The sequence below is a fragment of the Lynx rufus genome, unplaced genomic scaffold (genome assembly GCF_022079265.1).
Source record: "Lynx rufus isolate CCGP_SWC_20201006 ecotype Redwood Valley unplaced genomic scaffold, mLynRuf1.p SCAF_56, whole genome shotgun sequence".
In the NCBI taxonomy this organism is placed as follows: domain Eukaryota; kingdom Metazoa; phylum Chordata; class Mammalia; order Carnivora; family Felidae; genus Lynx; species Lynx rufus.
The window spans coordinates 698,206-759,153 of record NW_025814874.1 but is presented as its reverse complement, the minus strand read 5'-3'; the positions used below and the strand labels follow the sequence as shown (position 1 = coordinate 759,153).

The following is a 60,948-nucleotide window of genomic DNA, read 5'->3' as shown; positions in this document are numbered from 1 at the left end:
GTGGAAGAAAGGGGCGCTGGGATAGATGCGGGAGAACTGGGGGCCCGGACGAGCCACGGCGCTGACTCGGAGTCACTTCAAAAAATTAGAGTCGGTGGAATTTAACAATTGAATACGTACGGGGGTTGGGAGAAGGGAAGAGAACGAGAAAAGCTGCAGGTGATTCTGAGATGTCAAACCAGACGGCGAAAGCAGGTAATGGTCTCCAGAGCTGTCAAGTGCTGGGCATAGGCTCTTGGTTATTTATTACCTCACTTAATTCACACACTGACCTTAGGAGGAAGGTATAATCCTCATTTTACAAACGGTGTGATGAGGCAGTATATTTTACAATGAATTTATCCTGCAAGTTCATCAGGAAGGTACATTGCATAACACGAGCGGTTACATAGGCTTCTTATTACTAACTTCTTCTGTGTCCAAGGTTCACAACTCAGAACTCCTGTCCTGAAGATTCTTTGGGTGACAACTATCATGTTTATGCTGCGTAGCATGGAACTCTTAGTCCTGGGTCATCATAAGTGAAAAGAAAACTCTCCTCTACCTTTCTATCTTCCAGCCTTTGGATTATTCAAACTAACTACTGGGTATTTTCACCATCCGTTAAGTTTGACACCATTTTTCATGTTCTGATTATCACTCGCAAACTCGTATGATCACAGACATTATCGGTCGCCTGCTCCAAGCCCACCCCTGCTTCCTGCTGGACGAGCCCTGATTTATAGTTGTATCCACTTTTTCATGTAGCCGGGTGCTTCAGCAAAGGGGGATACAGCCCCCGTCCCAAGGAGTGAATTGGACCCATCTGGTCATGGATAAGAACATGATTAAATTATACCCAGTTAAACAAATGTACAGAAAAGTCTAGGGGGAGAGGAGAAAGACAGAAGAAACTGGATCCCTGGTCCAGTGCCTGGAAAAGAAAATTTTCATCTTTTAGACAGAGAGAGAGAGAGAACCAGAGGAGGGGCAGAGGGGGAGAGAGGGAGAATCCCAAGCAGGCTCCACGCTCAGTGCGGAGCCCGACATGGGGCTCAGTCTCCTGACTGTGAGATCATGACCTGAGCCAAAATTGAGAGTCAAGTGCTCAACCAACTGAGCCACCCTGGTGCCTCTCTCTCTCTTTTTAAAATAAACAATTGGGTTAGGTGTTTCACTTCCCGCATGTAAAAAGCGCTTAATTAACAGACTAACAAATAGAACACCCACACATTTTAAGCATTTTGATTGGTTAGGGATGTGCTAACTACGTTATTAGAAAGTGTATAATTACATTATAGAAAGTGTCTTTCTTTCAAACTTGGTAATTCCTTTCAAAAGAACGCATACAACATATTAAAATACCATTCAAAAGTACATCTGCCTTTAGAAGTTTTCCAAAATCGATTTTAACATTTAATTGACACTTTACTAAGTTGTGTCATAATTTCCTCTAGCAAATTCTGATTGTCTTAAATCTAACGAGAATGATAATTTCCCTATCTTAGAATCCACTCTAAGCACTTATATATTCATATCTATCTATCTCTATGTGTCACTCACTCATACTTTCCTACTTTGGGGGTAACAGAGCGTTAATAAATATGATAACTAGTAAATTATAAAGGTAAAAACAATCCGCTTTTACTTGTTTGCTGTTAAAATGATACAATGAAGCTTCAACTGGAGGCCAAAGTGCAGGGAATCAACGTCTACTGTGAGGTTCACAGATCTACAGATGTCCTGTGTCTCTGCAAAGTTGAGGAGTAAACACTCCCTACTCACAATAAAGAGCAAACACCAGGGCCAAGGCCACGTACGTTTCCGTTTCATGTTTCGCAGCAACCCAGCTGTCCCATGCCACATCCCAGATCCATCTGCTGGCAACCTGGGACAGACCAATTGCAAAAGACCAACCTTAGACTGAACACGTTAAGAAACGATTTTTAAGTCTATACAAGTTTGATAGATTTTTTTTAAGATGCGTAAGTATCTTAGAAAGTGATATTTAAAAAGTAGTGTGTCCAATCTCCCCTTTCCTGAAGACTTCATAGTGATGCTTCCTGGGCCCCCTCTTCTTCCTGGAGCCAGTCCTATCTGACACAGAGACTCGACCTCAGCAGCGAGCGTCTGAGTGTCCGGGGCAAGAGCGGGAGCCCCTGAAAACCGGGTCTAAGACTTCTGCATACACTGCTTCTCTGCTGTGTCATAGCCCGTGATACAGAATGTTCCTTTCCATCCTTACAATATCTTCCAGTGAAAGTCTGTCAGAACCTTGTTTTGAAATAAAGAAATGGCGTTGCTTATACCAGCTGGCTGCTGGAGAAAATTCTAAATCCTGTGCTTCGCTTACAAAGCCACACACACTTTGACTAAGCCTGCTTTTCCATGGCGGCTCTCAACGGCCACAAACCTTTTGTGTCTTCTCCCAAGGGTGAGTCTATTTCCCCACCCCTTGAGTACGAGTGCGCCTTGGGACCTGCCCTGAGCAAAAGAGTGTGATGGGTGACTTGGCAGCCCAGTCTCCAGAGGCCTTCTGCTCCAGCCTTCCCAGAGCCCTGTGAGGAGACGTCCACATAAGGAAACCCGCTCGGTCCACTGGGCGACGGTGGCTCCCGTGCAGGAGATGCCAGGTGCTCCAGCCGATAGCCAGCGCCGGCCGGCAGACGCGAGGATGAGCTTGTACCCACGGCCCAGCAAAGGGACCGGGGGCAGGGTGTCGGGAGACCAGCAGAGTCGCCAGGGAGCTGCCAGGGCGTCGGGGAGACCAGCAGGAAAACCCGGTACGGCAGCGGGGCTGCGCCGCAGAATGACGAGCGAGCAAACAGCTGCCGATTTAGGCTAAACCTGGGGCGGGGTGTTGTGTGGTGCCGAGACACGTCACACTGGACGCCGCCACCGAAACGTACCGCGAGCACACAGGTTATTAACCAAGCACACGGAGGTCCCCCTGCCTTAGCGTCTTCACACTCACGTTTTCTCCGCTTGCAAGTTCTTCTTCCGGGTCTCTGGCACAGCCGGTTTTCTCCTGTCATTCAGATTTTAGGGGGACTTCCCCGTCTCCAGACAACCCCAGCGGCCGCTCTGCCATTCTATCAAAGTGTCCTACCTTAATTTTCTCTCGGGAGCACCTATCACCATCTAGGAGTATGTGGTGTTGTTCTCTTCTGGCCGGGAGCCAGGACCGCGTCTGTCTTGCTGACTCTTGTGTGGCCAAAACCCCCCCGCCCTGCTTCCGGATACACTTCCCTCCGCCCGCGGTGCACGTCATATGCCCAGCTGCCACACATTCACTCTCACGTGGCCTAGAGGTGTGTGTTTGCATTTGTAACTGAGCACAACAGCCTTGCTGATTACCGAGGGCTCTGCACTGGAGACCGGGTTGAGGACCGTAACATGGCCCGTCTCGTGTAATCCTCAGAGCAGCTCCAGCCAGCAGGTGTATCACCCCCATTTTATAGATGAAGAGCCCAGGCTCTTCAATCACGGGCTGTGATTGTCGCCGCCAGGGTTCATACCTAGGCCAACTGGACTCTGGCACCTGTATGCTCCCCCGTCCACACTCTTTCATTCCCTTTTTTTAATTTTTTAACATTTTTTTTTACATTTATTTATTTTTGAGAGACAGAGAGAGACAGAGCACAAGTGGGGGAGGGGCAGAGAGAGAAGGAGACACAGAATCCAAAGCGGGCTCCGGGCTCCGAGCCATCGGCACAGAGCCCGACCTGGAGCTTGAACCCACGAACCAAGAGATCATGACCTGAGCCGAAGTCGGACGCTCAAACGACTGAGCCCCCCAGGCGCCCCATACACTATTCCATTTCTTAAACTCCCATCTGCATTGCTTTCTTTCCTTGAGTGCAGTGAAAACTCCCTGAGAATCATAATCATGGACCATGTCTCATTCTCTGTCTTTTTCTCAGTACCTTACACCCATTAGTGCTCAAAATAAACTTACTGGCTAATTATCAAATGACATTAAATGGTCAAATTGGGTATGATCAAGGAACAGGATAGCCATACAATTTTGTAAATTATCAGTAGAAAATTGCCATTTCTGGGTTAGTACTTTTCAAATAATATGCAGTGAAGGAAGAGATAGTTAACACAATTATCCTTCTTAGAGAGGCACCTCGGGGTCTTAAAGTGCCTTGGAGACAGGCATCACGGTAATTATCACATCACCACAGAGGAGACCTTAGAGCTCTAACTGATAGATGCTGGATCACTATAGTACTTACATTTATTGCCTGACCGGTCTTTTGAATAAATAATACTTTTATAATGAACTTGTAACGGTGGTACCCAAATTCTTTCACTGCTGACAATATGCGGTCTGCTAATTCAAGTGACAAATGAGAGAAGACTTTATCATCATATTTGACATCTTTAAGACTTTCCTTCAAAAAAATAGAAGAAATATTTTAATCTTCAAACCAAGTATCTTCTACATAAAAATTCAAGAAAACATGTATCTAAAAAATACATATACCTTTAAAAAAATACATGCATTCCTAACCAAATGATATGAAATGAATGTTGTGCTTACCAGTTTATTTCAATAACAATGTTGAATAAAATTTATTTTGGTTTTTAATTACATTCAATTGCTCTCCATCACCAACCCTCGGGCTGTAAGTTTTCCTTCCCTGGATCACCCCATCAGACAGCAGGGAGACACAGGGGAATTTTAAAAGAATGCTTCTGGGAATTCTTAGGGTAGACAAAGGAAATCTTTCTATAATTTACATGTTTGTGAAAATTCAGACTTTAGTTTTCCTAAGGCTTGGGTGTCCTGGACCAGAGCCTGTACCCTGTGATCCCATCCTCCGTGGCCCATTTGCTGTGATCTCCATCCTCCACGGCCTGTACTCTGTGATCCTGTCCTTCGCAGTCTTCCTGAATCGAAGCCACCTCTCCAACCCTTTCCCCATGGCTTCTCTGTGGACTCCCGGCGAGCACTGAGGAGATGGAAAGCTTCTGGCCATGTCTGCTGTGGATTAATCACAGCTAGGGAGACAGATGTGAGCCATGAAGCACGAGGCGTTCCTACAAACCGGAAGCAGACTGGACCACCTAGTGAGCAGACTGCAGGCGTCTTTGACTGACTTTGACCGACTGATTCAGACCAATGAATTAACCACAGTTCTGGGTCCCGCCATAACAGATGAACTCCTACCAGCTAATTGTATAGGCAAGTAAAAACAAAGAGTTTTGAGTCCCTTCTAGAATGCTGCTGGACCTAAAGCTGGGTGTAGAAGCATTCATTTCCCTTAGGCATTTGGCTGTGGTTCCATCTTTCAAACGCTTCGCAACATCCATTCTCTCTTCGGAATCTGCCCAACAGACCTCAGGCTTCGCCTCCCCAGATGCTGTTATTTAACAAGTAATGACTGTAATGAGTGCTTGCTATAGGAAGATGCCCACAAGCTCCATCAGGAAACACTATTATTTCTGCATGTAGAACTATGTTGAATTTTCCATGAACCCAAGGGAAAATCCCTGGCCTCTTTATGACCCCTAGTCGTCCACCTACATATCCAATCAGCTGTTTTAGGCCCCATGATGCTCAGTGCAATTCTGCAAATTATCCTATGTAAATACAATTTGAAATCAGTAAGTCTGAACTTAGTCTATGTAGTAAGGCCAAGCAAGGGACACGTGATAATGTGTACTTTCATGTCACAAATGCTTGCTGTTAATTAGATAGGAGAAGAAGGTAATCAATAACTATTTTAATGTATCAAATTGAGTTGAATTTCTCTATTTCCCGAAGCCATGAGCCATAATATCATTGCCAAATATCATCCGACACTTATTAGTTTAGGTTAGAGATGTACCTGTCTATAGTAGTGGAGGGAGGTTAGAGTAGGCCTCCTAAATATTCTTCTGTATCAATAAAAGTTAATTCACTTAAAGAATTAATTTTGCTATGATTAAAGGAGTACTAAAAATTTATACAAAATAAATTAGATGCTTTCTTCCCAACAGCTAGCTCACATCAGTTGTTACTGAAGGAATGTACCTTGTAAACTGGAGGGAAGGTACCTTTGAAACAAGGAATGGATCTGGGGTAGAATCAGGCTTGGTGGAATCCCACAGGGGAATCCGGCCATCAGAAGATGCCTGGGTGCCTGGTGCCCAGAACTAGATATCACAGATCAAAACGGGATTCAGAAAAACTCGTCCCTCAAACTTTCTGTAAGTAAAAAAAAAAAAAAAAATTTTGCCCTTTGTTAAGAAAAGTGATGAAGGAATTATCTTCATCTGAACAATGCAGCCTTCAGATACCAATACTAGTATAAATAACATTGGTCTTCATGTTAGTAATACAGTATTCAGTTCGTTACATTGAAGCAGCTATTTTGGACTAGTCTGGGAACAAGTGCCTGAGTTTCAAACAACTGTCTTAAAAGAACTTTAGATTCCAGCAAGTTTAAAGAAGAAAACCTATGCATCATTGGCGGCTGCCTGTCCTTAGACGTGTTAGTACACAGGAACCAACTTTCCACACATACACAGTGTGTTTTATTTAACTCATTCCTCCAAATACGGACAAACGTGGAATGTAAGGGATAAATAATTTATGGATAATTAGGAGTTGAATGAAATAACAAAAGAATATTTCCTTTAAATCTAGCTCATAGCATCGATGTGAAGATTCTTGAGTATGAATACAAAGTACTTTCATATTTTCAGAGATAAATGCTACAAAAAGTCAGTGAGGGTAAATACACGGTCATAAAGCTTAACACAGTTTATCAAACCTCCGAAGCTAAGATATTGCTATCATATGTACTCATCAACCTACCTTTAATATCTGCTGGACTTTAGTTTCCACGGAATGAGCTTGGAATTTTTTCAATGGCTCCATTCTATATGAATTAGCGAACTTTAATTTTGCCAGGGCACTCTTCCATTCTTTACCTAAATCAGCAATTGAATCATCAAATGGAGGCTCTACATACTGAACATCATGAAATGATTCTCTCAGTCTTTCTCTCAAAATTTGCGCATACTGAAAAGAGGGGGGGAGAAGAAGAGAGAAAGATTATTTCTGAAATTGTAAAATGAAATTTTAGATTTAAGAACCCTAGTGCAATGGGACAAAGCTGACACAGACTTTGGAAATCCATTCTGACTTCCGTGATTAAGAGGTTGTTAAATCGTACATTTACTAATTCACTCCTGGCTATCGATTTGGTAAAAGGGAGAGAGAAAAAAGAATCTAGCTAGCTAGCTGTCATCCCTCTATTTATCTATAAACACAAACACATACGAACACAAATTTGCATACGTATATTTAAAATATCCATGGAAGATACAAAGACCTGGAAAGAAGACAGGCTGCAGAGAGGGCAACTGGGTGGCTAGGAGACAGTCATGTAAAGAAAACTCAAGTTTTCTACCCCGAAGTTATGAAAATATTATCCTTTATTGTCTCCTTATAATTTTAATTATTTTAATTTTATTTAGTCGTCTTTGACTAATTAATACTCTTATTTACATAAGTCATTTGCATATTTACATAACATAACATTACATAAATCTTAAGTTGAAAAGAACGTATTGATTTGGTACATACGTTATTCTATGCTTTTTCAACATTCATTCTGTGACATTCAACACTCCTTAAAGAAATATTTATTTGGTGCCTAATATGGTCCAGAGAAATGTCCTAGGCTCTGAAGTTACAGGGGTGAGCCTTACTGAAATAGCTAGGAATTAATTGTTCTGCTTGTGTTAATTCATAGTCAAGGCATCTGCATTTATGGAGTTATCCGTCTAGTGGAGAGGAGGGCTGATCGACAACTAAGAAGTATTTAGGAGGGGCGCCTGGGTGGCTCAGTCGGTTGAGCTTCCGACTTCAGCTCAGGTCAAGATCTCGTGCTGTGAGTTTGAGCCCCGCATTGGGCTCTGTGCTGACAGCTCAGAGCCCGGAGCCTGCTTCGGATTCTGTGCCTCCCTCTCTCTCTGATCCTCTGATCCCCCATTCATGCTCTGTCTCTCTCTGTCTCAAAAATAAATAAACATTAAAAAAAATAATAATAATAAATAAAAAATAATAAAAAAAAAGTATTTAGGAAAACAAGCTAACTTAAATAGTGGCAATTGCTAGAAAATCACATGACTTGGTAGAAACTCCTGTGAAGGTCTATGGTCTATTTAGACTGAATGATCAGAGAAGGCCCCTCAGCCCCAAAAGAATAGGAAATAGGGCAGAGGCTTCAAGGCAAAAACTTAGTGTGCTCTAAGAGCAGGTTTGTGCTCGGTGTATCTCAAGTGTTCTGAACGAGGCAGAGTGGTGACACAACGAAGCTAGGAAGGCAACCAAGGAGTAAGTTGTGCAGCACTGAATAGAATGTGGTAAGGGCTTTGGATTTTATTCTCAGAACAGTGAGAAGCCGCTGGAAAAATTTAAGCGAGCAAGTGATATGTTCTAAATTACAGTTTTAAAAGGTCATTCTGGTGGTGTGGTGAGTGGATTACAGGGAGATCAGGGCCTGGATGAAGGTAATAACTTTACACTTTACAATGTTTTTAACAAATAATGTTAACTAAACAACTCCATAGATTTATAATCACTTTTCTAACCAGGCACATGGTGTGCTTTGACATTTATGTAAGAATCTGTATTTCCTGGGCACCGGAGGGGCTCAGTCGGTTAAGCTCCTGACTTGGTTTCTGCTCAAGTCATGATCTCACAGTTCGTGAGATTAAGCCCAACGTGGGGCTCTGTGCTGACAGCATGGAACCTGCCTGGGGTTCTCTCTTTCTCCCTCTCTTTCTGCCCCTCCCCTGATCTTGCCCTCTCTCTTCCTGTCTCTCAAAATAAATAAACTTTTTTAAAAAAAAGAATTTTTATTTCCCGGAATTTTTTTATGTTAACACAAATCTTTCAATTTATTCTGAAGCATTTATTATTTTGGTGTTCTTTTGATGAGCCTTTAAGGTGACTTAAAAACACATTTTATGGTTTTAGGAATTGTTTTAATGTAGAATTACTGCTGCACCCAGCTATTAACCTTTTATTTATTTTAATGTTTATTACTTCTAGATTTTTCTAAATATATAATACAGGTCTACATATTTCTATCCTCCCTCCTCCTTTTCATATCTTACTGCAGAGGCCAATAGTTTAAAATGTATATATTAAAAATCACAATCCTACGAGTATTGTGAGAGAGTATTTATTCTCTACCACTGATGCTTCTATATGTGGCTGAAACTGGCACTGGAGCAACACTTCCCTTTCTGCGCCCCTCTGAGGGGGTTTATCTGACTGGGCAGTTGGCGAGAGAAAGAACCTTCTCTTTTTTAGTTTAGTGTAGTCTTCCAGCTCTTCTCTTCACATCTGATTATTAACAAGTACATATCACCTGTCTCACCACCGCATGTATTTCGTAGAGATAGGCCATCATCTTAGACATATGTCTTTGTCCAGCTGTGCCGTGACTACTTGGGTCAGCTGATTTAATTTGAGTAGAAAGGTTACCATTTGCCGGCCTATTTTTCATCATTAATAGTTTGTTAATATGGTTATATGATTTTTGAATATTTAAGCAACCTTGAATTCCTGGAAAAAAACCTTGCTTAAACTTAATATACCATCATCATTATCATCATCATCATCATCATCATCATCTTTTATAGGATGTTTGTACCTTTGACGCCCTTCAACCATTTTTATTTTTAGATTTCACATATAGTGAGATCATTCAGTATTTGTCCGACCTATTTCACTTAGCCTAATGCTCTCAAGGTCCACATGCATTATTGCAAATGGCAAGATCTCATTCTTTTTTTATGGCTGATATATATATTTAGGTTGTTTTTATATGTTGACTATTGTAAATAATGCTGCAATAAATATAGGAATGCATATACCTTTTAAAATTAGTGTTTTCATTTTCTTTGGACAAATACCCAGAAATGGAATTGCTGAATTGTATGGTAGTTCTACTTTTAATTTTTTGAGGAAACTCAACACTGTTTTGCATAGTGGCAGTACCAATTTACATTCTTACCAACAGTGCAAGAGAACCCTCTTCTTTTCTCCACATCCTTGCCAACCCTTGTTGGAACCCTTTTCTCCACATCCTTGCCAACACTTGTTATCTCTTGTCTTTTTGACAATAGTCAATCTAAGGGGTGAGGTAACATCTCACTGTGCTTTTGATGTGCATTTTCCTGATAATTAGGGATTTTGAGCATTGTTTCACGTACTTGTTGGCCATCTATATGTCTTCTTTGGACAATACCTATGCAGATCTTCTGGCCATTTTTTACTTCAATTGCTAGATTTATTTGCTGTTGAGTTTAATGAGTTCTTTATATATTTTGGATACTAAACCTTATCAGATATGTGATTTGCAAATAATCTCTCCCATTCAGTAGGTTGCTTTTTCATTTTCTTGATTTCCTTTGCTGTGCATAAACTTTTTAGTTTGCTGTAGCCCCACCTTTTTATTTTTGCTTTGTTGCCTTTGCTTTTGGAGTTAGATCAAAAAATCATCACCGAGACCGATGTCAAGGAGTTTACTGCCTATGTTTTCTTTTTGTAGTTTTATGGTTTCAGGTCTTAATCTATTTTGAGTTTATTTTTGTGTACATGTAGGATAGTGGTCCAGTTTTCCCAACACCAACTATTGAAAAGACTGTCCTTTCCCCATTATATATTCTTGGCTCCTTTGTTATAATTATTATTTTTTTAATGTTTATTTATTTTTTTTAGAAATTTTTTTAACGTTTTTTTATTTATTTTTGGGACAGAGAGAGACAGAGCATGAACGGGGGAGGGGCAGAGAGAGAGGGAGACACAGAATCGGAACAGGCTCCAGGCTCTGAGCCATCAGCCCAGAGCCCGACGCGGGGCTCGAACTCACGGGCCGCGAGATGGTGACCTGGCTGAAGTCAGACGCCTAACCGACTGCGCCACCCAGGCGCCCCAAATGTTTATTTATTTTTGAGAGACAGACTGTGAATGGGGGAGGGGCAGAGAGAGAGGGAGACACAGAATCCGAAGCAGGCCTCTTCGCTGTCAGCACAGAGCTTGATGCGGGGCTCGAACCCACAAACTGTGAGATCATGGCCTGAGCCGAAGTCAGACACTTAACTGACTGAGCCACCCAGGTGCCCCTCCTTTGTTATAACCTAATTCACCATAAATGTGTGTGTTTATTTCTGGACTCTATTCCGTTCTATTGGCTTATGTGTCTGTTTACACCAGTGCCATACTGTTTTGATTGTTATAGCTTCATAACACAGTTTGAAATCAGAAAGTGAGATGCTTCCAGCTTTGTTCTTCTTTCTCCATATTGCTTTGGATATTTAAGGTCTTTTGTGATTCCACACAAAATTTGGGATTACTTATTCTATGAAAAATGCCATTGGAATTTTATTAGGGATTGCACTGAATCTGTAGATTGCTTTGGGTAGTATGTACAATTTAATATTAATTCTTTCAATTCATGAACATTGAATATCTTTCCATTTATTTGTGTCTTCTTCAATTCCTTTCATCAGTGTCCTGTAGTTTTCACTGTAGAGGACTTTCACCTCCTTGGTTAAATTTAGCCCTAGATATTTTATTGTCTTTTATGCAGTTGTAAATGGGATTGTGTTCTTAATTTCTTTCTGATAGTTTGTGTATAGAAATGCAATCGATTTTTTGTACATTGATTTTGTATCCTGCAATTTTACTAAATTTGTTTATTAGTTCTAACAGTTGTTTCAGGGAGTCTTTAGGGTTTATAATATCATGTCATACACAAATAGTGACAGTTTTACTTTTTCCTTTCCTAATTTGGTTGCCTTTTCCTTCTTTCTCCTAATTTCTCGGGCTAGGATTTCCAATACAATGTTGAAGAAAAGTGGTGAGAGTGGGTGTCCTTATTTTATTCCTGGACTTAGAGGAAAAGCTTTTAGGTTTTCACCATTGAGCATCATGTTCACTGTGAGCTTGTCAGATATGACCTTTGTTATGATGAGGTATGTTCCCTCCATAACCACTTTGTTGAGTGTTTTTATGATAAGTGGAGATTGAGTTTTACTCACTGCTTTTACTGTTATCTATTGAGATGATAAGATTTTTATCCTTCATTTTGCTAACGCACTATCTTGTACTGTTGGGGGTTTTGAACCACCTTTGCATCTCTGGAACAAATCCCACTTGATCATGGTGTATGATCCTTTTAATATATTGTAAAATTTAGTTTGCTAATATTTTGTTCAGGATTTTTGCATCTAACATTCATCATGTTTATTGGCCTGTAGTCTTATGTGGTATCCTTGTATAGTTTTGGTATCAGGGTAATGTGGTCTCATGAAATTAGTTTGGATGTGTTCCTCCTCTTTTATTCATTTGAAGAATTTGAGGATATTGCTATTCATTCTTCTTTGAATGTTTAGAATTCATTAGTGAAGCCATCTGGCCCTGGACTTTTGTTTGTTGGGAGGCTTTGGTTTACTGATTCAATCTCCTTACTAGTAATTGCTCTGTTTGGATTTTTCAATTTTAGAAATTTATCCATTTTTTCCTGGGTTGTCAAGTTGTTGGCGTATCTGGTAGTAATCTCTTATGATCCTTTGTATTTCTGTGGTAACAGTTGAAATGTCTCCTCTTTCATTCTGATTTTGAGCCCTTTCCCTTTATTTCTTGGTGAATCTAGATAAAGGTTTGTCAATTTTATCTTTTCAAAGAACAACTTCTTAATTCCACTGATCTTTTCTGTTGTCCTTTTAGTCTCCATTTACTTCTGCTCAAATATTTCCTCATTTCTACTAACTTTGGGTCTTTTTCCAGTCCTTGAAGTATAAAGCTAGATTGCTTATTTGAGATCTTTGTTTTTTGATATAGGCATTTGTTATGAAACTCCCTCTTGGAAATGCTTTTGTTGCAGTCTATAAACTTTGGTATGTTGTATTTCCATTTTCATTTGTCACATGGAATTTTTAAACTTTTTTGATTTTTACATTGACACATTCGTTGTTCCCTAGAATATTTTTAATCCTCACGTATTGTGAGTTTTTGTTTTCTTCTTATAATTGACTTCTAGTTCCATACCACTGTGGTTGGTAACAATGCTTCATATTTTAGTCTCCTTAAATTTATGAAGACTTATTTTGTGACCTAACATGTGATAGGTCCTGGAGAATGTTCCATATGTACTTGAGAAGAATGTGTATTCTGCTTCTGGATGGAATGTTCTGTACATATCTGTTAAGTCCATCTGGTCTAATATGTCATTTAAGGCTGATGTTTTCTTACTTTTTGTCTGAATAATCTACCCATTGATGTAAGCGGGGTGCTAAAGTCTCCTAACGCTATTGTATTGCTATTTCTCCCTTTATGTCTGTTAGTATTTGCTTTATGTACTTAGGGGCTCCTGTATTAGGTACAATATATATATTTTGTCTTTCTTCTACGTTGTTGTATTTAATTTGCCAGAGTTTTGTTAAGAATTTTTGCATCTATGTTCATGAGGAATATTGGTTTGTTTTCTTGTTATTATTCTGGTTTTGACAGCAAGGTAAATGCTGGCCTCATAGGATGAATTGGGAAGAATTCCCTTCTCTTCATTTTTCCAGAACACTAGAATATTTGGCAAAAACTCACCATAAAAGCCATGTGGGCCTGGAGTTTTCTTTATGGAAAGGTTTTAAACAACATAGTCACTTTCTTTAATAGATATAGGGACCATTCAGGGTATCTATTATTTCTAGAGTGAGCTATAGTAGTTTGTCTATATATCAGTTTGCTAGACCTGCCATAACAAAATACCACAGACCAGGTAGCTTAAACAACAGAAATTTATTGGCGCACAATTCTGGAGGCTGGAAATGCAAGATCAAATTGCCAGCAGGATTGGTTTCTCCTATGGCCTCTCTCTTGCAGATGGCTGCTGTCTTGCTGCCTCCTCACACAGTTATTCTGTTGTGCATGCTTTGCCCTATGTATCTGTGCCCTAATCTCCTTTTCTCAAAAGGACACAAGTGAGACTGGATTAGGGCATACCCTAACAGTCTCAATTTAACTTAGTTAGCTCTTTAAAGGCCCCATCTCCATATACCCTCACATCCTGAGGTACTGGGGATTAGGGCTTTAACATATGAATCCTAGGGGAACACAGTTCAACTCATATTTGTGTCTTCCAAGGAATTTGTGCATTTTATCCAAGTTGTTGAAATTAGGATCATAGATGTTTTTGGTATTTATGATCTTTTTAACATGTTTATCGGGTCTGTAGTGATTCTTCTTTTTCATTCCTGGTATTGAGAATTGGTCTTTTTATTTTCTTTTCCTGATTAGTCTGGCTTCAGCAAGGGTTGGCAAACTTTCTCTCTCTCGCCAGCTAGTAAATATTTATGCATTGTGGGCCAGCTGTGGTAGTTGCCAGTTGCCAGTTCTCTTCTTCCAACTGTCCCCTTTCCTCCTCTGCATCCCCCGTCTCCATCTATCCTTTTAAAATTACCTTTTAAAAATATACAAGCCATTCTTAGCTCATAGGCTGTACAAAAATAGGTAGCAAGCTAGATTTGACCTATAGGCTGTTGTTTGTCAACTTTTAGGCTGGAGGTTTATCAAGTTTATTGATCTTTCCAAAATATTTTTGGTTTCACTAATCTTCTTGTTTTCAGTTTGCTATTTCATTGACTTTCACTTTTTATTACCTCCTTACTTTTGTTTATTTTGAGTTTAGACTTGAAATTTTCTAATATAGGTATTTAGGGCTACAAATTTCCCCAAGTACTGCTATAGGTACATCCTACAGTTTTTGAAATGTATTTTCATTCAGTTGAAAATATTTTCTTTCATTTTCTTTTACCCTGGGTTATTCAGAAGTGGGTCTTTTAATTTTCAGACAATTTACATTTTTCAATATACCTTTCTGTTAACGATTTCTGATTTATTCCATTATGGTCAAAGAACATACTTTGTATTACCTGAATCCTTTTAAAGTTATTGGGACTTGTTTCCTGTCCCAGGAGATATTCTTAGTGATGTTTCATGCACACTTTTTAAGTTTATTTATTTTGAGAGAAAGTTTGAGTGGAAAAGGGGCAGAGAGAGGAGAGAGGAAGAACCCCAAGCAGACTCCACACTCCCGGTGTGGAGCCCCATGTGGGGTTCAAACTCAGGAACCATGAGGTCATGACCTGAGCTGAAGTCGGTTGCTGAGCTCACTGAGCTAACCAGGTGCCCCTCATGTGCACTTCTAAAGAACATTTACTCAGCTGAGGTTGCATGGAGTATGTGATTAAAGTGCACTAATACAAGTTATTATTGTTCCTTTATATTCTTTTATATCTTTATTAGTTTTTGTCTATTTGTTCCATCAATTATTGATAGAGATACTTATATTGAAATTTCCATCTGTAATTATGGATGTCAATTTCTGTAAGGATACATGAAATTCTTGTTTCCTGTATTTCAAAGCTTTGACTTTAGGTGCAAAAAAAACTTAAGACTGTTAGGCCTTTCTGATGAATTGACTTTTCAACATTATGAAATGATTCCCTTTATCTCTTATAATATTGTTAGAAATGTATTTTGTTTGATACTAATATATGTACTCCAGTATTCTATTAGTCTTCACATGGTATACCTTTTACCATCCTTTCTTTAGTGTTTCTTGTAGACAATATATAGTTTCATCTTGCTTTCATAAGTAATCTGAATTTTAATTGGGGTATTTATAACATTTACACTTAATGTAATTATCATGGTTATGTTTAATCCTGGCTTTGCTTTTATTTTTGTAAAGATTTTAAGTAATCTCTACACCCAACATGGGGCTCAAACTTACAACCTCAAGATCAAGAGTCACATGCTCTACCAACTGAGCTAGCTAGGTGCCCCTGTTCTTTTTATTTTTTAGGCTTTCCTTTAAGTATCTTTCATGATTCACCTGTTACCTGTTGGCCTAGTAACTTTATTGTTTCCCAGTGGTAGTTTTAGGCTTGATAGTATGTATCTTTAGCAGTCTACTTTCAAGTCATATTATGCCACTTCACATACAGCAAGAGTCCTACAATGGAATATGCCCTCTCCTGCCAACTCTCTGGTCTTTGTGCTAGAATTGTCATGTATTTTACTTCTATAAATAAAATGTTTTGGGGGTACAAGCCCCAAAATATGTTATTCTGGATTTAATCAGCCAATAATCTTTTTTAAAAAACTGTTTATTTTTGGAGAGAGAGAGAGAGTGCATGAGCACATGCAAGCAGGGGAGCAGCAGAGAGGAGGACAGAGGATCTGAAGTGGGCTTTGCGCTGACAGCAGAGTCTGACATGGGGCTCAGATTCATGAACTGTGAGATCACAGCCTGAGCCAAAGTCTGACTCTTGGCCAACTGAGCCACCCAGGCTCCCCACAGTAATACTGAAAAAAATATATTTACCTACATATTTACCACTTTCAATGTTTTCTATTCTTTCATCTAGATATTTACATCTCTTATCATATTCCTTTTGCCTGAAGGATTTCCTTTCACATATCAGATAGCATAGGTCTGTTGGTGAATTTTTCATTTTCATATATCTGAAAAACCCATTATTTTGCCTCTTGTTTTTGAAAAATATTTTCACTGGGTATAGAATTCAAGGTTGATAGTTCTTTCAACTTTAGAGATACTTTAAAGTAATGAAAGATGCTTCAGTGTTCTGGCTTGCATTGTTTCTGGTGAAAAACTTATTTTCATTTCATCATTCTTCAGTACTTAAGAGTTTTCTGATTTTCTCCATTGCTTAAAATCATTGATTTTAAGCAGTTTGACTACTACATGTCTCAGCATAATTTTCTTCCATGTTTCTTGTGCTTGAAGTTCACTGAGTTTCTTGGATTTGTGGGTTTATAGTTTTCATTAAGTTTGTCAATTTCTGATATTATATATATATATTTTGTATCAGAAATTTCCCCACATCTCATTCTGTCTCCTAATATATTTTCTTCAGGCCTTCTTTCTATTGCTGTCTTTAGGTTCACCAATCCTCTCTTCTGCAGTGTCCAATCTATTTCCATTCAGTGTATTCTACATCTATGACATTGTTATTTTTCAACTGTAGGGTTTCATTTGGATTTCACGTACTCAATTTTTTCTGTACATTTTTGCACATACAGAATGCATTAACTGTTTTATAACATGAATATTATGTAACTGCTTTAATTTGACGAAAACTAGTAATTTTTTCACAGTAACTACTTTAGAGATCTTTTATATTAATTCTGTCTTTGCCATTTGTCATTTCTGAGTGCTCTTACTGTTTCCTCTCACTTTAGGTTGTATTTTCCTGTTTCTTTGAGAGTCTGCAAATATTTTATTGGACACAAGATCCTGTAAATTTCACCCTCATTTTTGGTGTGTACTTCTGCATTCCTTTGAGTTCTCTTGAGCTTTTTTTCTAGCATGTAGTAACAGAAACAGTTTAATTCTCTGGAGGTTTGCTTTTGAGCTCTGATAGACCAGCCTAGAAAAATCTTGGAGTCTAGTGCTATTTCTTCCCCCAGTACTGAGACAATACACTTCTCGGCACTCTAACCAATGCCCTATGGTTTTCCACGCTTACTGGGGGGAAAACAAATGATTTTGTGGGAGTGCAAGGATTTTTTTTCTGCTCCCTTTGGTGGCTTTCTCTGGCTACAAGTGGCTTCCTTACCAGATGCACTGATGCACTAAGCTGAAGACTTGAGGAAAATCCTTTGCAGATCCTTGGGGCTGTTTGTACAGCTCATTCCTCTTCAATACTCTGCTCTGCACTCATACCAGCTTTATCTACCCTGGCTCCCAAATCCTTCTCAGCTAAGCAAGACCTCTCCACAGGTGTGGGCTGCAATCCCTCATCAAGCAGTCAGGGGTAATCTTGGGGTTCACTGTTCCTGTTTCTCCCCCCCAGAGATCAGGATCCTGTCTTGTTTTACATCCCATCAATGGTAAAACCACTGTTTCATACATCTTGTGCTATTATCAGTAGTTTCTGGTAGGAGTAATTCCATGTTGGCTGCAAGTAGAAGTCCTTCATCAGAAATCTGTTTTATTTGCAGCCTGTGTTACGTGTCAGTTGGAAAAAAAAGGTATTATTAGCTCCCTACACCTCCCCAAAACAAAATCTGCATTTTGTTCTTTTCTATTAAGAGAATGCTTCTCTAGAGTAACTGCCATCTTTCCCCCCACAATATACTCAAGGGGTACAACTACACTGTATCGTTCACAGTGGCTTCCAACTGCAACGATCCCCTTGGGGATACAGCATGCGTGTGTGGTTTGAAAATGACAGATTCTAACGTGCTGAAAACTCACACCTCTACCATTTCTTCCTTATATATAATATGGGTCTTCTGATTCGGTTTTCCTTCTATCATCTTATCCCTTTACTAAGGAAGAATCTTTGCAATCACGTCTCTCCTGCATCCTGTCCATTTCGGCTCCGACGAAGTAGAAGAAACCGTTAGACAAGTAGACCAGCAGTCCCAGGACATAGGTTCCAGTCTCGGCTCTGTCATTACAGTTTTGTACTGTAAATGTTCTTTTCACTTTAGGTCTCAATACAAGATGGGAGTCTCGATTACAGTGATGGTACTCGGACTACGGTCTTCCAGAAATCCCGGTGTTATTCCACCAATACACTTGAATGGCATCTTCCATTAATTCCAGACAAGAAATTAATGGGCAGAATATTTTCAATTTAACTTTTTTTCCTCCCCTATGTCCCTCAAATACTGAGCCTGTTGCTGTTTCTTAAAACTCAAAACATCTCGTCGTGTGCTTGGCACACGCGCCACGTTTCCTTCCTTCCAGGCAGCGCGCACACACACGTGCCCGGCCGGACAACGGCCCTCGTCTGAGCGTGGCACTAACCACCCCGGCATCAGGCGTCCAGCGGAGCGTGGAGGGAGACGGCCGCTCCCGACGCCCGCGCCGCGCCGCCAGCCACCGCACTCCGAGCCCCAGCGGGGGTCGGCGCAGCCCCGCCGTCCCCGCACTCACTGCCTCCTTCTCGAACATGCTGGGCCTCCTCTCCTTCCGAGGCTGCGGCGGCTGCAAGTGAGGGGCCGGGACGGCCGCCGACTTCCCGCCGTGACCGCCCTTCTCCATGCCGCCCGCTCGCCCCCAAGCCCAGCGACCCGCCTCCGCCCGTCCCAAGCGCCTAGGGCGCGTCCCGCGAGAGCTCAAGTCGCGCGCCTGCGTCGCGCCAGCCGGAAGTGCGGCCGGGAGGGAGGGGCGGGGAGAGGCATGCGTCATCTGGCGGCGCCGGCCGACAGGAGCCGGAAGTCCTGGAGGAGGAGCGGGGCGGGGGGAGGTGCGGTGCAGGTGCGCCCCCGAGCGCGCTGTGGGCGTGCCCGGTGCCCGCCGCGGTGCGGGCAGGAGGAGGTACAGCGTCGGCAGCACCCATCTGGCTGAGTGGGCCGTGGCGGGGCGCGCCCTCGGCCGGCGTCCCCGGGGCTCCGGCGGGTCTGCGCGCGCGCCGCCGCGGAAGCAGGTCGGCCTTGCCCGCCCCTCGTCCGCGACCAGACAGAAGATGGGCACCCGACTCTGACCCCGAAGACGCACCCCTTGCCCTCGTTCTTCTGAGCGCCGCCTCGACCCCCAGTTGTTCCAGGGGCGCAGTTCCCCGCACCTTGCAGGTCCCAGGCTGAAATTCGCGAGTAGATAGTGTAAGAAATAATGTAGTATTCTGCTCGCGCGCGGGGACTCACAGGCTCCGAGTCAGCAACAGCCACGTTTTTATGGATGCCTAGAGCCAGGGTCGTGCAGGCAGCACACGCCCATAACTTGTGTGTGTTCAGACTGGTCTCCATGCCCTAAAGGAGGTTTGTGTAGTGCACGAAGTAATATGGGAAGCGCTGTGTAGTAATTACCCTTGCAGTGGATACTTGAAATTGGAATTCCACGTTTTTAGGCCGTTTGGTGACATTAAATAAATCACAAAGGTCTCAATGGCTGTAGCACGGATTGTATGGGGTTGCCCCACAGGGTTTTGTTTTCTGCCCTCCTGCAGTGAAATATAAAACATCTATCATCACTTTTAGCGATAGCTACTTTTTGAGTACAATGTGCTAGACGCTTTTCAAGTATTATCTCTAATTACTGCAGCGCAGAAGATGATAATACCCTGCACCATTTACAGTTAGAACGGAGGCCCAGAATACTAACGTTTTCAAGGCAAGAGGGACAACGAGTAAGGAGGAATCCAAATTTAAGTCTTCCTAGCCCCTGAGCATAGGCCATTTGCGCTACCCATACTTGCTCTGGACAAGACACTGATGTTTCCAAGAGTGATGGTATGGGTGCATGCACACACACACATGCAGGGTTTCTGGCTTCTAATGGGAGGACAGGCTTGTTTGTAACTGTAATATACAGGAAAATGTATTTAATTGTCACAAGTGACAAAATATGGCAGTATGTAGTATTTCTTGATTTGAAGTGGGATTTTTGTTTCTTAACGTGAGGTCCTTAATTGTACAAGAGAGTATGTGCTTGAAAGTTAACATAAAAGCCAACTTCTATAATTGTGTCTTGGTAGGGGGTAGGATATTGTTATTCCCAAAAGCTGAAGGTTGGAGGAACTTGAAGATGAGCCCAGGTAGACTCCACGTAGGATGAGCCCTCGTTCAGTTAACTGTTTGTGTACGTTTGCGGTGCGCAGGGGCCATGCTGTGTCCTGGGGGTACCACTCGTAGAAGACCTGACCTTGGTGCTGTAGGATACGACAGTCTGGGGCAGGTACGTTGATCGGGTGACTACAGCCAGAAGAGAAGATATTTCTTAAGACTTCTGTTGCCATCCAGGGCCTGCAGCGGTGGAGTAGGTGGGCTCTCGTGCAAAAATATTTGTCTGCTACTTGTCACTCCAGAACTTTATAGCTCATTCCTTTAGATTTCACATGCTTTTTAAAAATGCAAGGAGTCCTTTTTCATACGAAAGTAATTCTTTAGGGTTTTATTTCTGTATCATTTAGGTGACAAACCACAATAGTTTTTGAACTAAGAGTATTTAATAAAGAGTTAACAAGGTATAGAATTGTTATAAAAAGAATAAAGAGAGATCTCTAAAAGAGTCGTGGAGGTGGTAACCACGGGAAGCAGTCACTACCTGTTGCACTCTGAGAACTAAGGGAAGTGTTGGAATTTTAAAACTTGGGAGCTGGGAGGAAGGTCCCACCTAGTGCAGCTTGGATCTCTAAGGAGGAGGGGGTGCCTCTCAGCTACTTGGAGGGTCTGGCAATTCTGGGAAGCGGACCTTTGACGGGCGGATCCTGGACAGGTGGTGGTGGTCTGCTGGGGGCACGGTGATGCGGCTGGGCCCGCAGGTGCCGGGAGAACCTCAGACCGGATCCAGCTGCTGGAGCAGGAGGCGCTGCCACTGCCTCAAAGAACAGAAAGGAACAGCTCAAAGGAACAGAAAGTGGACAGGAAGGCCCAGGCTGTGGGAGCAGGTCCCCTCTTGGTCCTGTCTTGTGGCGCCTGTCATCCCTCATTGACTGAGTAGAGTGTGGTGTGTAGGGTCATGGCATCACTGGTATTTGGTGCACGTTTCTTGGGCGATACCCGAGTTGCTAGGGCGTGTGGAAGATGGGTTGACAGGTGGGGCTGAGAGTGGGAGGTGAAACTGGGGAGCAGGAGGGGCGAATGGGCGACACCGGATAGGGGCCGGCGTCCAGTCTAGGGAGTGCCAGGGCTTAATCCCTGATGTTAGGACAGACACCCCTTAACTTGATGCATCAAATAAAGACCCCAGGATAATTTTAGCCGCAGAGTGTGACTCCTTTGCAGGTTCATCGAATGATGTTAGTGTAATGTGGGGATAATGCTGAGCATTTTGGTTTTATTTGATCCCTCATGGAAAACCAGTGTGGTTTGCTGCTTTTTACACCATATAAAGAGTCAGAGGCAAGCTTTTTACTTGTGATTTAGTTCAGTATGCTTGATTTTCTGCCTTTCCATTCCCCATTGAAAAGAATTGCTCATTTTGATAGCTGTGAGATAGTATAGGAAGGCAGATGTGCTGAGCTTTGTAAACTCATGTCTTAAATATTATTAATAATTTCAAACCTTCAACATTTATTTGAAAACATGTATGTAAACTATCTTTAATTAATATTTAATCACATTTTGGGGTGCTTGGGTGGCTCAGTTGGTTAAGTGTCCGGCTTCAGCTTTGGCTTCGGCTCAGGCTCAGGTCGTGGTGGCATGGTCTGTGACTTCGAACCACACGTCGGGCTCTGCGCTGACAGCTCTGAGCCTGGAGCCTGCTTCGGATTCTGTGTCTCCCTCTCTTTCTGCCCCTCCCCTGCTCACGTGCGTGTGCTCGCTCGCTCGCTCGCTCTCTCTCTGAAAGACTAAATAAACATTAAAAAAATATTTAATCATGTTTAATGATACAGCTCTCACCATAGCCAGAAAGTATGTTAACAGTAGCCATACCTGGATAGAGAATAGGATTTCCTCGTGACTTGAATATATAATTGATATTATTCCATTTTTACTTGTTAAATAGTGTCTTCTTTGTATTTCAGATGCTATTAGAAGATCCTGTTGCCACTTGTCTTTCTCCCTCAGTCTATGATATGATCTGTAAATTTGGGTTTGAAGTCAGAGAAACTTGTGCTATCAATAGCATTGTAACTCAGAGGGGTGAAGTATGCTGGAAGACAATCACAGACTGCGTGATTTATACAGAATCAGGTCTGTATATTCTCTGTGCCCCAGGCATCTGTCCGTACTGTTCCATTGAATGTGTCTTGCCTGTAAAATTTCCCTAAACCCTACTGACAGTGTATTTTTCTTTTATTATCAGATAAGTGCTATGTAACTTATTTCCAGCAACAACTGAGTATCTTTATTGTAAGTTTAATTCTAAACTGGTTGTTGATTTTGTGGAAACTTCATAATGAAAACGTTTTTTCTTTGATGATTTAGGCATTTTCTTTTTTAATTTTTTAAGGTTATTTATTTATTTTGAGAGAGAAAAGAGTAGGGGCAGAGAGAGGGGGGAGAGAGGATCCCAAGTAGGTTCCACGCCATGAGCGTTGAGCCCGAGGTGAGGCTCGAACGCCTGTATTGTGAGATCGTGGCCTGAGCTGAAATCAGGAGTCGGACACTTAACCAACGGAGCCACCCAGGCGCCCCGATGATTTAGGCATTTTCGTCACAGAACGTGAAGCTGTGATCCTAACCCTTGTTTCCTTCTCCTTGAAGCCCAGAGTCCGGATTACCCAGGAAGTGTGAGGCTGCTGGGCCCTGTGTGTGAGGCCGTCCACTCACATTTGTTATCTCTGACCAAGGAGCAGTTTGAAATCTGTTATACACCGTGGCTGCAGTGGACAGCTTTTCCAGAGGTTTGGCTTACAAACAGTCTTTAGAAATAGAAGACTTCACAGAGTCTACTTAGAGGCCCTCATTACCTGCTAACTTTAAAGGGGTCCCTTCATCCTCTAGCCTCCACCTGTGAAAAGGGAAAACTTGGCCTGAGCTGAGAAGCACATCCTGTGAACGAAGGAAGTTTTTGGCTGCATTATCCGTATTGGGGGCCGGGGAGGTAGTTAGGCACATGGGTGCTGGTCCTGGGACAGACGAGAATGGACTGCTCCAGAACAAAAGACCTTGTGGACAGACAGTAAGGTGTTGTTGAGACAGTGGGACAAGGAAATGGGGTGGGGATGCTTGGTTTGTTGAGGCTGAATCAAAGGGGGGAGGGGTAGTTTGGGGCCACGCAGTTTGGGTTGGTTTCTTGGTTGGTTCAAACCAGCCATTCCAGCTGGCACATTAAATGTCCACCACAGAGCAGTAGCTCTACAAAGTCTAGTTCTAAGATACTTAGAGTTTTCTGATGTGGAGTAGATGGGTCACTGCTTCTCCCCTTTTCTTGGCTCTTAAGGGACAGGTTTTGTTTTTGTTTTTTTTTAAGAACTAATCAAAATAGGAAATAAGGTTTAGGTCAAGATATTTGACTTTTTATGACAGATTTATTGCTTTCGATAAACATTGAAGAAAAAGCTTTTGAAAAACTTCTAACGTATTAAACGTTTTTTTGATCTTTTAGATACTATTGTAGTTGAGTCTTGAACAGCACGGGCGTAGGGGTAGTCACCCCCTGTCCAGTTGAAAATCTGCATGTGACTTTTGACTCCCTCAAAACTTTAACAGCCTACTCTTGACCGGAAGCCTTACTGGTAGCATAAGCAGTCAATTACCACATGTTTTGTACGTTTTATGATTTATATACTGTATTCTTACAACAAAGTAAGTTAGAGAAAAGTTACTAAGAAAATCATGAAGAAAAAAACACACTTACAATACTGTACTCTATTTATGGAAAAAAAAATCCACATCTAAGTGGACCTGTGGAGTTCAAACCCCGTGTTCAGGGTTCAACTGTATATTTATGTAGAAAATGTGGACCTATGCCAAAAAAGTCATAAAAATATACCAGGTGAAACCTTTAGAAGTTTGAATTTCATTAATACTATTGTTACTTTGAGTAATATTTCTTGTTGAGCACTAATTCTAATGTATGTCCTACTCTCAACAGTTATTTCCTGAAATACTTGATGCTTTGGAAAGCCTTCAATCTCCCGCTATTTCTCTTAGCTTAATGAAACTGACAGCATGTCTAGAACGGGCTTTGGGTGATGTAAGTGTGAGAACTCTTTCTTTGTTGGTTTAGTAAAGTATCTGAATGAACATAAAACTTTTACAGCTGTATTTAGATTTCTTGACTTTCATTACTGGTTTTCTATTAAATGTAATCATTTAACACAGATGTTTGTTTATTTATTTATTTTGAGAGTGAGAGAGAGAGAGAGAGAGAGAGAGTGAGCACGAACATGACTGGGGGAGGGGCAGACAGAGGGAGACACAGAATCCAAAGCAGGCTCTAGGCTCCAGGCTGTCAACACAGAGCCCCACGCGGGGCTCGAACTCACAAACCTTGAGACCGTGACCTGAGCTGAAGTTGGATGCCTAACCGACTGAGCCCCAGGCGCCCCATGACACAGATTTTTAATATTTTTCTTTTTGAATGATTATGGAATCAAACATTGATGTCTTTAGTGCTTTTCTCCCCTCATTTGCACAATCAGTGACTTTATGGGTGAGATTTTTCTTCACATTTTTTGTCTCATAATGGGACTGTAATACAATTCTTGTTTGATTTTTAGGTATTTTTACTGAATGGGAAGGAATGTCCTTTTCTTTTAAGAGATCTGCTTGCGTCTAAGGAGCTTGCTCAGGTCTTTGGGCAGTCTGTGGTAAGTTTGTTCTTCTAAAACTGGGAGAGTAGGCACAACACAAAACAGTTCGTGTTAGCTACAGTTTTGTGCCTTAAAAACTGATGCTGCATTAGGAAAAAATTATGTCAATAATTAAATCATACGTTCCTTTCCCACCGCCCCTTTCAAAATTGCCACTTTTCCGGCCACTTTTCCACCTCTCTCAGCCTGAGTCTCAGTGCGGTAGAATAGCCTCTGGTTGATGAGCCATAGTTGCTGAGCTGGGCGGTATTGTCCTCGGGCTGACAACCTGCAGTGTGGTGCCTCTGGTGTCATGAGCCGTGGGGCCACCAGGTGGACAGCTTGAACTCTATCGCTTTCATTAATTTTATATTAAGAATTACAGTAACTTATCCTAGAATACAATTTTAACCATTTAAAGAGTGATACACTTTTATCCTAAAATCTCAGTACTTTTAATGTGTGGGAATTTATACCCTTTGCAACTGCTCAGACTTTAGGGTGAAAAAAAATTAGGTGCCAACTGAAAAACATGCAGAGCTATTTACTTTTTCAAAATCTTCTGCAGGCCACGTGACCCAAGTTGTTTAAGACTGATGAGTAACCTTTAGGCAACTGATGAGGCAGGGTCAGGGTGAAGGGGAGAGCCAGGGTAGCGTCCCGCAGAAAGTGGAGCCCGCCAAGCCTGGAAGGTGTTTAAAACGATCCTGTAACATGTTACAAGCTCTAATACGTTATTTTGGGGGTAAGAAATCTGTTTTCAGTAAAGCTCTCCCACTTTACAGTGGTTCCTTGTCGCCGAAAGATCGTTTTCTTCAGTGGAGAATGTGAGGTAAAGAAAAGTACAAAATTCTTGTTGTTACACTGAGTTCTGAAACAGATCCCGTGGTCTGGGGCTGTGTCCTTGTCTGCCTGGGTGCCGGTGGCCTTTCCTGCCTGCAGCCACGCCCAGCGCCTTGCAGGTCCACCGGCTCGTTGGCTTGAGTGTTTCTGATGGCCCAGGTGGTGTGAACAATTCATTAAAGTTGGTATTAAGTTAAAAACGAATGTAGTGAAATGAATATCATCGTGATTACCAATATTAGGTACGAATATTAAAGGAGTAAGGACCGATGTGAGCAGGAGGTGTCTGGAGTTGCACGGGAGAGCCAGTTTCCGGGCGAACCCCTCTTTGTAACTCTCCGGCTCACCCTGCCTTTGAGAGAACGTGACGGTGGGTCTGTTTCCTCCTCCGCCAGGAGGCTTTCAGTCCCTTCCCGAGTCTTCTGGATGCTCACTCTTCTTTCTCGCGTGGCCCGCTTTTGAGCTGAGTGTCTGCATATCTGCCCTTTTTCCTGACTCTGTTCCCAAGCATGGCGTTCCAAGCCCAGAGGCAGCCCACAGACGTGTGTGGCTCTTGCATTCTGATGAGCAGGAACCCCGTCAGGGGCATCTTGACCGTATGCGTGGAGGGACAGAGGCAGGTGAGGCTTCAGGTCAGACAGTGAGGTCGGGAGGCCTGGGATGGGAGCCTCAGTGGTCTGGCCCCCTCACGGGGTCTGCTTCCTGGAGTTTACCACGCGAACACACGCTACTTTCTGTGAGGTTTCTGTTCACCGGGTGGTTTTATTTGGTCTAGATAGGAGGCAGGCTTGATGTCCAGTAGGAAAGCTGCGGAGCCTGGGACAGATCCCATCCCCCTTTATAGTTCTGGGTTCCCCGAGGCCTTGGTTTCACCTCTCTATGCTGTACTTCTCATTTGCAGAGTGGGAATAATAGTCGTGCCTTCCCAGAGGTTGTTGGGAGTGTGAATGAGCAATAGATACGCACAAAATGTGTCTGATGTCTTACATGCCCAGTAAATGTTGTTTGCGTGTTACTACTGTTACCGCTACTCCTGTTTAGCCAAAGCCCTGGGTCTGTTCTCAAGAAGAAAGCAAACCTCTTCCCACTGTATGTTATATCGGTTTGTCCAGTAGTTATGCAACCATTCAGTAATCTGCTGTTCCTAACCTGGTCAGATGGACGTACTGAAAGTCTTCCTTGGATCTCCACGCGGGCTCAATCTGCGTAACATCCTGTGGCATGGGTTTGCGTCCCCTCACGAAGTCCCTCCGAAGTACGTTGCTGATGAAGTCATTTTCTCGCTCCTTTAGCGCACTAAGAGTTTGTTTGTCTTGAATTTCCCGTGAGTGTATTTTGGAAAAGATGAGAGTTTTGAAGCGGGAATTTGAAGATAAAACGGGGCGGATGAACACCTGGGGTGGTGACGGGGTTGGGACTCCGCTGCCATCCACCCCAAGGGCAGTTCTGAGGGTGGGCCTGACGGAAGCGGTGGGGTGCTCGGCCTCCTGGAGGGTGGCTCCCGAGTCTGCCAGACATTGGCTCCCCCCCACCCCGCCTCCCGCCATTGCATTAAGCTTAATCCCTGCTGCGAGGGGGACCTCCCTGCGATTTAATGATGGCTTGCTTTCTTAATTTTAAGCTTGTTCTTTGACAGTAGAGCTCTTTACGTGGATGGCGGTTCATTTTTTAACATGCTATGGTGTTGCACACTAGATACTGTTCGATGATGACACTGTTGACAGCGGGCTTGGGTCAGCTGCTAAAGAGTTACTTGCGACAAACTAAATTCGCATTGGTGCACCGACCTTTCAGAGCTCTTCCAGACCTTGAGGATTTGGCCGTTTTCCCAGGCAAGTACTACGCTCCCCATTTGTCCTGGATGTGTCTTCGTACAGATACGTATAAAGTCATTAAGTAGCATGGGGACTTGAACCCTGTAGGCGGACTGTTATTCTCCAGAGGCGAGATGCCTTCAAAAGTTGCATGAAGAACCTCTTAAATTTGCTACGTAAAACCTTCCCTGGGTACCTGGGGACTCAGTCGGGATCCGACTCTTGATTTCAGCTCAGGTCATGAATCACAGTTAGCGACGGAGCCCTGCGTTAGCTCCGCGCTGACGGTGCAGAACCTGCTTGGGATTCTCTCCCTTCTCTCTCTGCCCCTCCCCTGCTAGTTCTCTGTCTCTCTCAAAATAAGTAAATGAATAAACAAACACTAAAAAAAAAAAAGAAATGTGCCAATGGAACCATGAAATGGATGTCTAATTCAAAAACAAACAAGAAACCTTCCCTCTTTCCATGGGTTGTGGTGGGGAGGCTGTGCGAGTCGTGGCTGCGTGAGTCAATTATGAATTTATCCTCCGGGCGTGTTGATGCACAGGTGGCTCAGGACCGTTTCGAAACGTGCATTCCCTTCTCCTTTTAGCTCTTGTGCCTGTGTGCGCGTGCTCATTATGCCAAAAAGGCCAACAGCATAGGTGGCCTCCTCCGTCTTCTTTTTTCTGTGGCAGAGCCGTTTACCAAATTAATGGGGGCAGGGGACACAAAACCTGGAAAGCGCAGTTAGACATGTGTTTGCTCCGAGCCCGTTCCTCCCCGCTCCCCGGGGCCGTAGGGGTGTGGCAGCGGGGTCTCTGACGCGCGTCGCGGGGCGCAGCCCAGATCTCTGCAGTCCCGGGTCCGGGGGTCCGGTCTGCGCCTTTGGTGCCGCGGACTGCTGGGTCCTCTGCTGACTGCCGATCGCGTATACTTCTTGAGACTTTAGTTGTGGAACAGTTTTGAGTTTAGAACAAAATAGATGGGGAGGTGCAGACACCCCCTCCCCCCCATCAGCATCCCACCAGAGGGCACATTTGTTCCCAAGGGCGAGCCTCCGTGTCCTCGTCATGCATAGTCCACTCCTGTTCTTCTGTCTTCCGAAAACGTATTTCACTTTTCTCGGTCAAGCGTGGTCACCTGGTCCACGCTGAACTCTTCTGCTCAAAAGTTGTCGTAGCCTAAAACGCCAAGGGGACCCTTGTCCCTGTGCCCTTGCCCCAGGGTGTCCGCGGCCACCCACAGCCCGGGCTCCAGTCTGCCGGTCTCACTCTTGGACGGCGTGTGCCGCTGCCCCAGGCCTGCTTCATCAGCCTGGACAGGTCGGTCATGGGCATCCCTCCGCGGTCTGGTTCCGTGTCTCTTCAGTTGATGAGTGTGACGGTACTTAAAAATACTTTTCTCTTAGGGCCTGGGTGGCTCAGTCGGTCAAACGACTGGCTCTATCTTGGCTTAAGTCGGGATCTCACGGTCTTGGGATCGGGCCTCCTGTTGGGCTCTGTGCTGACAGTGTGGAGCCTGCTGGGGGTTCCCTCTCCCCCTCTCCCCCTCTCCCCCACTCCCCCTCTCCGCCTCTCTCCCTCTCTCCCTCCGCCTCTCCTTCTGCCCCTCCTGTGTGCGTGTTCTCTTTCCGGGTCTCTCTAAATAAACATGTAAAAATACATGTTTGTTATTTTGCAGATATGACTTCTGAGGTACTTCCAGTGTTAGAAGAAGTGATGAAGAAATCCACTTTTATATTAAAAATCATGTTGCCGTACTGGGAAGAGGCGTTAATCAGGTTCAAGGCACACAGGTAACTAACCGAGGGTGCGGACTCAGAGGTTCTTGATAGTCAGGAGGCTGGTCCCTCTTAAAACCCTTTACTGTCCATGTTTTCTGCTGCTGGAATGGAAGAGAGGTGGGGCTTCCTCCAGGAGGGTCGAGCACAAGATATCCTGTCACAGTGAGTGAAAAGGTAGCTGTAATTGGGTGTTAAACGCCTCGTGTTGTCCTTTTGGAGCAGTCGACAAAGACGGTTCTTGTTCAGAGTCAACGGAGTTCTCACTCTGGGAGGGCCTCTTGTGGGTCCCCTGCTGGAGACAAGGGAGGGGAGAAGCCAGGCTGTTTCCTGAAGGCGGGGCAGAAGCACTCCGGAGGCATGACCTCTGCTTCCCTCCGGTTCTGTCATTGTGTGTTCATTTGTACCCCGAGAACCCCCCCAAATCCTGGTACTTGTACCCCGAGAACCCCTGAAATCCTGGTACTTGAGTGTTTCTTACCAGTGATGGGAAGAATCAGGCCGACCCGTGATGACATGTCATTCTCCTGAAGCTTCTAAACGTGTTTCCTCTGATACACAAAAACAGCGGAAATGAGTTTAAAATCACCAGGCAAATGAGACTGCGTTTCGGTTTTAGTGCTCGCGTTGGCGTGTCCTCTGCCCTCCAGGCTTTGAGCACACGAGGGTGACCTCTGGAGTAAAGCGGCGTCACTTGGGGTTGGCGCCCGTGTTTGCTTTTAAAGCTCCGGGATTTGCTTGGTTGCTTCCGTCTGCAGGTTTGCTGACTGTGCCGTGTTGTTACTGCCGCAGCTGGAGACGGGACTCAGGAGAGTGTTTGCCGTCGTTAACAAGTGTCCACAGAGACTTCTGACGGCTGAGGTACCTGTGCTTCGGTGATCCATGGGGGTGGTTGCTGCTGTATTGCCCGTTTTCTGGACCCGCTGACGTTTTGAATCTCTTCTTTTTGTTCACCATGAAACGAATTTTTTAGCTAAGAATTCTCTTTGGAAGGCTTGAGTGCCATTTTTTGTGGCTTCCTGTTGTAACGATTTTAGAGGACTTACGATTATCTGTGATAGTTTTTGACAGTAGTATTCCCAAGTATTTTAAACTCGGTGTCAGAGAAGTAGAAACCACTTATCTTGTCCCCATAGCCGTTATTGGTGTACCATTGTAACCCCATGAGGTGGTCCGTGGCCTACAGCGTGGCCGTTCAAGGACACCGCTTCCTCTGGGCGGTGGCTTGAAGAGGTTTCTGGGTGGCCACATGCCCCATTGACCGTCAGAGGATGCGGAGGGTAGAGGAAAGGAGGGGCCTGTATTGGGGGCCAGCGGCAGGGGCCGCTGGACCTGGCCTCGTTCTTTCTTTGACCAGCTCAGCTTCCTCCGTTTTGCCCCGTTCTAGAAACATCTGTCAAAATTCTGTTCTCAGCGTAGTGCTCCCGCATTTGCCCCCGGGAGATCTGACTGCCACGTCTTCAGCTGCCTTACCTCTGCGGGAAGAACGATTAGAGAATGGTTTGGACCTAATGAAAATGAAAGCCAGCATACACAGCATTGTGGATGTAGCCAGAGCAGTGCCAGGACGGAAGTTTCTAGCATGGGCCGCAGTGGCCCCCAAGGAAGCGCTCTCCCCTACTTCCCGGGTCAGGTGTACACGTGTTCGCCAAACGCTTTCGTAGGGGTTTTCCCCAGCGTCTCAAACTACCATACTTCTGAAAAGCTTGTTTTCTCTCCCACAGATTTGTTCTCTGGTATTCCCTGTTGTCCTCCTTCGCTTGGTCACTTCGCAGTGGCCTTCCGCACCGCCCCGGCCACTCAGTTCCCGGCCCTGCCCGTCTGTCCTGCCCCTGATTCCTCCTGGGTCCCTCCTTTCCAGTGCTGAGGCCTCGTCTGGCTCCCCTCCCAGTGCTCTTTATGACTCTGATCCTTCTCTCACCCTACCGCAAGTTGTTTTACACACTGATGAATATTCTTCTGTCTTTTATGGTCTCATCTGCATAAAACTTGTTAGCGGCACCCCAGTGCCTGCAGCGAGTGTCGTCCTCCCGTGTGGCGTGCTGGGGCCTCCGTGCCGCCCAGTGTTCCCGTGGCTTGTCTCCTGTCCCAGTTCCTCCGGCTTAATCGAGGCCTCTCCCCGGTTCCGGAACGTGTGTCTCTCCTAGGGCTGTGCCCACCGTCCCCTGCCTGACCACTTCAGGCCGCATCAGTGACCCCCAGAGCCTCATCCACGCAGACTCTCCAGCTTCGCTCCTCTGCGTCCTGTTTCTGGTTTATCTCGAGGCTGTTCTGCTTTGCCTTCTGTGCATTTGTGTACAGTTTCTGGGGCAGGTTCCTCAGGAGCGGAAGGTTCACATTTGTGCCCCTGGTGCCCACGCCCGGCGCCTTTCATGTTGGCTCTGCCCAGGGCAGTGCCAGGCACTGTTGTGGGGCATCTGTCTTCTTGAAGAAAGAGCTAGAACCCCCGTTTGTCGGAGCTCTCACTCGAGCACCGCTGGGCTTTCTTCATGGCAGCGTGCTCACCGCTATGCGGTTTAAACACGTCCGGCTGTTGTCATTTGACCACACAAATAAAAAGAAGACTGTTTCCACGGAGGAAGTAGTTGATCAAAGAATATCTTAAATTGTCGCCCAGGCTCTTGTTCAGAATAAACATAGCATCAGTTTGTTTATAAGGCAATGCACACGCGAAAATACTCTATAAAGCCATAAAGTGCTGTGCACACGCGGTTATTTACTGCATACTTACAGCATAAGGTCTCTGAGAGTGGTGGCAGATAGGAAGAAAATGAGTGAGACTTTGTGTCTTCTAAAAAGCTTACGTGTTTAGGGGTGACAGGTAAGCCATTTGTACCAATTCTGTAAAACAAGGTAGAAGTTAATGTGTGCAGTTTATGGGGATAAGTGAGCAGTTCAGCTTTTATGAGGAAGTGGTCGGGGGGGGGTCTTGAGTAGGCAGTCGGATGTTTAGAAGAGCGCTTAGAGAAATTTTAGGGTCAGTGGTATAGGTTTGGGAGTGAAGGATACAGACTTCGTAATCCTCTATATCATAAACGTCAGAGGTAATTTCATAATGTTAGATTGGAAATACATTAATAAGCATTAAGAGATGAGACACCTTTCTTGAGAGCTGGTTCCCACAAGATACCGATTGCATCACAGCGTGTGTAAAATCTCCCTGAATTCCCCAGCAGCCTTTTGAGACAGGAGTTGCTCATGTCCCGATTTGCAGAGAAGCCCACGTGTGGAGGTGCCCTGGGCTTCCCTTCCGGGGAGGGTGGAAGCTGGGCTTATGTGTTGGGGCAGCGGCTCCGGAGCCTGTGCGTGTAAACAGTAGTGGTTACACCAGGAAGCACGCAAAACACGGCTGCTCGTTGGAGGGCACGTTGAGTTGTGCTCTCCTGCCCGCGAAGACGAGCCACCGGCCGAGATCATGTGTGTGAGTCGTGCTTTGTGAGGCGACGGGAGGTTTCTGACCCAGAGTGCTGTGGGAGTGGTGTCTTCACGTGGCCCCGTACCTCTCAAGCTGTTACGTCGTACAGGACAACCTTTCATGCTGTTACGTTGTATAGGACATTCTACCCAAAGCGTTGCTAGATAATTTTTGGAAGAAGTTTTCGTGTTTGTGGCCATGTACTAGAATTTTTTTCCTGCTTTGAATAACGTCACTGTACTCACATTTTGCTTTAATTATTTCTTTTCTTTCCTTTTCTCAAGTCAACAGCTCTTTATACCACCTTCGATGAAGTAAGTAAACTTACAGGATATCTTGAAACAAACAAAACATTATTATCTGTTACACAGGAAAGTGTTGGTAGTCATATATGCCAAAAAAAAATGCCACATCACCCTTATTATAGAGTTAAGTATAGTCTTCCAGACTGATTTTGAGATCCAGTATCATTAACCTTGTTTCTCAAGTTATAGAAAAACACATATTGGAAAATGTCAAGAGATATTAATATTATATTCTGTAATTATTTGGAGGTTTTATTTATTTACTTATTTATTTATTCATTTATTGATTTACTTATTTATTTATTATGTTTATTTTTGAAAGAGAGAACGTGGGCAGGGGAGGGGCAGAGAGAGAGATAGAGAGGGAGACCCAGAATGCAAAGCAGGCTTCAGACTCCGAGCTGTTGTAAGCACAGAGCCCGACGTGGGGCTTGAATGCACAAACCACGAGATCATGACCTGAGCCAAGTCAGTCGCTCAACCGACTGAGCCACCCAGGTGCCCCTGGAGGTTACACTTTAGATTTAAGATTGACACTTGCTTATTTTGCAAATGAAATATAAGTGAACTACCTCTGTGTGTGTACAATATACACTTAGGCATTTATTCTGTGACTTGGATGTGTGATTCTGAATGTGAAAATCTGGAATAGTAAAAATTACCATTGAAAATACTTTTTATCACTTTATAGTGTAGAGGGTTTTGTGTGGGTAGCTAATGATTCTTATCTAGCTTGAAGTATGATTCAGAGTTAGCCTACAGGAGGAAACAAAGGGAGAGTGTGGAGAGATTTGAGTGTTCAGATTACTTCGCCTTTAAGAGAACTCTTAGATTCCTTAGTGAACGGGTGGGTGGGATTAAACTGTGTGCCAGTTTACCTGCAAACTTTATTCCATTAGGTAAATAATTTGCTGTGGTTTAAATATATGATGCATTTGATACTGTGAAGATTGAAATAGATAGTGTAGTCCTATCTGTATAGGATTAGGTCTGTAGGAGTGGATTGGGTGGCTGGGTTCCAAAGTCTGGTGAATTAAGAAGTGGCCTTTGAAGTAACTCTGATGGATGCTTCTGTACACATCCACATGTACGCACACTTATGCATATGAATGCAACATGAACACACACATAAATGTACATAAACACACACACACATAGAAGTATGCACATACACACAGACACATTTATAAACACAGGTACACACGTGCATATACGTATGTACATAGATCTGTATAAACATATACAGATCAATGCAAACACATGTGCTCATATATACACAAATACATAAACACACATGTAGACATACGCATATACATGTAAACACATATCAACACATGTACGTACAAAACACATACACACGTACCCATACATATAAATACACATAGATGTACACACATGTGTAAATACATGCATCACATATACATGTTATCACACATATGCATATAAATACATGTAAACACGCATGTACTCACACAGTTAAGATATATATACATTCATATCTATTCCTAAAGTCATTATACTGGTTAAGAAAAGCTTTCTTTAATGGGTGGCTGCCATGTTTTTAAGACTGTCCTTGTTACATTTAATTTGCTTTGTGCTTACGTAGCATGTCGTACCAAAGATACATCTCCTTGGATGCTGAAGGTACTGTGTGTGTGTGTGTGTGTGTGTGTGTGTGTGTGTGTGTGTACTAATTAATCCATATATTTATTTTTGGTCTTTTAGATATTGGCAAAGCACTTGAGTGATGGTAAACTCAATCAACTTCCTCTTTTCCTTGGAGAGCCTGCAATGGTAAAATTCTAGGCCTTTTCTGATCCAACATTCTTATATTTATGGATGTGATTAGCACTTCTCCGAAGTGAAGTTAATTTTGACCTGTGACGTGCTCCCCAAAGTGCTTCTGAGCCACTCCCGCGCTGTGTCAACTTGACACGTGTCACAGACACTTGCTAGGCTGTGACTGCAGCTCCGGGGCCTGGCTTCTGGCTGGTTATCTAAGACCCGCTTTCCAAAGTATATTTGGGTCTGTTGTGTGGTGTGGGCTGCTGGGGGAGCCAGGTTTGCCTTGTGAACAGCGGCAGAAGTCAGGTGTGACTAGTGAGTGTGCGAGTGTGCATGTTGGAAGAGGACAGAGAATTATGTAGAGCCGTTTCCTGTTACCAATTTTTTTTTTTTTTTTTTTTACTTTATGAAGATACTATGGTAGCTACTTTGGACTGTAAGTAGAATTTTTTATTCCTTTTTTTAACTTAAAAAATGTTTATGTTTGAGAAAGAGAGAGTGCAAGCAAGGGAGAGGCAGAGAGAGTGGGAGACAGAGGACCCACTCTGCTGCCAGCGCAGAGCCCAGCGTGGGGCTCGAACCCACGAACTGTTGAGATCCTGATCTGAGCTGAAGTCGGACGCTTAACCGACTGAGCCACTGGGCGCCCCTGTATTTGTTCCTTTAACTGAGAGTTTTGCAGCCTGGATTCTAGTCCCTGTGGGACATTAGTGAGACTCTGTGGCTCTTGGGGCGTCATTTCTGCCGTCAGGACATTAGGATGATTGAGCTAGTTTATCCGCCATTTGTTTCCATCCTCAATCTTTGTGACTCTTCCGTCCACTGGCAGTTTTTTGTCTTTCTGTGTCCCCACCCCCCCCCCCCAGCCCCCGCCGGTGCTATTGAGAAAGAAGCTGCTGTCTTAATCAGGCTTCATGGAGGAGGAGGCCATGATGGGAGAGAGGGCGCTGGGAGGGAGCGGCCCCAGGCGGGGTGAAGTGGGGGCTGTATTCACGGGGGGACAGCGGTGCTTGCTCTGTGGAAGGCAAATTCGCTTCCAGGTGTGGACGCCTCAGCCCCTTGGCTCAGGGCCGACAGGAGTGAGACGCGGTGGGGGGGGGGGGGGTGCCCTGCGGCGCTGGAGCTGGCCTCTTGTCGCTGTGGCCAGGCAGCCGGGCCGCGGGCAGAGTTAGAGGCCCGGGGGCCCCCAGCCGGAGGCCCGCACGTACCTGGGCGCCACTAGCGAGGACTCCGGTCTGGAAGCTCGGTTTTCTCGTCTCTGCAAGCCAGCGCTGCTGCTCCGTGACCGTCAGGTTGGTCCGTCCGGGGCCTCGGCGCTTTCCTTCCCTTGGTTGAGAAAGCCGACAAGGTCTCTTCTGTTCATTTTCCCGAAGGAGTTTCTTTGGGATTTCCTGAATCATCAGGAGGGTCCTCGTGTAAGAGACCATCTGAGCCACGGGGAGATCAACTTCCCCGAATTTCCAAAGGAAGCGGCGAACCAGTTGCTTGCATTTTCCACCGTGCTTTTACTCCGATTCGTCGACGAAGGCCTGTTGTCAGTGCTTAAGGTAACGTACAGGGAGAAAACCGGGAGATTCGCGGTTACTCGGCTGTGAAAGAGTAGTTTGTTCTCACATGTCATTCGGCCTTAATCATCTTTTGTGGAAACGCATCTGAGTTACAGTATGCCTCCAGCAGAACCGACACTTGTGACCTGATTACAGTTGCGCACACGTTTGCCGCAACAAGTAGGTGAGCATCATGTAATCTAAAAGTAATTTAACCTAGTTCTTAAAAACGTATTTTCAACAGATAAATGTGGAGTGTGTACGTACAATGGAAAATTACTCAGCCATCAAAAAGAATGAAGTCTAGCCATTTGCAACTACGTGGATGGAACTGGAGGGTATTATGCTAAGCGAAATTAGTCAGAGAAAGACAGATATCATACGACTTCACTCATGAGGGCTTTAAGACACAGAACAGACGAACACGAGGAAAGGGAAACAAAAATAATATAAAAACAGGAAGGGGGACAAAACAGAAGAGACTCTTAAATATAGGGAACAAACTGAGGATTGCTGGGAGTGGGTGGGGGGGATGGGCTAGATGGGGGATGGGCATTAAGGAGGGCACTTGGGATGAGCACGGGGTGTTACACATAGGGGATGAATCACTGGGATTTACTCCTGAAATCATTATTGCACTGTATGCTAACTAACTTGGATGCACGTTAAAAAAAAATGTATCCTTCACAGATGCTACAAACCAGACAAGTGTAAATGGGATTAACTAAATCAGAAAATTTTATAAACGACTCAGATCGATGGGGCAGAATATTTGCATCTATCAATAAACTATAATTCTTATTTTAAAGCAATTTGGGTTATTCTTTTTTTAACCCTTTTTCAAATCATACATGTAACAGTTACTGTAAAAATTGTCTGAAAAGTTCCACCAAGATGGAAAGACTGACGTGAGAAGGCACTGAGGCAGGCCTTCTCCTGAAGGGACCACTGTTAGCACGTGCTGTCTGTGTCTTTCCACGAGCACAGCAGCGTGGCTCGCTGTGCAGACACGTTCTGTTCCGTAGCTAGCATTTTCACGAACAGTGTGTTACCTTATTTTTATCTGCGACTTGACATTCCATTTGTATCAGTATGCCCTTATTTACGTTAAGTCGTCCTTCACTGACGGCTGAATTCTAATTTTCCCTCGTGGGGAACGCTCCTAATTATAATGTCTGAAGGACACTGTTCATTTGGACACTTGTGTAAGTGACTTTATGAAAGTGAAGTTCTGAAGCAGAAGGTACCGGCGAGACTTTGTTTTTATCTTCTTGTATTTTGGGGGTGACTTGGCTATCTTTTCTTGTGGCTGTTGGAAGTGTGTAGTTTTTTTGTGAACTGTTAATGTTTTTTTCCATTTTGTGCTTCTTCCCACTGGTTTATTAGCCATGTGCGCCTTCTCCAGTGTGCCTGTTGCTGCCTACTTCAGTTTTGAGATTTTTTTCATTTTGGCTTATGCCTTTGGAATTATTCTTAAAAAATCCTTTGCTTTCCAAAATTATAAACATATTTACACATTTCCCTAGTAACTTTACAGCCCCCCCCCCCCCATGTAGGTCTTTTGATCCAGCTGGAACTTACTTCATCTGGGAGTGAGAGAATCTAGATTTACTTGTTTTTGTTTTTTGTTTTCTTGGCCCTTTTTCTTTGACAAGTCACTTCCAAGGTGGCCCAGCAGCATTTAGGAGACAGCATCTCTGTGCTGTGTGCAGTGGCCTTGGTCTTGGGTGCTCGGGGTGTATCTGTACTGACCTTCGTGATGGAGCTGAGCATCTGTAGGGTTACTTCCCATCTGTCTTACCTTGTAGAGTTTCCCTGCCTCCTCTCTAGTTAGTATTGCAGCCAAACTTGTGTAATTGCACAATAAACACAAAGCCTAAGACTAACCAGGCAACAAACAGGAATGAGATGATGGGTTAACGTAGGGATATTTGATGTTGTTTTATAATAGTGAACATTATTCCCCAACGCGGTGTCTCCACGTCCTCAGCCTCCCCTCCCCGAGCCTCCCCCGAGTGGCAGTGCCGTCCCAAGGCCAGAGTCCTCTCTTTGCGTGACCGCACGCCGTGTTCCGTCCTCCACCCTAGCGTGTGTCCCGACGCGTTTCTCCCTGCACTGTGTGCACCTGCTGGGCCGAGCTGCTCCCCCGCCCCCCGCCTACCCTCCACCTGCCCTCCCTACGATGGCCCCTCTGTTCTCTTGTCTGCACGGCTGCCAGAGCGACCCTCCACACGCCCCCTCCTCACGTCCACCGCCCTCCCGCTGCCGCGTCCCCTCTGAGGAGAAGCCGTGTGCTCTGGCGACTGCCGGGCCCCAGGGCCTCTGTGGCTCATCACTCATCTTTCCACGTGGGAATCGTGGCTGTCCGTGGGTCTTGTGCACGTGGCCCAGAACTCCATCAGCTGCGTGTCGGACTTGGGTCTTCGAGCGAATGACAGGGTCAGCGTATTTCTTCACGTAACTTACGTCTGGCTACTTGGCGACTTGCTTTGTGCCGTTGAGAATTCTGGGTAGTTAGAGCGTCTGTGCGGGGAAGCTGTTCATTGATTATTGGTGTGTTAAATTAGTCAGCAGGCGACTCACTGACTTTTTTGTTTCTGATGGTTTTTAGCCAGCCAGCTTGGAGTTTCGGGTTACATGGTTACGTCAGGTGTAAATAATGTCATTTTACTATTTTCTTCAATGTTTATGTGTTTAGTAATTAAGTATTCATAGTGATATAACTTTTGGTTGTACTGATTTTTAATGTCTAGATTCCCATTCTGGTTTCTTACGAGAAGTTCTTACGTTCCCAGTTGTTTGTTTGGAATCGTTTTCTTCTTTCTCACTTATTTCTAGCGTCCTTGATCGTGAACAAAGAGCACACGTGGCCTTTGTTATTTATCATTGTTAATTGGCTTCATTTAAAAAAATCGTGTTGGTTATGGTTTGCTGCCTCGAACCTGTTTTAATGAAGAGCCTTGCTCTGTTACAGCTGAGTGGAATTCTGTGAAGGAAGGTAATGGGAAATTGGGACTCCCGTGTGATTAGCATTCGGTAGAAGAAAAGTACAGGCCTGACCAGACGTCATCCTAACCACGGTCTGTTTTCTCTGAACCAGGAAAAGGCGGCGACAAGGTCACTGGTCGGTGTCGCCGAAAACTACCGTGCTCACGTCCACCCGGTGTCTCAGCTGAGAAAACAGGTGAGTCGCGCGCAGGCCTCCGGGAGGGGTGCACGCGTGGGCCCCTGCAGCGGAGCCTTTGTGGGCCCCAGGTGGCTCCGTCCTCTGAACCTCCTGTTCCGCTTCCGGCAGTTTAAGTCATTGGAGCGTTTGTTTCTTCAGGTGTTTTTAGTACCTGATGCCTGGTGGTTGGATCATCGTGGGGCCCTGGTGGGCTCTTGTCATTATTATTGCCATTGACTCAGGACCACTGACGCCTTTTGTCCGTCGGTGGCGAAGAATGGCCGTGTTCCTTTAACCACATAAGACCAGCTTTTGTCCGCTCCTAAATTAAAGCAAGCAAAGCACAAACCTGGGAGCGGTTCCGCCAGGAAGTTCCAGTGTGGAAACCGGCTTCGGCACTTTACCTCAGGCACACGTAGGGGGATAGGAGTGTGGCACGAGGGGCAAGAACGGGGTCGCCTCTGAGAACATCATGATCGTGACAGTCGCTAACTTAGAAATTCATCGGTGAGATTGGCCTCTCAACGGAAGCTATAAAATCCGCACGTAAGGGGTTTAGAGAGAGATTTGCAGTGGCAGCTGGAGGGAACTCTGTCCACCGATTTATGACGTCCCAAGAAAAATAGTGTCACTTCCGAGGGGTTGTCGGCAGTCGACGCGAGGGGTGTTCTACCATGCTGGGGCCATGTGAGAGAATTCAGCCCGAATAGCTGGGTCCGGTGGGTTCTAGTTTGGCAGCGAGACATCGGGCTGACATAGCCGCACCGCCCACTTAGCCTGCCCGTCGTGGCTCTGAGCTTCCCAACAAGAGTCGCTGGCAGGGAGGCTACCGGAAGCTGCCCGCAGGACTCCACACGCAGAGACAGGAGGGAGGGAGGTCCCGGAAGGAGGAGAGGCCTCAGGAAGGCAGGCTTTGTCCGTGGACCTCCGCGGCTGAATCTCCAGCCCCACAAGGCCCCCTTGCTCCTTGGCTGCTGCTTCCGTGGCCCCTCCGTGCCCCACAGTGGGCGTTTCAGATGATCACCCTTGCCTGCAGCCTCTTATTCCTGCTGTCCGTTGTTTATCCGTTTTTCATTAGGCAGTCTTGTATCCTGTCCCTTGTAGGGTCGTTGCTTGCTTATTATTGCCGCATAAATTACCCACATTCAGTGGCGTCAACAGCAGTGTTTAACATGCTCCCACTTTCATGCATCAGAAGTCTGGGCTCCGCTGGCTTGGTGTTCCGTGTGAGTGGATGAGAGGTTGGTGCAGGGCTTCCCCAGGAGAGGCCCAGCCCTCTGTGACCTGTCGTCCAGAGTCACACAGCCTAACTTCTGCTGTGTTGTCTGGGTGAAGGCCACTCACTACAGCGAGTCCTGACTCGGCGGTGGAGGAGAATGGTCGACCTCGGCTCTCAAACGAGAGGTGCCAAAAGAGTTGGGGATAAGTTTTACAGCTAGTCCAGGCGTTAACTACCTTCCAATCCCCTGTTGACTTCACCGGCCTTCCCTTATCTGATTCTATTGAATAGCCAAGCCCTGCCATCTAGTTTTAAAATGTAAGATCTGTAACAATTTTACCAACATGCATCTTCCGGAATGCTGTTGGTTGCTACGTAGCAGTTTGCAAACGTGTTTTCCAGGCCGTTCTATAAAAGCTTTAAGGGCAATAGGGTATTTTCCTTGCAGGTGCTGAGCTGTGAGAAGAGCCTCGGGGCTTGGCCCCTCCTTTCTTTGCCCACAGAAGCCGAGGAGGCTGCCAGGTGAGTTCCATCCTGGGGCCCCGGCGAACGCCAGCCTAGCCTCGAGAGGTGTGCTGGCCGAGTGCGGGGCGGGGGTGGGGAGGTGGGGTGTGTGTGCTCAGGGGATCACCGAGCGCGGGGGTGGGTGGAGGCGATGATGACCGAGTGCGGGGGGGGGGGGGGGGTGACGTGGGGGGAGGGGGAACGACCGAGTGCGGGGCGGGTCGGAGTGAGCCTCGGTCTCTGCACGGGGGTGGGGGGAGGGGGCCGGGCCGGGCGGTGAGGGAGGGGGTGGTGTCCACTAGCGAGACTTGGTGGTGAGAAGCGGGGTCTGAAGCTGAGGAGAGAGCCGGGGGTGGAGAGGTCGCTTGGAGTCAGGATGTAGCAGGTCCCAGGTTCTCCTGGAGGACGCACGGGTGACCTGTCCCTTTCGTGAGCAGTCGTACTGTGCTCGTACCACTGCCTCGACGGAGCCTGTTTTCTTTGATGTCTGGGGAAACTAAGTTGCAGATGAAGTGCTTTGCTCAGTGAACCACTGAAATAATCATCGCGCACGGGCACCGATTGGCATTTAATCGTCATCCTGTATCTTTAAATATTCTGTCTTTCAGATTAGAAGGTCATTCTGAGACCGATGCCTGCAACTCTTTACTTACAGAAATCATGTCTGAGCTGTGTCACCACCTGCCTGAGGATCACCGTGTCGCTAGGGGCTTGGACAGCCTTCCTGCTGAGAAGTAAGCGTCTGGCACTTGTTGAATCGTGCTCACAGACTGCGCCGTTGTGTGTGTCTCCAACTGGGCGAGCTTGTGGCGGCATCAGATCCCACGGTGGTTGTGCCGCCAGGAGAGCGGGGAGATGAGCCTCGACGGGCTTGTGCGCGTGCACTGTGCCTGACGAGCCGGCCCTGTGCCCCGTCCACCCCAGTCCAGCATGTGTGTCGCCTGCCGTGTGTCATGTTGGCCTAGGCACAGTGCACGACTGGCCACGCTCTCCGGAAGCTGACCTTCCAGGGAGCCCGGGCGGCGCACGTGCCCCATGAGAACTCGCGCTCTAATCCCCAGGTTGCCCCAGGTGATCCGTGAACTCTGCGGCACCCCCGTGCCAACTCTGTTCTGTCCCAGAACCGTTCTGGAAGTGCTCACTGTCCTCCGAAACATCACCGCACACTGTGCCCGCGTGTCCAGCCAGGTCGCTGCCTCTGCGGAGCTCAGACAGCGGCAGTGGGTGGAACGGAGGCTGCGCTCCCGGCAGAGACAGACGTATCTGCACATGCTGAGTAGGTGTGTGGCTCGCCGTCCCGGGTCCCTGTTGGGCAGGAGTTCTCTCGGGATGCGGTTCTGATGCTTTTTCAGAAAGTTCCGGCACATGTGATTTTAAACACTATTGCAATTTGGGCATATGAGAATATGGGTGTTACCAACCCGAAAGAATATTCGGATTTTAAATATTAACAGCAGGTCAACCTGGGTGCGTCTGCCTTCTGGTGTCTTCACCTGTGTGTATTTCAGGACGTGTTCCATCCTTAGGAAATTACAATTTTGGACAGATTACTAGAGCTTTGGGTTGAGTGGCATCTGTGTCTCGAACACTTTTAACAGGTGTTCCCTGGCTGCTTCTGAAAGGTAACACACAGTTACACTCTTAGCAGCAGTCTGTAAGGTGGCTGTTATGTGCACATCCTTCCCCAAATGGTGTATTTGAGAAAATGCTCTTCCAGTCTCACGGGCGAGATAGTATCTTACTTTGATTGTAGTATCTTTGAGTCCTGGAGACATTGCACACGTCTTCACGTTACAGCCATAAGCGTATTTATTCTTGTGAGAGTCCTTTGCCAAACACCAGACTAGAAGTAAGATGCTGGCCGGTGGCACAGAGACCCGGGGCCGGTGGAAGCATGGGGTGTGGAGCCTGCCAGCAAGTCCTGCTCCTGGGCAGCTGGGCACCGTCCTGCTGGGGACCAGCCTCCTGAGAGGCTGCTCCTGAGGGGGGGCGGGGCGGGCAGGTGGCGGCAGCAAAGGGGTGGGGGGGGCACACGGGGAAACCGCCACAGAGGCAGCCTCCTCTTGAGAAGTTTGCATTTCAGTTCCCTTGAAAAGAAAAAAGTATTGAAAAAGGGTTTGCATTCATGAAAGTGAAAAATACTTTCGTTTGTCAAATTTTAACTGTTTGTTGTCTGTTTTTAGTATTAAGCTTCTGTCTCCTGTGCTTTACCTGATTTTACTGCTGATTGCGCTGGAATTGGTCAACATCCATGTGGTTCATGGAAAAAATACTTGCGAATATCAACAGTATCTAAAGTAAGTATGTCCTGCCTATGAGAAATGAAACTATGTCTTGGTAATTCTCAGCAATTTTCACTTCTATTGGTTATTTTCCTTGATACGTTATTTTTGAAACCCCCCAGTCTTGGTTGGCTCTTCGCCATTTTTCTCTGTGGACTTTGGGGCAAGTTTGTGAACCTTTCAAACTAACACCGTGTAGGCTCACTTCAGAAAATTTATGTGACGCACTTGTGAGTGCTTTCAGAATTCCTCACTCTGTGTAGCGACACCACCCAGGGACGGGTATTGCTGCTAGTTTGGAGGTAACACGTACCTCGTGTTTACGACGGATATGAGGGGTGCCTGGGTGGCTCGGTTGAGCATGCGACTGCGGCCCAAGTCATGATCTCACGGTTCGTGAGTTCGAGCCCCACGTCGGGTGCTCTGCTGTCAGCGTGGAGCCTGCTTCGGATCTTCTGTTCTCCTCTCTGTCTGCCTCTCCTCTGCTTGTTCTGCCTCTCTGTCTCTTTCAGAATAAATAACTAAACTTAAAAAATAAAAAAAAAAAAATGATCACGAAAACATGACCAACGTTTTCTTAAAGAATCATGGAACCCAAGTGGGAACAAGGGCAGCGAACTTGCAGAATGTTAATGACTGGTGGCTTTAGCACTGCTGATGCTCTGGGCTGGGGGGTCCTCTGCGGTGGCTGTGTGGATACGCAGGGCGGGAGTGGCGCCCCGGGATAGCCATAAGTGGTGTAGACATCCCCAGACACAGTGTCCTCCCCAACTGAGCACCACTCTCTAGACGAAGCATCTGTGGATTTTTATTGCATTATTCTTTTAACTTCCAAGTTTGAAAATACTTGGAGTTAGACTCTGGAGAACATCTTAGACTACTTGGCAGACTGGAGAGAACTTGGAAAACACAAGCGTGACTGATTCCTCTCAGTCGGGAGGAGGGATGTGGACAGTTTGGTGAACGCATGTCAGCAGTGCTGCCACAGCAGAAGGTGTCCCACGAGGCGGTGCAGCTACAGGGCTCGTCGCGAGGGCAGGCGCCGGGTGCACAGGAGCCCAGGACTGAGAGCAGCCCGCACGCGGGGCCCCGGGGCTCGCCTGTTCCCCGTTACGTGCGTGTGTGTTTATCACGTGGCATTTAATCCATGTGGACTCTAACACCCTTTCTGGAACTCAGTTCTGTCTCCTAAAACCATTTCACCGGAGCTGAGAGTAAGTTTGAAAAGGCCCCCGGGTGTGTAAAACTCGCGGGAGTCCAGCCCCCTGTCCAATCGGGAGGCGTCTCGGCATCTCCCTCCGACCCCTGTGCTCCCGTTTCTGTTCTGCACGTACTTCTCCCTCTCGAATTTGCAGACAGAAATTAAGTCCAACAGTTTGGATCCCAAAAGGAAGAGAGTGCATTTAAATCACTGGGGCATTCTATGATAGAATAAAGGAGTTCATTTCTTTTTATTAAAACAGGTTCTTAAAGTCGATCTTGCAGTACACGGAGAACCTGGTGGTTTACACCAGCCAAGAGAGGAACAAGTGGAATGAAGCGATCGTTCTTACGCGTACAGCTCTGTTGAAAATTTGGACTTTCAGTGAGAAGAAACAGATGTTAATACATTTAGCCAGGAAATCCACAAGTAAAGGGGTTCCGTGAAAGCACTTACTGTCAAGATGCTTTGGGCGACATCCAGAAACCCGGTCCACACAGGCTTTATTTACCTGCATGGAAATTGAAAATCCAAAGGTAGGGTGGTTTCCAGGGTCTGTTTGATCAGGGATCCAATTCCGTTTCTCTGCAGTTTTCTGATTTGCTGTTCCTGAGTTGGTGTGAACCTCAGGCTGGGTCCCATCCCGAAATCAAGTGGCCATGGCAGTTTGGTGCCCCCCCCCCCGCCATGACACAGTGTCCAGGGGCGAGGGTGCTTTTCACCCCATGTCACCCAGAGAACTCTTGAAAACTGTCACTGTGGCCGGGACCCTGCCACCGTCTGTACTCACTGGCCAAGCTGTGTAGGTGTCCAGTCCTGAGCAACCACCGGGACACAGAGAGCGAGCTTGGGCCAGTCTGGCCTCATCCCCGGAGCTGGGAGTGAGGTTGGACGATCCAGGTCCCATGGGAAGGGTCAGGAGGAACAGCTCCTGGGAGGTACGCCAGGCAGACATGGGCGCCGGGCAGCACGTGGCTGGGAGAGCAGGAGCCCGGGCACGTGTCAGGGTAAGGAGAGTCCCGTGCAGGAGCAGAGAGAGCCGGAGGGGTGAGGGACAGGGTGCAGCCACCTCAGTCCAGCCCAGAGAGCCAAGGTCTGCGCTTCTCCAGGGCTCCCTGTGCCGCTGCAGCTGTCTGACCGTCTGTCTCAGGTGGCAGCCGCAAAGCCAGCAGCCGTCAGGGCCCCCGTGAGGCTGTCCGGACCCCAGGTCTGCAAGTGCGCTAGGCCACGTACAGTGAACTGTGGCCTCCTCTCTGCTTTGCAAACCTGGCCGGCAGGTTCTAACCCACAGCCCTCCAAGGAAGGACATCCAGCACGTGCGTTTCTGGCTTCTTTGCTGTCGGAGAACAGTGTCGAGGGATGGTGCTGTGGGATGACAAACATTCTGGCACATTCCGTCCATCCCTTTGCCAACTCCGTACCCGCCACACCTTTTTTAAACTAAACTCCTGGCTGAAGGCAGAGCACCGAGCTTCTGCCCCTGTGAAGCATCCTTGCTGTTTGCAAGTGTAGACCCCGAATCCCACAAGTCCCCGTTTCTGCTCCTGGGACGTGTTCTTTGGCAGGTGGTCACAACCTCCCTTGGCCAGATTCTAAGTGACGATTTGTAGGAGTAACCACTCTTAACCCTGCTGATGTTGGAGCTGGACCGGAAAAGGGCAGACAAGAGAACCCATATACTTACCAAACCTGCGAAGGAATAGGTGGGGCCTGTGCACCTGGTGATCTGCAGAAGTTGGTATTAAAAATCCCCTTTTCTCCAGCACATTCCGTGTTCCTCTGCCCTTAGCCACTTACCTGGTAGGGTGGCCCAGGCTGCTTTCCCGAAGGGTTTCTCTCAAGTCTTTCTGGTTTTGCCAACTAGTTTCCCACCGGCTCTGATCCCTGGACGTGGGAATACTCGGAGGTTCCCCAGATGACCCCTCGATTCCAGACACACTCGTCCCTGCTCCCCTGTCTGGCAGCATGCCTGTCCCTAAGCGAGTGAGGAGCAGTTGCCCACACCGTCACGGTCAACCCCTCTTGGCCTTTTTGTTTATTGACACGAGGCATCCGGAGAGACGGGCGGCCTCTCAGCCTGCAGGCCAGTGGGGCGCCCGTGTCCCTCTGTGGAAGCTTCTCAGGAACCTTCCAGCCAGCACGGTCCAGAATTACGAGACAGGCTAGTGGCTCAGGTACTGTAAGGAGAGGAACCGTTCCCATCGCTCGTGCTTCCGACACCTGTGTGCTGGCAGTGAGACGCGTTGTAAGCTGAGTGGCAGTTCGGGGCATGAGGCCCATCTGGGGGGACAGCAGCCCCACGAGGCACGGCTGCCAGCCAGTGTAGATGCGTCTGTCCCCCGCCACGTCCTCCAGCTGGCCGCTTCGGAGTGTGCGGCAGGTGTGGTCCACGGGCCTCCTTGCTGGGCTTCTCGGAAGCAGTGCTGTCAGAACGACGGCAGTGAGGGAGGCTTTGTGAGCCCGCTGACCGAGAGCAGTCACGTCCAGGGACAGGCCATTGCGTCCCCGGGTGCCGGTGGTGGGCACCCGTGTGGGGTACGGCCTCTGCCCGCAGCTCTTCTCAGGAGGCCTAAGCACTTCCCTCTTCCGCGGTCCTTGTCCAGAGCTTAGACACCACTTGCCATCGATTTTCCAGTCTTACTCCGTCACTGACCGTCTAGCCAAGCGCTTTCTCATTGCCTGCCTTCCTGTAGCTCCGTCCTCCTGGCTCTGCTGTGTCCAGGGAACGTGGACAACTGCGTGTGGTGCCTGCCCTGGTAGGGCCCCCTCCCAGGCACGCGCCCCTAGCGTTCTGGGACAGAACCGTGGTAGTTCTGCAGATAACGCCTAAGGCCGCGCTTTGCCACGGGACACCTGGCGATCCTCCCTTAGGGTCACCCTTGAGGCTGTGATGCTACAACTTTCGTCTTTAGTTGGTGTCAGTGGTCTTGTACAGAAATCAAGTAGGACCTTCTCACATCGGGCGTCTGATCAGTGGAAACTCCGGGAGACCGTGGGTACCCGACGAAGGGCCGGTGTAGCAGGGTAGGTGCTCTGGGATCTGAACCATTTGCGTGTGCAGCCTGTGCCCTCGGGACACGCTCGAGCCCGTGTGTGTGTGTGTGTGTGTGTGTGTGTGTGTGTGTGTGTGAGACTTCTGTCTAGTGGTGAAGTGCCCCAGCAGCTGCCCGGCCTAATGATACAAAGGGTCAGATACGCTCTGACCGGCTCCGTGGTGAAGTGCAGTCTTAGTCTGTCTTGGGCTCCAGAAGGACAACTGCAGAATGATCACCGTGGTCCGTCCTGCTGCTGGATCCTGTCGGCACCACGGTCTGAGGGGGACAGCAGCTTTCACATCAACCTGTTGTGGAGCATTTTCTTATTCTGGACCTCCTGCGAAGCTGGCGGTTTTATAGGTTCATTTAATGTCAGAACAGCAAGGCCAGGTGTTACTCCCAGAACCCAAAAGAGGCTCCCTGCTAACTTGCTTCATTCCAGTGGCAGTGGGCGTAAGACACAGAAACAGCTCTTCCCCTTGCAGGATATACTGGAACATTCCCTGATCCCTGGGTCCCTGGAACCTACCGGACTGCGACCCCCTGCGTTCTTGTGGGTTTGTGCCCCACCCTTTGGCCTTCACGTCTTTCATCCAGACATCTGGGGTATCTCTCATTTCCTGGGTCCACACATCGTCCACGGGTGGACTGGCCCGCGGGACGGCCTTGGGCTCCAGCATGTGCTGAAGAACCGGGGAGGTGGCCCAGCCCGCACACATGCCTGTGGAGGTGCGCTGTCTGGCCTGCCTGCTGCCGGTAGGTTTGGTAGCAGGCGGACAGGGAGGGGCCGCGGCAGGCTGCAGGCCAGAGGCCGGGCCGTATTGATCTGAAGAAGCCACATCCGGGGCAGCGTCTGCAGCCGAGCTGGCCGCTCAACCCGTGCCCGCTCACCGACATCTGGCTGCCTTCTCGTAGGCCAGACGGGCACAGGTCACATGGGGACTCATCTCAGAAATTCCCGTCAAAGCAATATGGCTTTTGGTTTCACCATCTTGGAGGTAAGAGGTCATGCTGTAAGCTTCCCTTTTCCACTAGACCTTGAGGGCCAGGGGACCCAGCCATCCCTCTGAGAAAGAGGTTCTGGGCCTGCGAACTGGCTCAGTCCTGGGAATTTGCTGGGTGTGTGTGTGTGTGGGGGGGGGTTCTCTGTTGCATGACCGTAGTGGCATCTCCGTCCACCAGACCGAGGGTGACGTCAGGAACTGCCCACATGTTCCTGCCCGTGGAGCCCCATGGTGAGCTGGCTGCCACCACAGGTCTCTGCGGGTCTGATCGCCAGCTTAGTGCCGGGACCCCGCGGCCGTGGCCGGAACCGCGCCCATGCACACTCTTATTTTTCAGTCCTTCCAGGACCTGGCGCTCTAGGTCCTTCCTGATAAAACTGAGTAATGCAGATTGTGGCAGTTCTTCTGTCGTCCTCGCCTGAAGGGGGCAGCGCTGCGGACCTGCCCGGGATGCCAGGGTCCCCTTGCCAGTGTGTTTTCTCAGTGTCTGGACGCTGCCTGTAGATGCTCTTGGCAATGTAGTCCCCTCATTAACAACCAACAAAACTCAAATATTCCTGCCTCCCTGAGCTTTGGGGCCTCTTCCTCTGAAGTGCGTCAGGGAAGCTAGGCCAAGTGCGTGCGTTTGGTGCGGCCGTCGTGAAGTCTAGAACTCAGGGCCTTGTGCCTGGGTCAGTATTGTCTCTTTATCACCCAGCACCTAGGCGTTACTGATCCCCGCGTGTGCTCCCCAGTACTCTGCCGATACAATCTGGAAAAATTCAACAGTTTTTTTTTTTTGGGTGGAACTTTGTACTTTTCACTGTGCCTGCTGGGGTTGACGCACTTACCTGTGTGGGAGCAGGAAGAGGCAGAGGTGACGATCTGTGAGGGTTCCTGGCAGCAGCCTCAGGAGCGGCCAGCCTCAGGCACTGTGGGAGGACGTTCCTGCGGCCGGGGGCTCTCTGGAACTTGGGGTCGGAGGCCACCAGACCCTACCTTGTGCACCCACTACAGCGGCTCTGTGTGTGATCCGTCCGGGCGCCTGCCCCCACGGCCCCTGCGAGCTTCCCCAGCCTTGTGCTCTGCCCACACGTGTGGGGGCACCCCCCTCTCCATCCGGAAGTGTCCTGGACGCCCACACGACCTCTCTTCCTCCCAGACTGGTACCTAGACCCTGGCCGTGTGCCTGTCCACTGCTCAGATGTGAGGACCTGGGCAGACCACTCGGAGGACACGTTCCTGGGTGTTTTCTGGAAAGCCGCAGGAAGAGGTCAGTTTCTTAGCAGCAGAATGAGCCCCTGGACATCAGGTTCGTCCCCGCTCTTTGGGTTTGGCCAAGTGTATGGCCTTTGTTGTGCAGGCACAGAAATTTGGTTGTTGTCAGCACACCCAAGGCAGAGTCATCCTTCCCGTTAACCAAGTTCGAGTTCACAACACTAATACCAACAATGCCGATTTGTGGGTTTGCAGTTAGAAATGTTCACAAAACCAGATGGCTCAAGTTTGCACGAACACAGATTCTGTCCCTGTTGTGAGGGGCTAGCGGCACCAAAGGCTGTAAACGAGCACGTTCCTCTCCGGGTGAGTCAGTGGCGGAAGTGATGTCAGAGCGAGAGCAAGTGGAGTGAGCGTTTGTTGAAATAGATGCTGTGCGTGGATGAAGCGCGCATTCCCCCCGGGGCGGACTTGGGGTGCTCCACGAGGTGGCACTTGGGTTGGTGTGGGAAAACTGAGGCTTTCAGCAGATTCATGCGGACTGGAAATAAAAAGCGTGAAAGAAAGAAGACGCTGACACTGGGTCAAGGAGGGGTCGCGTGTGCTGGTGGCTGCCCCAGGTCTGCCCCCCCTGTGCCCACCAAGCACCCCAGCACAGGGCTGGCTGTGGGGCCACCTTCTGCGGAAGCCCCCGCAGTCATACAGAAAAGGAAGCCGCTTCCACTTGAGTATCAGTCCACCCAGTCTCCCCCAAAACAGCCCGTCATTGGGGTTCCTCATTGACCGTGTCTGTCTGTCCCAGGGACCCCAACCCCCTGTTTCCCTAGTGCTCCTTACATCCCCATTTTCTCCCACTTGTTTGGGTTCTCACCTCCTCTATCTAGAGCTGTCCAAGGGGATTCAGTCTCTCTCACTTCATATTACCAAGAAATTAATTTTTCTCTGCTCTTACCTCCCATTAAGCTATTACAAGGGGGAGTCTTACTTTTCTCAAACAAGATGTCCAACCAGATTGCTTTTCTAAACCCAAGAGTTCTCTACCCAGATGAATGGCCCAGCACTCAGGAGGCACGAAAAGGTGTGATAGGATTTTGCTCTAAATTGCAAGTTATTTTCCCCACTTTTATACCGATGACTCCCAACTATCTCAAGCCCTGACCTTAAGGCAATCTTCTGCCTCCTGGACCGCTTAGCACCAGCACCCACGACCGCGTTCCTTCATGTAGCCTCCTCCTCCCTGAGTCCTTCCTGAGTGTGCTCCGTCTTGACCAAAGACACCAGCAGGATCCCAGACATCAGTGCTAGAAACTTCAGGAGCATGTGCCTGCATTCACCTCACAATTTCCCCTCCATCCCACCACCTCTGGTACTGCCCATGCCTGTCCTTACCATCTGACGGCTTGCTCGAGACCCTGGCTTCTCTCACTTCTCCAGCCCATTCTCTGGGCCAGAGAACTATGTTCCCCAGCCACTGGTCAGGTCACGTTCTTCCTCTAAGTAAACACCTTCTGTGCAAAATATCTTGGTTCCTTTGCATGGTGTCCCAGGCTCTCCACGTTGCCACCACATGTGGGAACGTATCTCCCAGGTCACTTCCTTGTGCACGGGCATTTCCGCGAGTGAGAACAGGAGTTGGCACCATGGAAAGTAAGGAACAACTTCTTGTTCCTTCTTCTAATGTTCCATCACTGAGCCATGTGTCCCTTAGTGATTTCTTGTAGATATATTCTGTTAGTTAAGGAAGTTTTCTTTGGATATCTGCTTCTGGCAATGAGGGAAAGGAACTATTTTGGAAAACAGTTCCAGCTGAAAACCCCTGGGCACATACCCTGCATGGCAAAGCTGAGGGGCCAAAGAGTCCGTGTGGGACAAAATGGAGAGAGCGAGAATCCAGAGCCCTAAGAGAGTGTTGCTGATCTCGCTAAGAGGCTTGTGTGTGGAAGGCTGTCTGGGGGATCGGAGAGGAGGTTTCAGGCCTCCTGGTGGGGAGACGGGACCTCTGGGGAGCTGTGTCCTTAGTTCCTTCGTGGCTGGCCTCTGATAAGGCTGTGTGACAAAGGACACACGGGGCTGGCCTCATGGCAGTGAGGCCGCATGGTCACATGGGAGGGACCCTGTGCTCAAGAGGACTGACTGGGCTTGCTGCTCTGTGGTGTCATCTTCTGACACTTCTTTATCTTTGAACTTGAATTTTGTAAGTGAAGTCTGGCGGACCGTGGGCTCTGTGTGAACAGAGGAGGTACCTGTCTGGCATTCCTTGCTGCCTCGTCCACGTGACAGTGTTCGTGATGCCGCATGAACAAAATATGCCAGTGGACCCGTGATGTGCGGGGGTTCGGCGAGACTCAGAGTGGGCACAAGGTGGGTGTGTCACTGCTCCTCTGTGTCCCCGGAGGCAGGCCCACTGAGCTCTGTCGGACTGTGGAGCCTGAAGCCCCTCTCAGCTGTGGTCTGGGAGTGGACCCACCTGCCCAGGGACCCAACAGGAGGCATACCTGTGTGTGCCCCTAGAGGCGATCCCGCAGACCTCAGTCCTGGCCGTGGGCCCGGATTAGCCCTGCCGCTTGGCGCCAGCCTGTCTCAGCTGCTATCTGGGGCCAGTCCTGCCGGCCCAGGGACTTCGTGGGAACCACACTGGTCTGCACACCTGGTAACAGGCCGCCATCAGCAGACCCAACCGCAGATTCCGAAGTAGGTCCTTGTCCCAAAGTGCTGAAAGTAAAAACTGCGAACCAAGAATGCTCTGCTTGGAAATGAAGAATAAATAAGGATCTACCCAGACAGACGAAAGCTGAAGGGGTCCATTATCACTGGCCCTACGATACTGAAGGGAATTCTTCGACTGGAAACTGGTAAAGCCACAACTTCTAAAACTCAGTGGTAGTGGTAAATACGTAGTGAATTCAGATTCCTGTAATAGGTAACGTTGGGGCATAAATCACATAGCTTTGGTATAAAAGTCAAAAGGCAAAATAATAATAACTAGCTACAATAATTTGTTAATGGACACACGATTTACAAGATGTCAAATGTGACATCAGTAGCATCCGATGGGGATGACAGTGTGGAGCTTGTGTATGATTGAATGAGGTTATTATCAGCTTGAAAGACTGTTGTAACTATCAGCCACTTTAGGTAAGTCTTAGGGTTACCACAAAGAAATCCTCTCTAGTAGACACACAAAAGTTACAGAAAAAGGAATCAAAATAGGCTACCACAAAAAAGCCCAACAAGTCACAAAGGAAGACTGAGAAAGGAAGAAAGGAGTGAAAGGAGTGCAGAACCATCAGAAAACAATGAGCAAAATGGCAATAGTGAGTCCTTACCTACCATTAGTTACTTTTAACGGAAGTGGGTTAAATTTTCTAACCAAAAGACACAGAATGGCCGCCTGGATAAAAAAAAAAGCAGACACCGAGATCCAACAACACGTTGCCTACAAGAGACTCGCGTTAGCTTTAAGGACACTCACAGGCTGAAAGTGAGGGAATGGAGTGAGGTTTTCCTGAATGTGGAACCAGAGCAGGGCCGGGGTGGCTGGACTCATCAGACAAGATAGGCTTTCGGATAAAGTCTGTCACAGGGGTCAGAGAAGGTCATCACATAGTGATAAAGGGGGCGATTCATCAAGAGGGTTTGATCACTGTGAATACATACGCACCCAACACTGGAACGTCTAAATACATAAAGCAAATATTAAGAGAACGAAAGGAAGAAAAGCAACACAATGGTGTCAGGAGACTTTAGTGCCACTCCAACAGTGGGTACATCATCCAGACAGAAAATCAATAAGGAAACTGAGTAACAGACCAAATCGACCTAACAGGGAACATTTCGTCCAGCAACAGCAGAACGCACATCCTTGTCGAGTGTCCGTGTGGCGCTCTCCAGCAGAGCACATACGGGCATCAGAGCAGGTGTCGACACATTTAAGAAGAGTGAGATCACATCAAGTACCTTTTCCAATCGGAATGTTGTGGAACTAAAGATCAACAACAGGAGGGAAACGAAAACTAAAAAAATCTGTGGAAATTGATACACTCCTGAACCATCGATAAAGAAGACCTCAAAAAGGGAATCAAAAAGTTGTCTCAAAATCTTGAGACAAACTAACACAGAAACACATCATACCCCAACTTGCAAAAGCAGTTCCGAAGGGAAGTTTATAGTGATAAATGCCTACATTATGAAACAAGGTCTCCCAGAAACAACCTCACTTTACATCCCAAGGAACCAGATAAGAACAAGAACAGACTAAATCTAAACTTAGCAGAATGAAGGATAAATCAGATAAATGGAGACTGAGATGACATAGAAACAAATTAAAAGTGGGTTTTTTTTTTTTGAAAATCTAAACAAAATTGACAAAACTTTAGCTAGACTTACCAAGGAAGGAGGGAGGACCCAAATAAATCCTGAATGGAAGAGGAGACATGACAGCTGCCACCACTGAACTGCAGGGGGTCGTAGGAGACTGCTGTGAACAAATTGGACGACCTTGAAGAAACGGAAGGGCTCCTGGAAAGGCACAGCCTGCATAAGCGGATCAAGGCAGGCACGTTTCCTGTGACGGGCTGGGCAGGGGAGGGCGCTGACGGCTCTGGGGAGCCACGCTTGCAGTCTGAACCAGCATTTGCTTCAAATACGAAGAGAGAGAAAGGAAAAAAAACTAGTGTTTGTGGAGACACAAACAAGGAAGCTAGAATAGGCCTTCTTCATTCCTGCGGCTGCAGGAGGCCGGGGGCCGCCACCAACCTCACCAAGACCTCCGTGTCTTCATCCCAGAACCCGCAAGCAGGGCACCTTCTGTGGTGAGAGGGAGCGTGTGGACGTGACTGAGCCCCAGGCCTTGGCAGGGGGAGCTTCAGGCAGGGTTCTCCGGAGAAACGGGACCAACAGAACCCTGTGTGGCTCTGGCCTCTGGTGAGAAATTGGAGATGGGCTCACCGGGTTTGGAGGCTGGCAAGGCTGGAGTCTGCAGGGCAGGCTGGACACTGGGGCAAGACCTCTGTTCCAGCCACGGGGAGAAGGCTTTCCCCTGTGCGGAAGCTCTGTCGCAGCCGTTCAGGCCTTTAGCCGGTGGCCGGGGCGCCCACACGCCGTGGAGGGCCATCTGCTTACCGAGAGCCACTGGCTGTAGGTGTCGATCGCGTCTTCAACGTGAAGACCTCGTCTTAACCTGATCACCTTGTTAAAAGCCCTACTTCCACATACAGGCACGTTCCGAGGTCTGGGAGTTCAGACTTCAACATACGCACTTTGGGGACGCGACCCAGCCCCTAACGGAAGCCGTGGAGGAAAGAACAGCTTTCCGGCCGAGCACCTGGAGTTTCGTTTTGTGCCGGGCCTCAAGAGTGGCGCAGCCAGCCCCGGACACTCAGCTTGCATGGTCTGAGCTCAGCGGTGGGACAAGTGTCTCCCCTTGGGAATATGCAGCAAAAAGCCAGCCTCCGTGAGGATGTCCTCCACAAGGTCCCGGGAGCCCTGAGACCCAGTGCGTGCCTCCTGTACAGAGTAGTGTGGGGACTTTGGGGGCAGGTGATGGGCGCAGTGGCCCGGGCTGTCTTCCTGCCTCCGGGAGGCCCTGCTGACCCTCCGGTGCACACTCACCTACACCGAGGCGCCACTGCCTTCCTGCAGACTCAGCCACGGATGTCACCTGTCTCTGTGCTGGTCCCATCCCAGCCGAAGTCACGTAGAGCTCACCAGCAAGGGGCAGACGCCCTCTCGCTTTGACTTGCTGAAGGATGCCGCCATGCGGCCAGCTTGCCAGCCGGAGTCCCCGTCCTCACGTGGACTTCTGCCCTGCAGCGGGGGACTTGACCCACGGCACGTACCCAATACCCTCGGCGTGGCTCGCCTTCCCCAGCTGCTGTGTCAGGTCAACGGGTCCTCTGCCTCAGGTTAGAGGTGAGCAGTGACTTGGGGTCGACCTGAGGAATACCCTTTGGGCTGTGACTTGGAGTGGCTCGTGGTCTGTGCACAGAGGGGCCTGTCTGTCCCCGGGGCTGACGGCAGGGCCCCCCCGCCCCCCCGCCGCCACGTGCTAACCGCAGGGGCATCCTCTCCTTCCCCACCTTGGCTCACGGCAGGAGCGTCCTCTCCCCTCCCTCCGCCCCCCCTCACGGGGTGCCCCCACCTCGGCTCATCGTCTCCCCCCCCCCCTGCATGGGGATGTCCCCACCGTTCAAGACAGCCCCCCTGGCTCAGGGCAGAGGCACCCCATCCCCCCCTGTATCACGGCAGGGGCGTCTCCCCACCACTGCTCACGGGATGCCTGCACAGTTCAGGACAGGCAGCCCCCCCCCCCCCGCCCCAACCAGCCCCACCACTGCTTCAGGGCAGGGGCATCCCCTCCCCCTCCCCCCCCAGCTCAGAGCAGGCGGCCCCCTCCCCCGACTGCTCACAGTGTGCTCCCCGCTCCAGGCTCAGGGCAGGGGCCCTGGTGCCCAAGATCCTATCCAGAGGGGGCTGTCTGCGCAAACATGGTTGGTCATGTCTTGGTGACATTTGTTTTGCGTTTTAGAGATTTGATTGGGAAGCCGCTCCTGGGAACAGACTTGGGGTTTCCCAGAGCAGCGTGCGGAGGCCATAGTGACACAGGGCGTGTGCATTTTCTCCAGGACACGCGTGGTGGCGCCGTTTAGCAAAGGAACTTCGCACTGACACCTCCTTGCTGTAGCTGATGATGGCCACCCTGGAGGTGAGCCTCTGTGACCTTGGGTCAGGTGACATGTGTCCCCCCGCCCCCAGGACTGCTCACACATGGGGGGGTGGGGGGATGTGTGCCTCTGTCACTGCTCACACACGGGGGGACGTGTGCCTCTGTCACTGCTCACACACGGGGGACGTGTGCCTCTGTCACTGCTCACACACGGGGGGACACGTCCCCCCAACACTGCTCACACATCGGACGTGTGCCTCTGTCACTGCTCACACACGGGGGGACGTGTGCCTCTGTCACTGCTCACACACGGGGGGACACGTCCCCCCAACACTGCTCACACATCGGACGTGTCCCCCCATCACTGCTCACACACGGGGGGACGTGTGCCTCTGTCACTGCTCACACATGGGGGACGTGTGCCTCTGTCACTGCTCACACACGGGGGGACACGTCCCCCCAACACTGCTCACACATCGGACGTGTGCCTCTGTCACTGCTCACACATGGGGGGACGTGTGCCTCTGCCACTGCTCACACACGGGGGACGTGTGCCTCTGTCACTGCTCACACACGGGGGGACACGTCCCCCCAACACTGCTCACACATCGGACGTGTGCCTCTGTCACTGCTCACACACGGGGGGACGTGTGCCTCTGTCACTGCTCACACACGGGGGGATGTGTCCCCCATCACTGCTCACACATGGGGGAACGTGTCCCTCTGTCACTGCTCACACACGGGGGACGTGTGCCTCTGTCACTGCTCACACACGGGGGGGACACGTCCCCCCATCACTGCTCACACATCGGATGTGTGCCTCTGTCACTGCTCACACACGGGGGTGTGTCCCCTGTCACTGCTCACACATGGGGGAACGTGTCCCTCTGTCACTGCTCACACACGGGGGACGTGTGCCTCTGTCACTGCTCACATCCAGGGGGACGTGTCCCCCGTCACTGCTCACACATCGGATGTGTCCCTCTCTCACTGCTCACACATGCGGGGACACGTCCCTCTGTCACTGCTCACACACGGGGGGACGTGCGCCTCTGTCCCCAGCGCTGCTCACACACGGGGGGAAGGCGTCATGCCAGCCACCGGGCCGGAATGAGGGACAGGGCCCGCAGGACCCACGCCTGGTCAGTGCGGGGCTCACCATGGGTTCACTGACTCATTCGTCCACTTACGAGGGGCGAGGACGGGAGCGCGGCCCTTCCCGCGTGGGAGAGCAGGGCGGTGGTCCAGAGGGACTGGGGGCGCCGTCTGGGGCAGGGGGAGCTCTTTGTTTTTGGGCGGGCTGGATTTCCCGCGGGGGAGGGCGTGCGGGTGTGGCTGTGCCGTGGGGAGTGTCTTCTGACAACTGGTTATTGTCAGTGTAGACACCAGTTCCCACCTGGCTGTTACCGCAAGCTGCCCACGCGGCTGCCAGGGCTCCGGCCGTCTGAGCGGCTGTGGCCTGCGGGCTGCTTTCTAGAAGACCCGGACCAGCCTCCTCCCGCCGGGTGCCCTGGGGTGGTGGGAAGGGGCAACACGAATGACTTCGGGAGGATTTACGGAGGATCTAAGATCAGATCTTAAGTTCATCCGCGCAAGTCCCTGCGTGAAGGCAGGAAGCTCTTCTGACACATCATTTAGTTGCCTTAAAGGAAGGCGTTTAACGTTAGCTTCAAAATCCGGTCATACACTCAGTTTGTGAAGCCCACAGGCACAGCCCATCACCACAGATGTTAAATACCGCCCGGCCGAGCGAGCCGTTCGCTCCCACACACGGTGCGTGGCCATCATTAACGGCTCACGTCTGTGCGGAGCCCCGAGCCAGATGGTGTTATTAACTCCAGTTCAGAGCGAGGCAACTAAGGCTCAGGGAGCGTGTGAGGGAAAGGAGGACGGTGGCTGGCCCTTTCCAGGCGGCCTCTCCTGTCAGGGAGGCCGCCCTGGGCCACGTCCCCCCCCCCCCCACAGCACATCCCAGCGGGTGGCCGTGTGCCCCTCCTGTGGCTCCCTGCAAACGGCCTCTGGATCCCTCCGTGGGACCTTTGCAGATGGTCATCCTGATGCGCATCGTCCAGAAACAGATCCCCACGGCAACCCCGAGGGGGTGAGGAGGGGAGGGTCTGAGAGGGGAGAGCAGGGTCTGAGAGGGGAGGAGGGGAGGGTCTGAGAGGGAGGAGGGTCTCAGAGGTGAGGAGGGGAGGAGGGGAGGGTCTGAGAGGGAGGAGGGTCTCAGAGGTGAGGAGGGGAGGGTCTGAGAGGGGAGAGCAGGGTCTCAGAGGTGAGGAGGGGAGGGTCTGAGAGGGAGGAGGGTCTCAGAGGGGAGGAGGGGAGGGTCTGAGAGGGAGGAGGGTCTCAGGTGAGGAGGGGAGGGTCTGAGAGGGAGGAGGGTCTCAGAGGGGAGGAGGGGAGGGTCTGAGAGGTGAGGAGGGGAGGGTCTGAGAGGGAGGAGGGTCTCAGAGGTGAGGAGGGGAGGGTCTGAGAGGGGAGGAGGGGAGGGTCTGAGAGGTGAGAGCAGGGTCTGAGAGGTGAGGAGGGGAGGGTCTGAGAGGGAGGAGGTCTGAGAGGGGAGAGCAGGGTCTGAGAGGTGAGGAGGGGAGGGTCTGAGAGGGAGGAGGGTCTCAGAGGTGAGGAGGGGAGGGTCTGAGAGGGGAGGAGGGGAGGGTCTGAGAGGGAGGAGGGTCTCAGAGGGGAGGAGGGGAGGGTCTCAGAGGGGAGGAGGGGAGGGTCTGAGAGGGGAGAGCAGGGTCTGAGAGGGGAGGGTCTGAGAGGGAGGAGGGTCTGAGAGGGGAGGAGGGGAGGGTCTGAGAGGGGAGGAGGGGAGGGCCTGAGAGGGAGGAGGTCTGAGAGGGGAGGAGGGGAGGGTCTGAGAGGTGAGAGCAGGGTCTGAGAGGGGAGGAGGGGAGGGTCTGAGAGGGAGGAGGGTCTCAGAGGGGAGGAGGGGAGGGTCTGAGAGGGGAGAGCAGGGTCTGAGAGGGGAGGGTCTGAGAGGGAGGAGGGTCTGAGAGGGGAGGAGGGGAGGTTCTGAGAGGGAGGAGGGTCTGAGAGGTGAGGAGGGGAGGGTCTGAGAGGTGAGAGCAGGGTCTGAGAGGGGAGGAGGGGAGGGTCTGAGAGGGAGGAGGGTCTCAGAGGGGAGGAGGGGAGGGTCTGAGAGGGGAGAGCAGGGTCTGAGAGGGGAGGAGGGGAGGGTCTGAGAGGGGAGGAGGGTCTCAGAGAGGAGGAGGGGAGGGTCTGAGAGGGGAGGAGGGGAGGATCTGAGAGGGAGGAGGGTCTCAGAGGGGAGGAGGGGAGGGTCTGAGAGGGGAGGAGGGGAGTGTCTGAGAGGGGAGAGCAGGGTCTGAGAGGTGAGGAGGGGAGGGTCTGAGAGGGAGGAGGGTCTCAGAGGGGAGGAGGGGAGGGTCTGAGAGGGGAGGAGGGGAGGATCTGAGAGGGAGGAGGGTCTCAGAGGGGAGGACGGGAGGGTCTGAGAGGGGAGGAGGGGAGTGTCTGAGAGGGGAGAGCAGGGTCTGAGAGGTGAGGAGGGGAGGGTCTGAGAGGGAGGAGGGTCTCAGAGAGGAGGAGGGGAGGGTCTGAGAGGGGAGGAGGGGAGGGTCTGAGAGGGGAGGAGGGGAGGGTCTCAGAGGTGAGGAGGGGAGGGTCTGAGAGGGAGGAGGGTCTCAGAGGTGAGGAGGGTAGGGTCTGAGAGGGGAGGAGGGGAGGGTCTCAGAGGGGAGGAGGGGAGGGTCTCAGAGGTGAGGAGGGGAGGGTCTGAGAGGGAGGAGGGTCTCAGAGGGGAGGAGGGGAGGGTCTGAGAGGGAGGAGGGTCTGAGAGGGGAGGAGGGGAGGGTCTGAGAGGGAGGAGGGTCTCAGAGGGGAGGAGGGGAGGGTCTGAGGGGAGAGCAGGGTCTGAGAGGTGAGGAGGGGAGGGTCTGAGAGGGAGGAGGGTCTCAGAGGGGAGGAGGGGAGGGTCTGAGAGGGGAGGAGGGGAGGATCTGAGAGGGAGGAGGGGAGGATCTGAGA

At 48.5% G+C, this 60,948-nt stretch overlaps 2 protein-coding genes across 7 annotated transcripts; one reads left to right on the top strand and one right to left on the bottom strand.

Annotated features, from left to right (window-relative positions):
* Window positions 1–1,199: 1,199 nt before the first annotated feature.
* On the bottom strand, window positions 1,200–19,073 carry DYNLT2 (dynein light chain Tctex-type 2). Of its 3 annotated transcripts, XM_047101075.1 has the most exons (4): window positions 18,966–19,073; window positions 6,791–6,997; window positions 4,221–4,379; window positions 1,200–1,867 (listed from the first exon to the last, which is right to left on the bottom strand). In XM_047101075.1, exons 1-4 carry the CDS (start codon window positions 19,071–19,073, stop codon window positions 1,757–1,759), a joined length of 585 nt encoding a protein of 194 aa, XP_046957031.1. In that variant the 3' UTR covers window positions 1,200–1,756. The 3 variants fall into 3 exon arrangements, 1 of the variants encoding a protein (XP_046957031.1); XR_006966001.1 differs by lacking the exons at window positions 4,221–4,379; window positions 6,791–6,997; window positions 18,966–19,073 and adding an exon at window positions 2,954–3,183 and having other exon boundaries at window positions 1,779–1,867; XR_006966002.1 differs by lacking the exons at window positions 4,221–4,379; window positions 6,791–6,997; window positions 18,966–19,073 and adding an exon at window positions 3,089–3,183 and having other exon boundaries at window positions 1,781–1,867.
* A 181-nt stretch (window positions 19,074–19,254) lies between these two features.
* On the top strand, window positions 19,255–45,638 carry ERMARD (ER membrane associated RNA degradation). Of its 4 annotated transcripts, XM_047101078.1 has the most exons (19): window positions 19,255–19,633; window positions 20,629–20,705; window positions 22,498–22,666; window positions 23,180–23,319; window positions 24,513–24,614; window positions 25,141–25,230; window positions 27,213–27,310; window positions 27,751–27,887; window positions 29,532–29,646; window positions 30,390–30,492; window positions 33,331–33,360; window positions 35,077–35,145; window positions 36,510–36,683; window positions 39,784–39,867; window positions 41,517–41,590; window positions 42,181–42,306; window positions 42,634–42,852; window positions 43,756–43,869; window positions 45,318–45,638. In XM_047101078.1, exons 2-19 carry the CDS (start codon window positions 20,634–20,636, stop codon window positions 45,499–45,501), a joined length of 2,100 nt encoding a protein of 699 aa, XP_046957034.1. In that variant the 5' UTR covers window positions 19,255–19,633; window positions 20,629–20,633; the 3' UTR covers window positions 45,502–45,638. The 4 variants fall into 4 exon arrangements, with proteins under 4 accessions (XP_046957034.1, XP_046957035.1, XP_046957036.1 ...); XM_047101079.1 differs by lacking the exon at window positions 33,331–33,360; XM_047101081.1 differs by lacking the exons at window positions 19,255–19,633; window positions 20,629–20,705 and adding an exon at window positions 22,779–22,825 and having other exon boundaries at window positions 22,597–22,666.
* Window positions 45,639–60,948: the final 15,310 nt, after the last annotated feature.

Excerpts from the sequence above, each read along its gene's own strand:
- DYNLT2 (XM_047101075.1), bottom strand. The coding sequence starts at position 19,073 with ATGGAGAAGGGCGGTCACGGCGGGAAGTCGGCGGCCGTCCCGGCCCCT. Across the intron at positions 6,998-18,965 it reads GCATGTTCGAGAAGGAGGCA|TATGCGCAAATTTTGAGAGA; the intron begins GTGAGTGCGGGG and ends CCCTCTTTTCAG. Across the intron at positions 4,380-6,790 it reads AAGTCCAGCAGATATTAAAG|GAAAGTCTTAAAGATGTCAA; the intron begins GTAGGTTGATGA and ends ATTTTTTTGAAG.
- ERMARD (XM_047101078.1), top strand. The coding sequence starts at position 20,634 with ATGCTGTGTCCTGGGGGTACCACTCGTAGAAGACCTGACCTTGGTGCT. Across the intron at positions 24,615-25,140 it reads TAGAACGGGCTTTGGGTGAT|GTATTTTTACTGAATGGGAA; the intron begins GTAAGTGTGAGA and ends TTTGATTTTTAG. Across the intron at positions 33,361-35,076 it reads TTTATACCACCTTCGATGAA|ATATTGGCAAAGCACTTGAG; the intron begins GTAAGTAAACTT and ends TTGGTCTTTTAG.